General features: G+C 38.7%; 1 protein-coding gene and 1 non-coding gene across 2 annotated transcripts; both read right to left on the bottom strand.

Moving 5' to 3' along the window:
• Window positions 1-37,213: 37,213 nt before the first annotated feature.
• On the bottom strand, window positions 37,214-38,137 carry LOC141613260 (uncharacterized). Its single transcript, XM_074431999.1, has one exon. It carries the CDS (start codon window positions 38,135-38,137, stop codon window positions 37,214-37,216), a length of 924 nt encoding a protein of 307 aa, XP_074288100.1.
• Window positions 38,138-56,252: 18,115 nt separating this feature from the next.
• LOC141615642 (small nucleolar RNA R71) lies at window positions 56,253-56,359 on the bottom strand. Its single transcript, XR_012530052.1, has one exon. It is a non-coding gene; the product is annotated as a small nucleolar RNA R71 (small nucleolar RNA).
• Between the last annotated feature and the right edge of the window lie 15,730 nt (window positions 56,360-72,089).

The following is a 72,089-nucleotide window of genomic DNA, read 5'->3' as shown; positions in this document are numbered from 1 at the left end:
TCTAACAACATACAAATAAAACAAACAAGGCTTGATGGGGAATGGGGGAGCCGTTGGGATCTACCTATTACAAACCAGGCATTTCATGCCGACACAACAATAAATAAATTACAACTCGATCTAATTACAATTGCTATAAACAAAACAATACATGACGCAAACCCGCGGCCAATTGGCCTTGAAAACCGTGCACTTGAGGGTGGCCCTCGGCTCACATGACCCACGGTCCTTGGGTCATCCTCGTATTGCGTGCTCGCGCTTAATCTCATCGAATTAGACATAAGGCTACGCACCAAAGCATGTATTAGCATAAACCGGGCCATGTTGCTTTCGACAACATGCGGTTTACTACGCTTTTACAAGCATTGGGAACAACCGTCTAACCAAATAAGACCAAGGTTTTTGAAAAGGTTTTGACTCGAAAGAAGTAAAACAAAATTGAAAGATTACAACTCGATAACAAAACCGTAAATTACAAGCTATGAACGACAAGGAACAAAAGATAAACAAAGAGAGGGAGACGAACAAAGAAGGCCAAAATACACGGCCAAAGCACACGGCCAAGACACGGCCCAACCAAAGCCAACCTAGTTCCTAAGTTAGATTAATTGATTAGATCGAATGATTGCGAAAAGGAATCGAAAACAAGTTAGAAAACGAGTAAAAAAACGATGTTGATTGATTGTCGCGCAAGGGTGCATTCTACACGGCCTAATGGGTCCAATTAGGTCAGATATCATAAGATTAATGCTTACTCGTCGAGTGTTAATAGGGAGGTGCTAATCACGCACTCCTATGCTAGCGAGAAATCAAGTGATAAGAAAGATGCGTTCAGTTATTTACAGAACTGTTAGTTGATTTTATAACTTACGTCGAAGCCACCTAAAGTGTCTAATTAAATTATTGAATTGAATTAAAGTCATCTAAATATGTCGTAGGTTAACAATCAGAGGTTAAACTAACATGCAACGGGTCCTAGGGTCCATCGATTTGGCCGAAACAGTAAAGGGGTCGAAAGCGATGAAAGTTAGACAACTCGTTTTATTTATGCCCTACCTTGAACACGAGGATATGTAAATGAGACGGGGGTGTACGACCGACAGAAGGAGCGGTTTCTTTTCCCATCTCAAGTCAACGCGGGTGTTCATGGTGGTACTTTAACTCATACTCGGACTAACTAGTTTCATCGTTAATTTAAAACAATCGAAAAAAACAAACAAAAAACAAACGAAAAAACAAACTAAAAAAAAACATAAAAAAAAACGAAATAAAAAAGGAAAGAGAAGGGGATTTGATGCACCCTCAACCTACATGTATCGTTGACACCGTCTTGGGTCGTAATCGAAGGTAGATTTTATCTCGAGAGGCCGTCGTCGACGAAGAACAAAGCACACGCGCGTTTTGGAAAGTTTCTGGACAGCAGTTTTAAAACAGTGATATCTCCCTCGTTTCACGACGAAAATTCAATCCGAAAGATGTTTTAAAAACTAGAAAGAGAGGAGAACAAGGATCTTAAAGCAACCCCTGCTCGTTTTGGGTTATTGGGCACGAAAAACGAGCACAAACAGAACTGGACAGACAAGGAAAAACCGCGAAAACAGAGTGTTATTTCACTCTGTTTTTCGAGGGATTTCGTGTACTCTCAAGGGCAATTTGGCTCGTAATTCTTTATCTAATGTGTGTATGGATGTTCTATGGTTAATTAGGAACAAGAAACTCGAATTTTTATGGTGTTTTGATGGAGGAACGAAAGGGTTTTCGAAGGAGACACACAAACAGTTTCAGTTTGTGTGTCGGTTTTGTTTAGGGTTTTTGAAGGATGTTTAGGGTTTGTTTCTGAGGTTTAAAGCTTGTATGTGATGCTTGAATGTATGGAGAACTTAGAGGAATGAATGTGTGGTGAAGGGGTCGTATTTATAAGGGTTTAAAATAGGTTAAAAGGGAGTAAGGAAGCAGTCGGGCTAGCTGGAAAATAGCTGCTGTCCAGCAGCTTTGGGAGGGGTTTCTAGGGTTCGTTTTGGAGGATTTCTTGGTGATTAAGCTAGGATAATATGGGTAGGATACTAGGGTATGGGTTAGGGTTAATGGGTACGGGTCTTGGTAGTGTTTGGAGCGGGTTTGGGCTCGCGAACTGAGCTGCAAAACAGGGCAGAGGTTCGGTTTTATGCGGGCTGCTTGTGGCCTGTTTGGGACGAGGATTTGGGCTGCTTGTGAGGGGGTTCGAACATGGGTTGATGGGTATTGGTATAGGTGGGTTAGTGTACTCGAGATTCGTGCCAATTCGTAAAAGAAACGGGCTCAAAAATCGAGCTAAAATCGAGCTCAAAAACAAGTGTTCAAAACGAATTCTTCGCTTTTAAAAACGATTTTTCAAATCAATTAACAATTTAAAATAAATGACTTTTCAAATCAAATATTCTCATAAAAATGATTTTTCAAATCAAATATTTATTTTATTTTCAATAAAATAAACTTGGGAAAATAAATTCAAAATAAGATAAATTAAATTGAAATCACCTTAAAAAAGACTATAATTTAAATATCATTTAAATTAATAAAATGAACTTACTAAAAAACATTAATTTAAATATCATTTAAATTAATAAAATACTTCATCGACGACGCCCATTCTACCTCGTAAAACGAGCTCCAAATAATGACAATGACAACTAAAGAATACATGTGTCCTATCATCATCGGGTGTTTGTCGGGTTCTCTATAAATTCCAATATCGACGGATACGGGTATCTACACCTTTCTCGACGGTTGTTCTCTGATAATCCGTAAAAAGGGATTTAAACAAAGGGTTTTATAAATCGGTTTTAGAAGTATTTTTCGACATAAATCTTACATTAATGAAAAAAAAAGTAAATAACAATAATAAAATAGGGATGTACACCCTCAGACTTACATGTTTGACGAAACGAGATGAACTAAGTTAACGTTTTAGTGATGCTCGACTCGAATGTAACGAAAGTGCCCTCGTAAGAGGAAAACGATTAAGATTTATTAAGTTGATTGATTGTGGAGTCGGTCAAATTGGTCGGTCATGCAAACGAGGCTGGTACTCAGAAGGATCTGAGCTTACGTTGTCGAATGTTCAAGCACGTAGACGCCAAAAAGTAAGAACGTGGTCTAGAATGCAAAGGGAGAAGAGAAGGGCGGAGACTCGCGTGAGAAATATGAGGAGCGAAGGCTCCTATTTATACTAATCACGTGGAGGAATTAGGGTTTTCGGAGAAACTTTGGAAGTGAATCTCGAAAAGATATGAAAAGATACGAAAAATATGCAGAAAAGGACCTGGGAAGAGGCGCAGCAGGCACTGCGTCCCTTGGAAGAGGCGCAACACTTGCTGCGTCTGTGCCCAGGTGATTTTCTCCTGCGGAAGAAAGATTTACGTGTTTAATTTATGGAATAATGGATTAATGTTATTTTCCTTAATATTTTGTGTGAATATTACGGGAAATTCTTTACCAAAGATTAAAAGATTGTGAAATATGGAATAGAAATATCCGGAATATTCCAGAACATTCTGACTCGGGATTTAATGGTTATCAGAAAATGGAGACGGTTTTAGGCCCGGACTCCAAATGTACTCTAATTACTGTCAAAACGACCGTATCGGCGCATAGATGACAATTAAGAGGTAGACATCAGTATTTGAGCAATCACTTGACGATAAACTTACGAACTGTCACAAATTATTCCGCGTACCAAACATGCGGCCCAATCATCACCGGGTGGTTTGCGGGAGGTGCAGAAATGAGGTATCTACAGAGCCCCCACTTTGACTGAGGCTTGGAAAAGGCGAAATTCAAAGTATAGCCATCAGGTCAATCGAAGATTACAACCTGACGACTATGGCGACACGATGCGGCTCAAGGGGTCTGAGCCAAGGACCTGTCGTCGGGAACATTTTAGAGTCTGTCGACTATCGGGGAGGGTCGTTTAAAGTCCATTAGGCTACGTAAGGAAGCTCGCCATCCATAAGAAGAGACCATACCTGAAACTTCTTTCTCGAGATGCTTCTGGAGGTGCATAGGAGCTAAAGGTAAGCATATGAGCTAAGGGATAAGCGTAAGAGCTAAAGGATAAGCGTAAGAGCTAAAGGATAAGACCTAAAAGATAAGTAAGGATTGTGCTAGGGTGTGGGATCCCAAAGGAAAGCATCAATGGGAAGGAGGCCCAAATATAATTTCAACCTGAGGGGTAACTAAGGCTTGAGTGTAAGAACTCTACCGGTCTGGGAACCTCTGGAGAACGACACCTTTATCGTACTCCGCGGGGAAACAAGAAATATCGTGAGTAGTAGGACACAGGCGGGAACTGCTGGGAGAAATCTGCTTGGGTCGTCTTCAAACAAACTTCAGAAGAACTCGAGAAGGACAATTGTATGTTGTGAACTCTCGTTGGGGGAACCTTATCGGGAAATTATCTCCATGTCTCGAGAGGGATCGTCTATCCGCTTACTCTCGCTGGGGGAAATATAATCAAGGCGTGTCGAAACACCTGTCGGGGAATACTTGCTCGTTGTGACAAGCAAGGTGTTGGAAGCGATAAATAATGTATGTTAGTCTGCAGTTGGCTTAGAAATGCGGGCCTGAGCGAAGAATAATAGTCAAACGGACCAAAAAAGATAAAGGGCGTCGGGGAAGAGGCGCACCAAAGATGGGCCCACAAATAACGAACTCATAACGAATTTTTGAAAATTCGTATGAAGGGAAGCTTAGGAAGAGGCACAGAAAGAGCTGCATCTCTTGGAAGAGGCACAACACCTGCTGCGTCTGTTCCTGAGGGTGTCTTTTCCTGCGTAAAAACGCGATGAAACAGGGATTCATTTCATTTCTTTCGAAACACAAATCCTCAATTTCTCTCTCAAATTTCAACCATTTCCGCCAAAATTTGATCCAAAAGCTTGTATTCGCCATGAATAATCGAGGTATGTATATCATTCTTGCATTAATCTTCTATAATGGACGAATTGGATCGACAAAATTTAGGGTTTTCAACCCTAAAATGTCGAAAATTTAGGGCTTTTCCCCCAAATGATCTTGCCTTGTAAAATTGACCTTGTAAATGGCTAATTGGTAGTATAAGGATCATAACCATGTATTTGTTTCGAACTTTCGTTGAGTTTTGGGCATTTGAGTGAAATTGAGACGGTTTCACCGCTAAACCGTAAATTGCTTCGAAAATGGCCTTAGGATGGCCCATTTGCGATGAAATTTGATATTTGGAATCCTTGGATGATGGGTAAACTTCCTACCATCTCGGAATTTTGGTTTGTGACGGCTTTTGCAGGACACTTTTCTAGGGCATAATCGTCGTTATAACGAAATGCTGCCGAAATTTCGACTCGAACCCATGACTAGGCTTCAACTTAGGCTTGATTTAACCCAAATTACCACATGAGTGATTGGGTTTGTGGGAATATGGCCAAATATGGCGAGAAAAGAGCGACTTCGGGGCTTCTAAAGCTCGAAAATCCTCTAATCAAGGCTTGTCGTCAGTTGACGCGGCCTAAAATTACTTTAATGTTGCAGGTGACGAGGCTTATACTTCTGGGAGAGCTCCCATGGACATAGATACAGCCGTTGACGCTTCTCGTGCTCTCGAGGAGGCTTTTGCTGCGGCTAGGGCAGCTGGTGAGGTTGCTGAGGACGAGATCCTCGAGGAGGAGGAGGAGGCCCCGAGGCGGGCCAACGTTGGGCGAGGCGGTCGTCACCGAGGGAGCACTGCGTGGGCCGAGACCTGGGACAACAGGCACTTGCTTTGGGCTGCGGAGGGTCACCTGTCCTATAGGACGGTGAAGAGCTTGGTAATCTTGAATTCATTACTCATCACTCACCTTCTTTCATTTCATTTGCTCATCTCTTTTCCAATTTCATTCAAACTAAAAATAGCTTTTATTTCAAATCACAATAAGAGGCCGGGAACATCAGATCGTTCTCGGGCTACACGACGGCGATGGAGTGCTACAAGAGGCTGTCGGCGGAGGAGCGGGCCATGATTGAGCGGGGGGCATTTGGTGCCCTGGTGCAGGCTTGGACAGATATCGCGAGGAGGAAGCTGCGGGCTAACCTCGCCTGGTCCGCGCTTTCTTGGACCGATTCTGGGATACGACTTCTACTTTTCACATGCCTTTTGGTGAGGTGGGAGTCACGTTGGAGGACTACGACATGATGTCTGGGCTGCCGTGTGGGACTGAGGAGGTGGAGTGGCCGGAGACTGCCATGAGGGTGGACTCGGCCGAGGCTAGGAGGTTGATCGGCTGGAACTTGGCGCCGAAGGCTGTTACAGTGCCTGGTTTGGTGCCTAGTTCTTATGTCCGAGACTACTTTGTGGGGAAGACCCCAGCGCGGGTGGTGATTGACGGGAGGGAGACGGCTCCTCCTCCCTGTACAGCTGAGCAGAGGGCCCGTTTGTGGCTTTGGTGGTTTCTGTCTTCGATCTACCTCGGAGACAAGGGAGAGAGGTTGTCGACGGAGCTCCTTCCCTTCCTTTCGGACCTAAGCTCCCTAGGACGTTGGGACGGGTAACTGCTGGTTTTTCGGTCCTCATCCGCTTCATGAGGGCCATGGTTCGTCCGGAGTTGATGGAGAAGGGGACTTCTCCTGGCGCAGTCGGCCTTGGACTATTGTTGGAGGTATGAAACTTCATTTGGACTAATAATCACTTCTTTTCCTTATCGAATTACGAAAGATCATTATTGACCGTCTCGCTTCACAGGCGTGGGTGTACTCCTACTTTCCGAGCCTCTTGCCCAAGAGGACGGAGCCGCTGGAGAAGGCCTATCCCGTAGTGAGGGATTGGGTGATGTGTCGCACGAGGAGCAAGCGTTCCTCTCACGGTGTCTACCGGCGGGACGTGAACGCTCTTCAGCTGGACAGCGTGAGCATCTCACTTATATTCGTTTTGCTTCTTTATTACTTTTTACCGATCATAAGAATGATTTCTTGCTTGTCTTTTCCCAGTGGGTTCCCAGGCCTTGGGCGGAGTACGCTGGCGCTCCTCCTTTCGTGGCTGAGGTCCTTCGACCTAGGAGCTCGAGCCGGTTGCTGCTGAGGACGTCGATGAGTCCTGTGTGGTACCTGGGCGAGCGCTTAGCTCGTCAGTGCTCTCGGGATGTCTTGACGGTTCCCATCGATCCTCCTAGGACGATGTTCAGGAAGCCTTCTGAGGCTGAGAGGGAGGCTGACTTGGCTGGCGTTGGTGGTGACGCCCTCCTTCTTCCTGGTGAGGACTAATCGGCGTTCCTCTACAGGAGGTTGGCGTACTGGCCAGTTGTGGTGAGCATTTACTCTCCTTATGACCATTTCGAAAGCATGATGAATGATCATCGATTGATGGCAATCCTTTGTCTTTGCAGGAGGTTGAGGCGGCGGGCATCGAGCCCCCAGAGTACCCCGAGACCCTCGAGTACACTGACGCGACCGGGAGGACGACGATCTCTGAGCTGCGTGACTTAAACGTGGCTGTGACGGATGCTGGCTTGGACGATTGGCAGCATCTAATTCGAAGGGTGAGCCTCTAATTTCTATGATTTTTTGTGTAAGAACACGTTTGATTAAACTTATCCAATTATTAAGACCTTTTTTTTTTTTTTAAATGCAGGTTGCGCCGTCCCGGTTTGTGGCGTTATGGAGGGTGACCAACCGGCTGCGAGCTACTGCCGTCGAGGCACTTGTCGGCGGTCGAGGTCGTTAGGTATGAACCTTTCGTCTACCCTATTTTCTAGTTTTCTAACTTTTCTTATGATTACTTGATGTGATTGACATGAGGCAATTGTGTTGTTTGCAGAGGGCGCGTGAGCTGGAGCGAGAGCTGGCCCAGTCTCGGGAGGAGACAACTCGCTTGCTGAGGGAGCTCGAGGTCCGCGACGCCGAGGTTGCTGCTCTCGAGGCGAGAGCTGCGGAGTTAGGCGGCGACCGGCAGTAGTTTTGTTTTGTTGTTGTTTGTTTGTTGGCTGTATCTTGCACAGTTGTACATTTTAGGACCTACATTTTGGACATTTTGAATTTTGCTTGGGGCTCGAGCCCCCAGTTTGGTGTACATATCCCTTTTTTGGTTGTATATACGACGGCCTGAGTGACTTTGCTGCTGGGTTGTGTTGTTTGTTTCTACAGGTTAGTTTTGAACGGGTTTGGTAGATGACGGTTTACGCCGTCATGCTGCCAAAATTTACATAGAAATCATATAGAGCATGTATGCATACATATGGCCTAAATTAGCGCAAAAAAAATGACTCGAAAATGCAAAAATTTGGTCGGAAATGACCGGACAGTAGGGAGGGTTACCCCCTAAAAAAATAAAAAAATAAAAACATATAAGTTTGAAATGGAAAGTGAAATGATTCCCCGAAAAGAAAATTAAAAGAAATGTACAAGTGTGCTAAAATGACGAAAATGTCTATATCGTCTCGAGATGCGCATCCGCGAAATTAGGAAACACGAAATATGGTAATTTTGACGTATTTACCAAAATAATAACCCGTATGAATAGGAAATTATTCGCTAAAGAATTTAGGAAAGATCCAACGCGGAAAATCACAGAAACGTTGATGAGGAAGAGGCGCAGCAAGAGCTGCGTCCCTTTGAAGAGGCACAGCAGGTGCTGCGCCTGTTCCCAGGTGTATCCGTCCTGGCGGATTTTAGGAAACAGATTTTAGCATAAATAGAAACGTCAATAGAGGTTTTATTCACACAATTCTTCCGTCTCTTCCTTCGTCTTATTACATAAAATTCTCAAAACAATCCTTCATCATGAATACTTTAGAGATTCGCCTAAAAGAGTGGACCAACAAGTTTTCCCACGTGGAGAAACACGACATGGGTGCTTATAATCTTGGATCATTGTTGAGTTTGAAGCTTATCAAGGTGGTCGAACCATTCTTGGATGCTTGTCTTGATTATTGGGACCCGAATTATCACGTCTTTGCTTTCCCTGGAGGTGACATTTGCCCATTTTCGGAAGAAATTGCTGCGATCGATGGGTGGGACCCAGAACACTTGCCTGCTCTTCCTTCTACTTCACAAGGGTATAAGAACAAATTTAGAGACTTGCTTGGGTTGACAAGAATTAAGGTGGACCGTTTAGTGACCTCGAAAGGAGTTCGAATGTTGGACTTTATTGACTGATTCATTAACAAGGCCGACCCCACCATCTCTTATGTTGCTAGGCGAAGGGCATTCAGATTTGCTTGTTACATGTATATGTCCTTCAACGGCATGTTGATGAGGATTTGAGAGGTGATCCCTGTCTCCTGGGCCTAGTTGAGCAAATGGAGCTGCGCAGGAGCCCAGCCTGTTTATGTTTAGGAGAGATCTTATTGGGTTTGGATAACAGGAAAGCCAATCGTGACCTACCTTATTTGGGAAGTCCCGTTATTTTGCAGGTAAAAGAACACTTTTCTTTTTTTTTTCTTTTTCGTTTCTTCTTTCTTTTTTTCATTTTTTTTTCTTCTTTTTTTTCGTTTCATTTTTTTTCTTCTTTTTTTTTTTTGACACCTGCTTTTTGGTAGGTCTAGCTTATGGAGCGCCTTCGATTGATCGAGCCCCCAGTTCATGTTTCTTCTTATCATGCTCGCTCAATTGCAATGAGGACCAGGCTTTAGATGGTGGACTTCACTCGAGTGTGCAATTACTGGGAAAACAAATTGAAGAGTGATGATGGCCCTTTGATTAGGTGGGTTGTACCATGGTGGCATCTCAAATATGTCACTGGAGTATCTTCCTTGGATCCTACCCGATCTGTGCGCATTCCTAGCTTGGAATTCATGGTATGCATCTTCCCGGAGAGGCTGATGAGACAAGTTGGACTGAAGCAGACAATCCCGAAGCTTGACACTGTCCCGCAGACTGTCATGGCGCTTACTACTGAGAGTCGAAGGGAGTGGGCCATTAAATGGGCTCAAAGAAACGTGTGGTTCTTGAACTCTTCTGTTAGTGCTTTATGGGTGTCGGACTCCTATCTGCGGTGGAGGAAGCCTACTACTCCGGAGGAGCGTGATAGATGGAGGAAGCGCGAGCCCGTTGACTACAAGGTGCGCGAGGTGGAAAAGGAGAAAGAGAAGCATCTGACTGAGGGAGAGGAGGAGGCCGGGTTTCGAGTTGTTCACCCTTTGAAGAAACCGAAGACCTCTCCTGTCGTGGACAAAGTGATTGGCAAGAATGGGAAGGCTAGGCCTCGAGAAAGACCGTTGGTGATTAGGTCCGAAGTGGCGCAAGAGCGTCCGACTCGAGGTCGTGACAAGAAATATGACAAAAATGACAAGGGCAAAGGGAAAATGGAGGAATAGCCCTAGTCTTTATTATTATTTATTATTATTATTGTTGTAAGAAGGTGGGGTTTTTAGAACCCTGGCCTATTTTTCTTTTTGCATTATTATTATTATTATTATGTAACGTATTATTATTATTGAATGAAATAAAGGAGGTTATTTGGTTATGAAACCGTTATGATTTTCTATTTATTATTCTTGTCGAATTCCAAATGCAACTGCAAATGTCCTTCTATTTACATTTTAAAATTAATGGGTTGTATCCTGTGAAGGACTGCGTACGTATTCAAAAAAAATGAAATCAAACCCTTGCGCGTAGTTCGAGTAAATGTAAAAGAATAATTGTTCTAAGCAAGAGCTTGTAATGAACTTAGAAGATAAGCATGAGCTTTTTACTTACTCTTAAGGTGAGGTTTCAGCTTATTTGATGATGTGAGGATGACAAATTGTCAAAATGCAAGAGCAGAGTGACATTAGCTTATTTCAGGTTGGCCGGGGCCGTTTATATAGTGCCACAAGAGCGACACGTGAGGTTACGCGAGGCGGGTTTTTGTTCCTATTCTAGGCATAATACCGCTTTAGTTGGTCAAGGTTTGTCGGGCTGGCAAATTCATTCCCATCTAGGTCTGTGATTCTAACCGTACCCCCTGGAAGTATGGACTTGACTAGAAATGGCCCGGCCCAATTAGGTTTGAATTTTCCCCGTGGATCGACAGGTAAAAGAGCTCTAACCGACATGAGTACTAAGTCTCCTTCCTTGATGTTCCTTGGCTTGACCCTTGTGTTGAAGGCTCGTTTGATACGTGCTTGATATGTTTGGACATTATGTAATGCGCGTAGCCTACATTCATCTAGGAGGATGAGTTCTTCATATCTATCCCTCTTCCAATCGGCTTCCGGGATTTGACTTTCGAGTAAGATACGCAAGGATGGTATTTCTAACTCGACTGGCTGTATAGCTTCCATGCCATAGGTCAAATAGAATGGGGTGGCCCCAGTAGGCGTCCTTACAGATGTGCGATATCCCCATAAAGCAAAGGGTATTTTGCTTGGCCAATCTCGATAGTTGTCAATCATTTTCTTGAGAAATGTGACAACATTCTTGTTTGCCGCCTCTACCGCGCCATTAGTCTGTGGTCTATATGGCGAAGAGTGGTGATGCCTAATTTTGTACTTGGCTAGCAATTGCTCAGTCTCGGCTTGGAAATGTGATCCATTATCACTAATGATCTCATGTGGGCAACCGTATCGACAGATGATGTTGTTTTGTATGAATTTTGCCATATTTTTAGCCGTGAGACTAGTGTAGGAAGCCGCTTCTACCCATTTGGTGAAATAGTCAATTGCCACGAGGATGAAACAGTGACCTCCTATTCCGGCTGGAGTTATCTTCCCGATTATATCAATTCCCCAGGCAGAAAATGGCCAAGGAGATGTCATCGTATAGAGCAATGAAGGAGGGACATGCTGTACATTTCCGAAGATTTGGCAGTTGTGGCAATGTGTTACGTATTTGATGCAATCGGATTCCATTGTGGTCCAATAATACCCTAAACATGTGATTTTCTATGCCATCATGGGCCCACTCATGTGAGGACCACATTCTCCATCATGAACTTCTTCCATCACTTTCCGTGCCTGTGAATGATCAAGGCAACGTAGGACTACACCAAGAGGTATTCTTTTGTATAGCTCTCCTTGCATGAGAACGTATTGGGAAGCTAGTAGGCGTATAACACGTTGTCCCCTTTTGTCCATATCCGGTGGATAGGTACCGTTGAGCTTGAAATTTAGGATTGCTTGGAACCAAGGTTCCTCTGTGACCTCCTCTTCATCGGTGATTTGGTGGACATAAGCTGGCTCTGATCGTCGTTCGATACATAAAGGCATTTCAACCATGTCATCTGGCATATTAATCAAAGATGCGAGTTTTGAAAGAGCATCTGCAAATTGATTTTATTCCCGAGGTAGGTGTTGATAGGTCACGTGATCAAAGAATTGGGCAACCTGGTCTATTCTGGCATGATAAGGTGTTAGGCTTTCGCTTCGGATTTTCCAAGATCCCGTAACTTGATTGATGATCAGGGACGAATCCCCATGCACTCGGAGGTTTTTAATGCCTAAGCTCAGTGACGCTTGTAGTCCAATGAGACAAGCTTTGTATTCTGCGGCGTTATTTGTCACCTCGAAGTCGAGTTTGACAGAGATCGGTGTATGCTCGCCTTCAGGAGAAATGAGCAACACTCCTATTCCAAATCCTCTTAAGTTTGATGCTCCATCGAAGTAAAGGTCCCGGGAGTCTACATCGGTTTGGAGTATATCCTCGTCTGGAAATGACCAAGTATCTATTGTTTGTGCATCATTGATGGGATTTTCTGCAAAGAATTCGGCGACGGCACGCCCTTTTATAACATTTAGAGGTACGTATTTGAGATTGAACTCTGAGAGCATCAAAGTCCATCTTGCTAGGCGTCCGTTGAGGACGGGTTTCTCGAAGAGGTATTTGACTAGATCCATTTTGGAGTATATTTTGACGGAGTAGCTAAGCATGTAATGACGTAGCTTCTTCGTTTCCCACACAAGAGCGAGGCATGTCTTTTCGAGTTGCGAGTATTTGCACTCGTACTCCAAGAACTTCTTACTAAGGTAGAATATAGCCCTTTTTTCCTTTCCTACGGTTTGGGCTAGCATGGCGCCCATGGCTGTTTCGGTTATTGTGAGATATAAACCAAGGGGTTGATCTCGTTTTGGTGGCATGAGCACGGGTGGTTTAGCTAATATCTCCTTGATTCGGTCGAATGCCTTTTGACAGTCATCATCCCACATGGTGTGATCTGTTTTCTTGAGCTTTTTGAAGATAGGTTCACAGATCATGGTGAGTTTCGATATGAATCGACATATATATTGCACTTTTCCCAGGAATCCTCTGACTTCTTTTTCCGTTTGAGGTTGTGGCATTTCGCTCAAGGCTTTGATCTTGGAAGGGTCTATTTCTATACCTCGTCGGCTAACGTTGTATCCCAGAAGTTTGCCAGATGTTACTCCGAATGCGCATTTCTGAGGATTGAGCCTCATGCATGTTGTACTTTCGTAGCCTTGAGAAGAATTTGCGAAGGTTCGCAATATGCCCCTCTCTATCCTTGGACTTGACAATCATGTCGTCTACGTATACTCAACTTCTTTATGCATCATGTCATGTAGGAGTGTAGTTGCGGTACGTTGATATGTAGCTCCGGCGTTGATTAACCCAAACGGCATGACCGTATAGCAATAGGTTCCCCATTGAGTGACAAAGGCGGTCTTATGCATGTCTTTTATGACCATCTTGATTTGGTTGAAACCCGCGTACCCATCCATGAAGGATAGTAACACGTGATCTGCAGTATTGTCCACCAATATGTCGATATGTGGTAGAGGAAAGTCATCTTTAGGACTTGCTTTGTTAAGTCTCTAATATCAACACAAACACGGATTCTCCCATCCTTTTTGGGTACGGGTACTATGTTGGCTACCCAGTCAGAGTACTCGGAAAGTTTGATGAACCCGGCTTTGAATTGCTTATCTACTTCTTCCTTAATCTTGAGAGCCCATTCTGTCCTCATTCGACGAAGCTTCTATTTCACGGGCTTGAAACCTGGCTTAATTGGGATTCTATGTTTGGCGATATCCCTGTCGATCCCTGGCATGTCTTTGTAGGACCAAGCGAAAACGTCTTTGAACTCGTTTAGGAGGTCTATGAAACTGGCCCTTTCGGCGGAGCTCAAGGTAGTCCCTATCCTAAGTTATTGGGGTTCTAGTTCGGTTCCTACATTGATGGGTTCGGTGTTCTCTATTACTGGTCCCCCTTCCCCCTCTTGTAGTATTTCCTTGGCTATGTAGGGAGGTATCTCAATCGAGTCTGGGTCTGGGTCATCCTCAGTATCATCGTAAACGGAATTTTATTCAAGATAACACAAAGAGTAAGCAGAACCTGATTTATTCATATTAAAGTTTGAGAAAAGTTGAAACAAAGAAGCCATCTTATCTGTGGTCAGCGGCGGTAAAGGGACAGTTGTTGGGACATTTCCCGAACTACTGTTACTATTTGAGGCTAAGCTAGAAGAAACAAAGGGAATGGGGATGACGACTGGAGGAGACACTTTAGTGACTTCTCTAGACTCCGACTCCGACTCCGACTCCGACTCCGACTCTGACTCTGACTCGAATTCATCGTCCTCTGGTTCTCCCTTGAACTTCTCTCTTTCTCCAGTAGTGAGCTTGAAGAGTCTTCCTTGATTGTTGGTCCACTAGATTGATTTTCTCCATCCTTTCTGCTGGTTCGCGTTTGTTTCTGTGATTAACGCGGTAGGGTTGAAGTGGTTGTCTTGAAGTATCATAGTAATGATCTCATCCTGCGCGGCTCTAACAATTCGATCTTCTCCAAATAGTAGTCTAACAGCTTGTTCGTCTAAGTAAGGTGCTTGACGAGTTTTGACGGTAGGAACCGTTTCTGGAGGAATGAAGTAGCAATCGTGAAAGATCTCGATTCCGGCTAGCTTCCTTTCGAGATAATGCCAAGGTTCGGGAAATCCGTGAAATAGTTCTTGACTTCCTTCCCTAACGAAGTATCCATTTAGGGTAGGGAGATGGAGTCGCATTTGGACTCCTACGTGCTTACAACTTTGAACTTGAGCGAGCATCTCGAGAACTTCCTCTTTAGTGGGTTTGTATCCTAGGCCAAGTGGTATCCTTTTTGAGTTGCCTTCCTTGTAGGGTGCGAAGGTGTTTCTTCGGATAGGGTTCAAAGGCATTCCAGGGAAGTATCCCTGAGATTTGAGTATGTGGTTGACCACCAAGTTGGAGTAGGGATCGTAGTATAGGGGTGCCAACTCGCTTTCTATGACACTTATGCTTTGAAAGCCCCCAAGTTCATGTACTGGATCCGCAAGGACTTGATTATTTGACTTCTTTTCGATTATTGCCTTGATGGGCGACGAAGTGATCGTCACCACTTTGCCATTTAGTGGGATTTTGATCTTTTGGTGAAGGGTGGATGTTACTGCTTTGGAAGCGTGAATCCAAGGTCTTCCCAGAAGTATGTTGAAGGAAGCTTCAATGTCCACTATTTGGAAGTTAACCTTTCGCTCAATTGGCCCTGTTGCTATGGTTAGGTTAATGAGTCCTACTACCTTTCGTCTTGTACCATCATATGCGCGAACACCTTGATTGGTAGGGGTCCAATCCGACTCTTTCATGCCTAGTTTGTATGTCGTTTTCAAGGGTATGACATTGACCGCGGAGCCATCATCTACCAAGGTCATTGGCACATTCTTCTTTAAGCAAATGACAGTGATTTAAAGAGCCGGGTTGTGACTAGCGCCAAAGGGTGGCAAATCTTCATCTGAGAAAGTAATAGGATTACTTAGTTTCGGTGATTCTTGGAAGACCAAGTTGACTACATCGTCGGGCGTGGAGTTATGTGCTACATTTAGTTTGGCCAAAGCTTGCAGTAAAGCTTGGCGATGTGGGAATGAGCTTGCTACTAGTTGCCAGACTGAAAGACCAGCCTTTGTCTTCTGTAATTGCTTGAGCAAATGATCAGTAGAGTCATCTTCGTTATCATTTGGTGTGATAACGTTGGTTGGACCATTTTGAGTAGTACTTTGATATGGACGCCCCGAACGATTTAGGTGGTCCACATCTTGGTCTTTACCATTTTGGACTATTTCCTTGACTAGGGAGTGTTCAATGAGATACTCGTCTTCATCATCATCGGCCGATACTCCATTGACTGTAGCTAGTCCCCTCATTCTCATGATCTCGTCCTCTAATTGTGTAATTTGGTCGATTAGTTTATCAACCACGGCAACTACTTCTTGCATAGTAGCATTTTGGGAAAAGATTAGTGGTGCATGTTCTTTAGGTGTTGCATTGGGGTCATGTAAAGTTGTCACCACATTTTCTAATTCCAAAACTTGCCTATCCACACTCCTTGCCCATGCGCTGAAGTCGGTAATGGTAGGGGAAATTGTAGAGTAGAATCCTTCATTCCCGATCGCGTGGATCTCATCTTCGACTGGAGAAATGAGGTGTGAACAATATAAGGTAGATTCTTCACTTGTGATCGCTAGAATTCCAAGAGGATTCTGAGTGTTGTTGGGCTTACCTCCCGGCGGTATTGGTAGTCGACCATCCTCAATCATGTCTTGAAGCACATTCTTCAATTTGTAGCATTTTTCTGTGTCATGTCCCTTACCCCTATGATATTCGCAGTATGAGTTCTCGTCCCAGAACTTGGATTTCTTTTCAGGTTCGGGTGTAGGGCCTATGGGTTGGAGTTTGCCTTGTTTCATTAACCTTTTTAGAGCATTGGAGTAAGTGTCCCCAAGATTTGTAAATTTCCTTGGTGGGGTACTCTTCATAGATGGCTCGAGAAGGTTAACTTCATCGGTCTTGCTAGTGGAGCCGTAAGAACGACTTGTTGAGACTTGATATCCTCGACCTACCGTCTTGGACAAGAGCCCTTTAAGGATGTCATATTCGATCCTCGTTCCTAGTACGGTTAAGTCTTTGAAAGTTTTGATGTTTTATTATCTCAAATGATTTGCATAGATAGGCTTTAGGTTGTCCACGAATTTCTCCACGAGGGTAGCCTCATCCGGGTGTTCAACTAGTTGGGTACTAGTCTTCCTCCATCTACTTAGGAAGTCGATGAAACCTTCTTTGTCATTTTGGGTAAGAACCTCTAAAGTGCGCATGTTAACTTGAATCTCAGCATTATCCGCATATTGCTTAGCAAACTCAATCGCGGCGTCTTCCCAAGTAGCGATTTTCTTGTGTTCTAGAGAGTAGAACCATTGCTTTGGGATGGTGTCAAGAGATGAAGGGAAGATCCTTAAGAACATCTCGGGTTTGATGCCTTTGATAGACATGTAGTCCTTGAAAGCACGGATGTGGTTCAAAGGGTTTTCGTGCCCCTTGAACTTAGGGATATCCGTCATGTTGAAGTTGGTTGACAATTTGGAACTCACGGCCTCATACTTGCGATTATTCTCTCTATAAATGTCATCCCCTTTAAGATACATCAATTGCTCCTCTAAGTATTGGAGTCGTTTCTCAGCTGCAGTCATACCCATGGGAGGGTTTTCGTCCCTGAATTCATTCACGAAATCATCAACGACTTCACTTTTCCGAGGAGGCAACCTCGTTTCTACGGTATAGATCCGGCCCTCGATGGTGTCAAGGCGATCGTACACTTGGTCTTGAGTAACTTGGAGTTGAGCTAGCGCGGTTAGGATTCGATCATTACTATCCTGGAGTTGATTGAAGTTCGCGTCGCTTGTTTCAGGCATCTTGGAAACTGGATAAGCGATCGACGACGAATCAAAACACGATCGACCATTCTAACACACTTACTAAGAAAGAAATGTTTTGACTCGTGAAGTGGGTGTGTGCCACTTGTGTCAGTGAGATTTTGAAGAAATGACAAGATTTGAAAAAATGTTGGTCCTAGTCAACTTTAGTGTAGTTGTAAGAGTGGACTCCAAGTGAGGTTTTGAAATGGGCTTGGGCCCGAAATTTGACTCGACAAATGGACAGAGTTTTGACTCGGTTTTGCGATAATTATTGGCCTTTTCGAAATTTACATTTTAAAAGGATTTTGATTTTACAAAAATCGTCGTGGTTTCGTTTAGAAATGGTGATCACGTAAGGTACAAACATTTATACAAGCATTATAACGGGATGCTGAGTGCATTTAAAAGGGTTTTGGTTTAAAGGGTGGGTTGCCATACCGAACGATCAAACCCGAAGTCTGTGGAGAGGCTCGTACCAAACAAGAGTAAGGCCGATTCCTAGTCCATTTCCTCAAGTAGTGAAAGTCCTTGATACAAACAAGAGTAAGTACCATGGTATGGATGACGTCAATCGCTATCCATCCTTAGGCCCAAATAAGAATTAGGACCGTTTAGACGGGACGATTGGTCGAATGGGTTGGGTTGGGCCTAGGAAGGCCGAATGAAACGATCTAGGAAGACCGAGTTATGAAAACCGACAATTGTCTTGTACAAACTATTCCCTAACCTTGTTCAAGTTTCACCCTTTTGCCTACACATAAGTGTATTATCCCCAGCAGAGTCGCCAAACTGTGGTCGCGGGCCCACGGGGGTGCTTGGAAGGAGAACAAGAGTTTGCATTTGTGGAGTCGCCACCAATTTATTGTGGAAATTTGGAAACCGTTCGAATACCTCGTGCCATGTCATGACACAAAGTAGTGACATGAACACCAAGAACTCGTTACCCTTAGCATTCTATGTCTAGAATGACTCTCGTGGATGCCAATGAACACGGATGTTCACAGAGATCTGGAGTAAGGGGTGAGGGTACGTATTAGGAAGCTCTTTTGATCGAACACCTAATCCCGCCCGCCTCGATAGCGGCCTCTACTAATGATTAGGGAAAATTGTCCATACTCGATATATTGTCGATTATATGCATGCAATGCAACATCCAAGTTTTGATCCTAGCATGTGAAGAATTAACTAAGTCGGTGAACAATTAGGTCGAAGTAGGGATTTAAGCTCAATTACATGTGAAGGCATACAAATGGTACAAGAAAAGAAATAAAATAATAAATACAATAATGAAAATTACAATAGTTACATCGGATTCAATGATTTATGTCGAAAATACTTTCAAAACGGATAATTTGAGAAAGAAAAGAATAAAGGAATAAACGAACAGGAATTAGGCGATAATACAATTAATAGTTAATTAAATACGTGAACTAATTAAACTAGGTCTAAGCAGAACGAAAGTTCAGAGACAGAAGTCAACCTGGAAGAGGCGCAGCAGAGCTGCGGCCTCTGGAAGAGGCGCAACAGTTGCTGCGTCTGTTCCAAGGCTGAGTTCTGGCTGTGAAGCCGGAACTGCAAATCGTTAATATTCTTGGGTGAATTTAATGATTGATTATGATATTCGACTCGGAAAGTGATTTAATAGGTTAATTACATGCGAATGAGTCATAAAAGCGATAAAACATGGATGAAACGAATGTGAATGAATTAATTACATGAATGAAAGATTGATTAGTGACATCGGTTAACTAAATAGGGTAAATATGACGAATTAATGACGGATACGACAATGGACAGATGGAAATATACCAAAGATCGAATTCCAGAAACTCAATATGAATGAATCGAATCTCTACAACCCGGATTGATTTTAATGACGAAAACCCGCGAATATTGGATTATAAGGGATTTAAGTCGGGAATTAATGATGAATTATATGTATTAATGATGACGAACAATGTACATGTGAAATTATTATGCTATTATGTCAAGTAATTGAAGAACAAACGAAAACAGACAAAAAACAACGAATTGACAGAGGACGAAGGAAGAAGAAAGGAAGCAGGAACTACGGCAGCCTCACGAAGAGGCGCAGCAGGTGCTGCGCTCCTTCGAAGAGGCGCATCAGGTTCTACGTCCTTTCTCGACGGTTGTTCTCTGATAATCCGTAAAAAGGGATTTAAACAAAGGGTTTTGTAAATCGGTTTTAGAAGTATTTTTCGACATAAATCTTACATTAATGATACAAGAAGTAAATAACAATAATAAAATAGGGATGTACACCCTCAGACTTACATGTTTGACGAAACGAGATGAACTAAGTTAACGTTTTAGTGATGCTCGACTCGAATGTAACGAAAGTGCCCTCGTAAGAGGAAAACGATTAAGATTTATTAAGTTGATTGATTGTGGAGTTGGTCATGTTGGAATATGTGTCCTCCGACAATAATACGATCACAACTGTCGATCATGATGATCACATGTTTAAGTCTCATTTTAAATGATACAATTGGGAAGTAATATTTTACTGTCAACTGGTACACACATATCGGTAATGGTTAGCTGACTAGAGTTTGACATTACTGTTGTGCGACGGTGGTGATCAGTTGATCCCCTTAGGTCATACCTAAAGGGTAACACTCTTAATTGATTATTTAATTGATCGTATGACGATACGGGTTAATTAAATTACTTAAAATTGACGGACGATTTTGGAAGTAATATTTACGTATTTCATTATAATTTGATTAAATAAGATACGGTCTAAGTAATCGAATTGTTTTATTGCTTAGATGAAATTTTTGTTTACGGAAACAATTGAAACAGAATGAATTGATTATTATAAATACAGAATGTGGTAATTTATGACTCGGGAACTAATTTCAGTACAAGTAATTATGAATTACTAGGTTAACTTTATAAGTGACATATTTTACTAATATGTTGATTTTTAATTGTTAAAAATACATTTTATATACCTAATGTCATGATACATGTTACATGTGACAAATTGACAAAATAATATGTAAAATGGATTCTCCATTTTACACCTAAATGTGCCGAAATAAGGAGGGTTATTAGGTTTATTTTTGTGTTAATTATTTTTAATGGAAAACACAATTATAACCTAGTCTCTTAGCCATGGAAGCCTAGTCCTTTCTTGGGAAGAATAGAGGCTCATACATTGGTCTTTCTCTCCCTCCCATACCCGGTTTTTCCACCCACCATGCAAAGGGTTTTTGTCTTATTTTTGCACATAGACTACTCTTGTGAAAAAGATATTCATTCATTCATTCACCATCTAAAAATATTGAGTTTTAGAGAGATAAAAATTTCCTCCTTCTTCTCCTTCTCTTAACCGAAATTAAGAGAACAAAATAAAGATTTTGGGTCAATTTTATTTAAATTAATATTGTTCTAGTATTAATAATATTAATTTTATTAAGTGGTTACCTTGGGTATTATTCTTTGGGAGGGATTCTATACTTGAATCCTTGTTCATCCATTTTAGGAAGCTCAAGAACAAGTGAGTAGGAGAACTCACTTGTGCCCAATAATCCGAAATATCCATTGTAAGAATGATGATTTCTTCTTTATTCTTATCATTGTTTGCATGCATAAGATCAATATTTAATTTTATGACTAAATTAAATTGTCACATATATGAATATGTTAAGTAATGAGATATAGATTTCTAACAAGCGGTATCATGAGCCTTAGGTTGTTTGCATGCAAATCGGTTATAGTTTTTCCGAGTTATACGATTAACATATAAAACTTATAAATTTGTGTTTATTATGACATATCACGAAATCATTATGCATGTTAAAGTTTCTGGTCCTAAAATATATTTAGGATTTTTGGTTAATTTATGGATTTTTATTGTTCATTTTATATAATAATGGCATTAAAAATGTGATTTTATGATAAAAATGTCATTTTCGGACTAAAATTAGCTAAACTTCGAAATTTTCAGTGGTTTATGGTTATGTTTTCACATATATTATTTTTAGATGACCTGTAAATTTTCATAATTTTTGGAGTTCTTATGCTCGAAATATGGATTTTTCATGATAAAAATCGAATTTAAATGAAAAAAATAGCTTAATATGAGATAAATTTCGAATCTGGTCATAGAAATTTAGTATGTTGTTACATGCAATTTTACAAGATGTGTGTAAAATAATAGGCTATAATAAAGTCTTCATGCATGATTTATGAATTTTTGATGAAAAATAGCATAAATAGTGACTTAATTAGTGAATAATTGCTAAAACATACTTCATGACTAAGGAAAAACGTCACATGTTGCATTTTATTACCTTTTTCAGATATAAAATTGAAAAGTTGATAAAGATAATTTTTCTCATGTTTTTATGATTATATTTGATAAATCCGATAAACCGCAACAATGTTTTTCCCGATAAATTTCGAAATTTTTAACCTAAGTTTTTGGACATTATGAGTGTCATAGTATTTTTACAGAATGTTCATGAGTTTAAATTTCAAATTTTGAATTTATTTGAAATTTTTGTGATTTATTTGAAGTTTATAGCATTTTATTGTAATTTTGAGTCCATTAATGAACAATTCTAAGAAATATAAGTTAATTATAGTCAAATAGTTAGTGGAGACTAATTTTGAGTCCTAAGTTGGTTAGGGTAATTAACTTGTGCATAAATATGATTTTATGTAATTTATTTTATATTTTAAAAGGTTGAATCACGCAAATCCGTAAAAACCGTTTAATATACGATATTGGCTCCTTAAAGGCGATTTAGCATAAAATTGGGCATGTTCGTACATATTATAATGCTGCATTTTATTTATGATTGTCATAATTTTATTTTATTTAATTTTTGAATTATGTAATTTTACTTAGTATGGCCTTAGTTTTTAATTGGTATTACCCGAAATGTATGGGAATATCGATTCGGTTGTAATTTATTGTGATTTCGTATCACCGTTTTGTAATTTAATAGATTTATTTTATTTTAATTACAAATGTATAATAGGAAATTATGTAATTTGTTATGTAATTTATTTATTTCGGAGTTCCTTGAAGACGGTGTCACTCAAGAAGGCGATACATAAAGACGGTGTTACCTCGAGATGCGTGCCAAAAACCAAAGTTCAAGGGACCAAAGAAGTTGGTTTCCGAATATGTAATAGTTAATTAGATTTTCTATTTTAGGAAGGCCATACTAGGATTTATTTTTATGCTTTGCATTTTATTTATATGTCGCATGCATCGCTAAATCGCCATAACTAAAACATGCATTATCATTTTAATCGAGTTTATCGACCGTGTCAATTACAATTATCGTAGTTCACTGCTTTAGTTCACTTAAAACGTGATAGATAATAAATTGACATGACCTCTCGCTAAAAATAAACAATTGAGACTTAGCCTTACCAAAAAGTAGAAACCATGAAAACCTATTTCGTGAGGGAGTGCACTCGGCCACACCGGGGTACAAACCTTGTTACGTAGGGGAAGTGGGTGATAAATGTCTATCCACCGAATTCATGTTGATGAGGGTTTCATCGGCCACACAGTGCCCAAGTTAATGTGGGTTTGGATCATGGACACATTTATTCGAAATTTGGATTGAACTCAACAAAAGTTTTTGATAAGGGTTTCATCGGCCACACCGTGCCCTTGTCGGATGTGTTTTGGGCTAAAGATAAATGTTAATATAATTTTATCGACCAAGAGTTCTAAAAGTAGAATCGATTAAAGCGTTAATCCACCGAGTTATATTGATAAGGGTTTCATCGGCCACACCGTGCCCAAATTAATATGAATTTAGGTCTTGGAATGATTTATATTAGTTGGGTAGAGGTCACTATATAAATGCTCATATCTTGTTAATTTATTTACAAGTATGATATTAAAAAGACAAATGTTAATATTTCCTTTTCCTCCATATTTGTAGTTCATTACAATGAATCCATCAAACGCTACTACACCGATAACTATTGAGTCTTGCCACAATGTTTTTGACGACGTTTGCTTCCACAATGATTTCGACACTACTAGAGAAATTTCTTTTGGGATAGGTTCGGATGGAAACATAAACTTCATCACTTATTCTAAACCTCCCACTACTACTACAAGATCTCTTGTGAGCCGGTCTCAGGAAGACCGCCTCATAAAATCTATAGGATCTTTGTCCTTGGAAGTAAGATGCCAAAACTAGTGGGAGCTCAAGCAATCAAGTTCTTGCTTCAAAGGGCAAAAGGTTCAAGAAGAAGGGAAAAAAAGGGAAAAACTTCAAGCAAGTTGATGATGAGTGCCATTATTGCTATGGCATGGGACATTGGCTTAGGAATTATCCCGTATATTTGCGAAATATAAGGGAAGGAATCATCGTTCCAAAAGGTAAAATTCCTAAGGAAATTTATGTTATTGATATAAATTATACTTCCACTACGACATGGGTAATGGATACCGGTTGTTGTTCTCACCTTTGTAATCATTTACAGGGTTTAAGAGACGTGAAGAGGCTTAGCAAAGGAGATGTGGATCTACGCCTTGTAAATGGAGCTCGAGTAGCGGCCGAATCCAAAGGAACTTATGTATTAGCTTTGCCTAATGGATTTGAGTTGTATTTACATAATTGTTTTTATGTGCCTACACTCTCTAAAAACATTATTTCTATCGCTATGTTAGACATGGACGGATTTTGTTTTGTCATTAAGAACAATCGTTGTACTATTTCTAGGAACGACTTGGTTATAGGCCAAGCTTCTTCCATTAATGGCATTTACATTTTAGAAACCTCGAATCCGACTAATGATATCTATAACATTCAATCAAAGAAACTCAAATCAAGTGACCCAAATGAATCGTTCATTTGGCATTGTCGATTAGGTCACATAAACGAGAATCACATCAAAAGATTAATTTCGACTAATGTGATTACACCATTTGATTTTCAATCATATGGAACATGCGAATATTGCCTTCTTGGCAAAATGACTCGAAATCCTTTTAGTGGTAAAGGGACACGAGCAAGTGAACTATTGGGACTCATACATACCGATGTGTGTGGATCAATGAGTATCACCGCTCGTGGAAATTATGACTACTTCATAACCTTCACCGATGATTTGAGTAGATATGGGTATATCTATTTGATTAAGTATAAAAGTGAAGCGTTTGAGAAATTCAAGGAATTTCAAAACGAAGTAGAGAACCAATTGAATAAAAGAATTAAGGCACTACGATCCGATCGTGGTGGAGAATATCTTAGCCTTGAATTCGATTCACACTTGAAAGGTCGTGGTATTTTATCACAACTTACTCCACCCGGAACACCACAACTCAATGGTGTTGCCGAAAGGAGAAATCAAACCCTACTTGATATGGTTCGATCCATGATGAGTCAAACCGAGCTACCAAACACGTTTTGGGGATTTGCGATTCAAACCGCAATTAGATCTTTGAATAATAGTCCCACGAAAACAACCGAAAAAACTCCATATGAGATGTGGACGGGAAGAGTTCCTAATATATCCAACATGAAAATTTTTGGATGTGATGCTTACGTCAAGACAAAGAACGATAACAAGCTTGCCCCAAGATCCGAAAAATGCATCTTTGTAGGTTACCCCTTGACCTCTCGAGGTTACTACTTCTACAAACCTCAAGAAAACAAAGTGTTTATGTCTTGCGAGGCTATCTTCTTAGAAAGTCAGTTTATTTCTAAGAGACAGAGTGGGAGAAATTTTGAACTTGATGAAGTTCAAGAGCCACAAACCGAGATAGAGACGCAAGAAGATGTTCCTTCATCGTCTAACACGGTTGTCTCTCCTCCACTTAGAAGAACGGGCCGTGTTATTCGCCATCCCGATCGATATGTGGGACTTATCGAAGAAGATGGAACACTCGATGTGTTGCTTTTAGAAAGTGACGAGCCCGCCACCTACAAGGCCGCAATCTCTAGTCCTAATTCCTCCTTATGGCTTGAAGCCATGAAGTCCGAAATGGATTCTATGCATGAAAACCAAGTTTGGAACTTGGTGGATTTTCCTAAAGGGGCAAGACCTCTTCAAAACAAATGAATTTTCAAAGTCAAGAATGGCATAGAAGGACATGATGATGTCTACAAAGCTAGGCTAGTGGCAAAAGGATTTACCCAAGTCCAAGGTCTCCATTACGATGAGACAGGTCTCCATTACGATGAGACCTTCGCCCCCGTAGCCATGCTAAGATCCATACGGATTTTGTTAGCGATTGCCGCATTTCATGATTATGAAATATGGAAAATGGATGTCAAAACCGCTTTTCTAAATGGGCGTTTAGAAGAGGAGGTGTACATGATACAACCCGAAGGTTTTGTTGATTCTAAAAATCCTAACAAAGTGTGCAAGCTTAAGAGATCCATTTATGGTCTTAAGCAAGCATCTAGAAATTGGAATCATCGATTCAATCATGTGATAAAAGAGAATGGTTTCACTCGAAGTGTTGAGGAACCATGTTTATACATGAAATTTAGTGGGAGCAATGTTGTGTTCCTAATCTTGTATGTCGATGACATACTACTCATTGGAAATGATATTCCGATGTTGTCTTCTGTTAAGAAGTGGTTAGGTAACCACTTCCAAATGAAGGATTTAGGAGAAGCACAACGCATATTAGGTATCTGGATCCATAAAGATATATCCAAGAGGATATTGGCATTAAGTCAAGAGTCTTATGTTGATAAGATTTTTCGACGATTCAGCATAGACAAATCAAAAAGGGGATTGGTACCTATGGTAACTGGGATAATATTGAGCAAGTCTCAATCTCCCTCCGAACCTCATGATGTTAAATGCATGAAGATGATCCCTTATGCTTCCGCTGTTGGATCACTCATGTACGCCATGATATGCACACGTCCTGATATCTCGTATGACTTGAGCATGACGAGTAGATATCAAGGAAATCCAGGAGAGATTCAATGGATAGCCGTCAAGAACATCCTTAAGTACTTGAGAAGAACTAAGGATTCTATCTTAGTGTTTGGAGGAGACACCGAGCTACGTGTTAATGGATACACGGACTCAAGTTTCCAAACGGATAGAGATGACATGAAATCACAAGCTGGTTTCGTTTTCATGCTCAATGGTGGTGCCGTTAGCTGGAGAAGCTTCAAGGAAGCCGTGACTACGGATTCAACTACGGAGGCTGAGTACATTGCAGCATCAGAAGCTGCCAAGGAAGCTGTGTGGATCAGACCATTCACGGAAGGTCTAAGAGTAGTACCTACCGCCAATGATCCCATCACTCTCTATTGTGATAATAGTGGGACAATATTCCAAGCTAAAGAGCTAAAGTCTAGTAATAGATCTAGACATGTACTTAGAAAATATCATGTAATTAGAGATTTCATTGAAAGAAAGGAAATTGCGATTTGTAAGGTTGGGACGGATGACAATATAGCCGATCCGCTCACCAAGCCTTTATCGCAGGCCAAGCATGATGGACATGTTGCATCCATGGGACTTAAACGTGTACCAAGTTTATGTTAGATTTTGAAATGAAATAAAAGGGTTGTTTCGTGTTCATGTTCACAATCGCATTTGTCTTTTATCTTTTCTTTATACATTGTTACATCCAAACGGGTTGTAGTGACAATTGAACCCCGTTAAAGTGAACACGGATTAACATAGTATTCGCCCATAGTCACTTGTATGAGGTGACGTCTCGAAGTGACTAGAGTGTGATGCGATTGATGGCAAGTTCAAGTGCCATGGAGTCTTGACTAGATGCTTCACCAACGTATTCTCCAGGACTTAAAATTTGCAAATGATCTGCCATATCGAGCCCACGTATTTGGGACTCGCAAATGCTATCTATTCCACTCACCAAGCTACACCATTAGAATATTATAGGACCCATGCCCAAATTTAACCTTGGGCTGTGATACAACTTGTTGTGCGGAAGCTTGAATACCTCGTGTTGGGCCTCTGTTGCGTTGGTGTCCACTACTCATAATAGTACGATATTGTCCTCTTTGGGCCAAGCCCTCACGGATTTACTCTTGAATTCCTTACCAAAAGGCCTCATACTATAATATTTTTTAGACACTTATAAAGATGATCTTCCATCTTTATTCTAACAATGCGGGACATGACTTTGCACCATAACAACATGTTTATAAGTTTCTAGTTCATTAATTTATATAGCTCGCTTTTTGAGCATATAATACCCATCCTTTTAGGGACCCGTTGACCGACCTTAGAGACATATCTTAACTTTCGGAAACCTTACGAGCGATGACTGGTGACGGTGGGAGCTTTAGTTTGTGTGTTACTCGATTTAGCGGAGGATACTCGATCGAGTAGCTTGGGAGTTCGATCGAGTAGGGGTCACTCGATCGAGTAAGTCGGTTACTCGATCGAGTAACTGGTATGCAGAGGGGAATTATATATCGTGTTTCGTGAAACCTCAAATCATTTCCGTCTCTCTCCCCTAAACCTAGATGCAGTCTCTTCTTCTTCCCTTCACCATAGTTCCTTCTTTTGAGGTCATTGAGATGCGTATGCCATGGGGATGGGTTGCTTGAGTCGAATAGCGGTCTTGACGTCGGATTGCTATGCGTAGGTATGTCATCATCATCATCATCATTGTCGTTGTTGTTTCAGTAAGGGTAATAGTGATAGTGATAGATGGTTGTACTATTTATATAGGTGTGTTGCTTGGTTGATTGGTATCAAGTGATTGGACGCGTAATCACTGCGGTTGGCTAAAGGTAGGTTCGCCTACTCAGTACTGTTGGTTGTCTAGTGTGTCTTTTGATGTGGTTTGGTTGATGTAGCGTCGGTATGATTGATTGATTGTGGTATTTGGTTGGTGTTGTGTTGTTTCGATTGACGTTGTTGTGGTGCAGATGATTGTGATTGTTTGTGTATGGTTCTCGAGGTGCGTCCTCGGCTGAGTGGAGTCACTTGCGGGAGTGGCTTCACGCCCGTAGTTCGCCCTCCGTGGAACCGGCCACGGGAGGGGATGTGCACATTAATGGACATGGGTTTATCGCTCAGTTTGATGAGCGGGGCTTAGGTGGGAACGACTGCGGTCCCCCACTGGCAGGTGACAGTGATTGATTAGAAATGTGGTGTTGTATGTTTGTGTACTTGCGTTGTGTTTGTGGTTGTTGGTGTCTTCCTCAGTTACTGACCTTGTGTGTTTTTGTCTTGTTGTTTTTTTCTGTTGTGTCTGCCGTGATCCCTTATGGTGAGCAGTCAGTCTTAGCAGGTTGTGATCTGGATGTCATCTGGGTGCTTGGCGGGATGAGTCTCTCACGAGTCACGACTAAAGTAGTTCTTGTAGCTGATAGTGGTTTTGAGTTGTATCTTATTTATATCAGTAGTTTGTCAACCACTGTAATATAACTTAATTGTTCTTTTATCTACATTTGATTATTAATGTCCTCGGACAACCGAGATGGTAACACCCTTATATGCTAGGGAAAGTCTTTTTAAGGCTCCTTCGTATATGGGGGTGTTACAAAGTGGTATCAGAGCGACGAATTTGGAACATATAACAAATGAGCCTAATGAACATAGTGAGTCTAATAAAATGAACCTGGTGTATGTATCTTGGGAGCCCCAGCTGATGCTAGATTTTGGGGTGAGTAGGCGCCCTCATTTCAAAATCATGGCCCCATTATGCTTAAGCCTGTGACCGGGTATGGTAATGTCGAGTCGGAAATTTTGTGCCTTGTGTGTATTACGGTTGTGTTAGAATTGTTTGTGATGGAGTCTTTATAAATGCTAGTGTGCGTAATGGTGATGAGAAACTGTGAAAATCTTTGCTTAAGTAGAGGTGTACATGGGAGTAGTGGAAGCGTGAAGTGTCTATAGTATGTGATAGTATTGTGTGGTGTGGCAATAGTAATGCTTTCTAAATCGTTCTATGTGCATTAGTATAAAAGAATTATAAGTCTTGTATGTGGTGGTGATGGTAAGTGGTAAGTTTGAATTAGTTGTAACGTTGGTCAAAGTAGTATTTGGTAAGTGTGATGGATGAATGGTTGAATGCTTCCGTGATATGGCATAGTTGAATTGAGTAATCTAGTTGATAATTGGTTGTGACACGGTTAAATTACTAGTAATCTTGGATGATAAAGGATGGTTAAATATTAGATAAATGCTTAGATTGATATAATTATTAGTTGTATTGTTGAAGTTACAAATACATGATTAGACATAAAGAAATGTGTTGAATGTATGCATGCGAAAGTTAATAGTATAGTCAATTGGTTGCGTAATGTTGTCAGAAAATGAAGTAAAATGTGTTGAATGAAGTGATATGTTTGTTAGATCGATATGTTGCATTTGAGTAGTAGTAATACGTCATGAATGAATATAATAATCTGTGACGATTTCCGAATTCATTTTGGAATCGACACCAATTGTTGTTTTGCAGGAACCGTTACTCAAATCCGTAACTTTTGACCTCGTTCTCATTCTTGCTCGACCGAGTAAGAGTATCTACTATATCGAGTAGACCTCATTCAATCTAGTTAGGAAGCTATAACATCGAAATATTAGATCTGCCAGCGAAAACTCGACCGAGTTGCTCCAACTAGTAAAAAATGTATCTCGGAGTTGGTCTTAAAACTCCCAAAAAAAATATGTAAAAATTTTAGTGTAGAAAAAGTGTATCTAGATATGTTATAAGATGTATCTGAATAAGAGGTGTATATGGAAAGTAGATAAAGTGTATCTAAAAAAAAAAACTGCCTAATTAAGCTAGTTCGTACGGTTCGTACGTTAAGGCAGTTCGTACCTGAACCCGCCCCTATATATATATATATATATATATATATATATATATATATATATATATATATTATATATATCACGTGAGCCGTGTTTACGTAGTGTCAAGAAAGTGTTGTGACTGTCATGAGTCGAACATGCATATTATTGGTTATTTTGTACAACACTATGTGGTATTTATATAATTTGTATTCTGTATCAGGCCGCATTAGAAAGGTAGTGTACATTGATTATAATTTCATTGCATAATTGGTGTGATCATATAGCAAAGCAATAGATGGCTTGACTGCTAGTTGGTAATGGTATATCTTGTGATATCCGCTTTCAGTGGTTTATATTTCTACGAGTCAAATTTGTGTACCATCAATAAGTGTATTGGTTGACATGAGTCAAGTTTTGCGTTGTAATTTGTAAGTAATGTCAATGTGATATGTTATGTGTCGGTTGTGTGACAGGAAAGTGTTTGATGGTGAACTTCGGGGACAAAGTTCCTTTTAAGAGGCGAAGAGTAATGTCGCAAAGAAAAAATGACATAATTATAACAATTTTATAGTATTTTCGTGATATTTTATAGTATCTGCATGACATTTATAGTGTGTTGAAAGTTTGTTTGAATAGTTTTATAGTGATTATTGTGTAATTGAGTAAGAGTTTATAATTGTTGAATAAAATAGCATGTCGTTATACTTTATTTTCAGTAATTATTTGTTATGTTGTCATGAGAATTAGATGTTATTAGCGGTAGTGGAGTTGCTATTAGTAGAATTGTGTTGTGTGGCTAAAATAATTGAGTGGAATGAACACTGTATTCTTGCGAAACTGTGGTAGGACCGTTGTTCTGTGCATTTTGTAACTGGTAATCGTTGGCAAGTAATGGATGAAAGTGTAGTCTGATGATTGTGTTGGTGTACGCTTGAATAATATTGTGTAGTAAGTGCAAGTGATAGTCGAGTTAGTCGTCCTTGGGGTTGATGTGGGTGTTCGGCAATTAAAAAAGGAAGTTGGTATTTCGTTGGAAGTCGTGTTGTGTATTATGTGCTAAGGTAGATGATGATGATGTCTGATGAACATACATAGGGGGATGGTATTCTTAAACGGTAATGTTGACCTATGTCGGGTGAGCGGTGGTGTTGACCTTGGTTCCTTTGCTTTATGTCGCGGGGGAGGATGAGTCGAACTTCGGGGACGAAGTTCTTTTTAAGAGGGGAAGACTATAATACCCGTCCTTTTAGGGACCCGTTGACCGACGTTGACTGACCTTAGAGACATATCTTGACTTTTGGAAACCTTACGAGCGATGACTGGTGACGGTGGGAGCTTTAGTTTGTGTGCTACTCGATCTAGCGGAGGCTACTCGATCGAGTAGCTTGGGAGCTCGATCGAGTAGGAGTCACTCGATTGAGTAAGTCAGTTACTCGATCGAGTAACGGCTATGCAGCGGGGAATTATATATCGTGTTTCGTGAAGCCTCAAATCATTTCCGCCTCTCTCCCCTAAATCTAGATGCAGTCTCTTCTTCTTCCCTTCACCATAGTTCCTTATTTTGAGGTCCTTGAGGATGCGTATGCCATGGGGATGGGTTGCTTGAGTCGAGTAGCGGTCTTAACGCCGGATTGCTATGCGTAGGTATGTCATCGTCATCATCATTGTCGTTGTTGTTTCAGTTAGGGTTATAGTGATAGTGATAGATGGTTGTACTGTTTGTATAGGTGTGTTGCTTGGTTGATTGGTATCAAGTGATTGGACGCGAAATCGTTGCGGTTAGCTAAAGGTAGGTTCGCTTACTCAGTACTATTGGTTGTCTAGTGTGTCTTTTGATGTGGTTCAGTTGATGTAGTGTCGGTATGATTGATTAACTGTGGTATTGGATTGGTGTTGTGTTGTTTCGATTAACGTTGTTGTGGTCATGCTGATTGTGATTGTTTGTCTATGGAACTCGAGGTGCGTCATCGGCTGAGTGGAGTCACTTGCGGGAGTGGCTTCACGCCCGTAGTTCGCCCTCCGTGGAATCCGCCACGGGAGGGAATGTGCACATTAATGGACATGGTTTATCGCTCAGTTTGATGAGCGGGGCTTTGGTGGAAACGGCTGCGGTCCCCCACTGGCAGGGCTGGTCCTGTGGACAATCGGTGACGGTGATTGATTGGAGGTGTGGTGTGTGTATGTTTGTGTACTTGCGTTGTGTCTGTGGTTGTTGGTGTATTTCTCAGTTACTGACCTTGTGTGGTTTTGTCTTGTTGTCTGTTTCTGTTGTGTCTGCCGTGATCCGTTATGGTGAGCAGTCAGTCTTAGCAGGTTGTGATCTTGATGTCATCTGGGTGCTTGGCGGGATAAGTCTCTCACGAGTCACGATTGAATTAGTTCTTGTAACTGATAGTGGTTTTGAGTTGTATCTTATTTATATTAGTAGTTTGTCATCCAGTGTAATATAACTTAATCGTTCTTTTATCGACATTTCATTATTACTGTCCTCGGACAACCGAGATGGTAACGCCCTTATATGCTTGGGAAGGTCTTTTTAAGGCTCCTCGGTATATGGGGTTGTTACAGAGCATTAAACCAGAATTTTGGTGCATTTTACCAAACATAATTTTTGAGCAATACACAAGCGTTTTTGAGCATCCTAAAGAATTTTATGAGCTTTCACCATAGTTCCGTTTTTTGAGCTTTTACACAAAAAATTTCGAATACCCTAACAATCATTTTCAAAAATGACAAATCCAATTTCGAACATTATACCAGACTAACGTGAGATTTTCATCATTATATGAAACTTTCTGAGCATCAAACATAATAATTACCGTTGTCAATGGTACAACAAAAACAAAAACGGTTGCAGCAACAACAACAACAACAACAACAACAACTTCATCATCATCACCATCATCATCATCATCATCATCATCATCATCATCATCATCAACCAATATTTGTAATGTTTTTAATTATCATACTTCGATGATCTTAATTAAACTTTTGTAGTTCGAAATAATCAAACACAATGAGATACCTGATATAGAAGAATTATGATTAATGTCTTCATCTTCCATTTCTTCATCAATTGTTGATGATTCTGTCATACGCATTTCATTCATCGATACCAATTGCATCATATTTGTTGAAACCTCTCTCATTGATGATTGCTGGTTAATCTAATAATTAATTTTGTTTTGTATTTTTTGTGTAGAGTTTGGGAAAAACGCGATGTTGCTGGAAGTGAAGTGTTTATAACTACCACTCCCTAAATATGGGTTGATTAGGTTACGAAATTTGATGGGATTTTATTTGTTTTTAAATGGGTAAAAAGACTCTTATACCCTTGGAGGTATTACATCTGATGTATAATCCATTTTTTATTAATTCCCTCCATATAGTTTTTATATCTAATTTTATAACAATAATTCACTTATCAAATGTGGAACAAAATCAGAAAAGATAAAAGTGTATGCCTCCATCCAAGATCTATGTTATAATGTTTATTTTTGAATTCAAATACTCAAGTGCATATATGGAGTACACAATTACACACCCAGTCACCTACCTATGGCAAATTGTTCCATCTACGATCTACCTTATCTCATAACAATGAGACTAGAGTTTCAATCCCTACTCATGAGCTTAGCGTACATCACTTGACCAATTATTTACCTCTTCGTAACCAATCGTGTGTAAGTCTGCAATACAATGGTTGCATACTTTATTTCTTGACCTTAGTAGTTTGTTATGATATGATCCCTATATCTATGGAATATAGCTCATCCCCCTATTCAATTATTTAACTATCTCTCAACTACGCATCTTATAATTATAACTATCTTGGGTTTTATAAAGAATTTTTTTTTTATTTACTTGAAAAGATTAGTTAAAAAAAAAGAGTACATACAATGATACAATCTACATTGTATAAAAGGAAAGTCTTTTCGAGACTTCCCATTAGTTGCTGAGTTTCAGAAATGTAATCTACATATGGCCCCCACCACGTTCTACATGCCAATTAATTACCCTCTCTCCTCAACTCAAGTCGTATTCTAAAGACTTGTTTGGTTGCCCGTAAAAAACACATGAATTGTAATTCATGGGAAGCTAAAAAATAGCTACGTGTTTGGTTGCCCCAATTCACATGAATTGGAAATTCCTAGGAACTCTAATTCCTCCATAATGGAGGAACTTGCTTACCTAGAGCCCCCTAGGTAAGTGAAAGTTCCTATGAAATTAGAGTTCTCACATGCAACCAAACAACTTTCCAAAATTCACATGAAATAAAATAACATAGTAATTGAATCTTCCCGAGCATTGCAATTTTCCATTGTCAACCAAACGACTCCTAAGATTTCCTATTGGTTCCTGTTCATGGAGTGAAGAAGTAAAAAAAAAAAATCTGCTATAGAGACCCACGTTTTTTAGAGATTAATTAGTCTCTCTCTTATGTTAATTACTCTCTCTCCTATAATTTAAGAGGTGCCAAATTTTAATACAAACAATACAAAATCATACATTTGCTTTGCATTTTTACACAGTAATTTTTCGAATATACTATTACTAGGGTAATAAAGGTAATTTGCTTATAAATTTATGAGTTTTTCTCTCTTGTACCCCTGAACTTTTCACTTTTCTAAGTTGTACCCTCGCGTATAACACATTACAAATTGTACCCCTAAACTCAAATAGTTGTTCCCAACCGTGCCCAATCTACCCTATTCCGTCAAATGTTGACGTTAATTGCGAACATGGCACGCATGGGATTTCCAACACGACATTTCCTTTTTTTCCTCTAAACTTTTCCCTCCAATTTTTTCAATATTTTCCCTCCATAACTTCTCCATTACTTCCCTTATATAATACATTCATCCCTCAATCTTTATTTCATTAATCTTCCAATATTCTTCACCCTTATTTTTTTTGTACCTTATTTTATTTTAGTTATTCATCTCACCATTTTAATGTTTTCTTCATCTAACAATTGGAGAAGGAAGAAGATAGTACATGTTTAATGCTTTGTTTATCAAGAACTAGCTACCTTTATGAGGTTTATCTTGATGTTTAATGCTTTGTTTTTCATCTTTGTTGTATTAGTCGTGGTTATTAAAATGTAATGACAAAAAACTTGAAATTTAATGGAAAAGAATGGTTTGTTGTTCCATTAAAAAGATGTACTGTTTTATTCAATTGAAGGTTTGCATCATTTAACCAAAATAAGGCAATGTTTACAAAAGATGCAATGTCTACCAAATATAGATGAAGAAGACCACATAATTAAAAAAGTGAGATGAATAATTAAAAGAAAATAAGGTACAAAAAAAGAGGGTGAAGAATATTGGAGGATTAATGAATAAAGATTGAGGAATGAATGTATTATATAAGGGAAGTATTGGAGAAGTTATGGAGGGAGAAGATTGAAAAAAATGGAGGGAAAGTTTAGAGGAAAAAAGGAAAAGCCATGTTGGAAATTCCACGCGTGTCTTGTTGCCACTTAACGCCAACATTTGACGGAATACAGCAGATTGGGCACGGTTGGGAACAATTAATTGAGTTTAGGGGTACAATTAATAATATTTGATATGCGAGGGTACAACTTAGAAAAGTGAAAAGTTTGGGGGTATAAGAGAGAAAAACCCTAAATTTATAATAGCCAATTATTTATTTAAAATAAAAAACTACAAGAAAATGAAATTAATAAGAAATAAGTTATTTAAAAATACGAGAAAACAAATAACAAAAGAGAAAAAAATTTTGAAATAAAAATATTTTAGTTATGTCAAAGTACTATTTAAAAGATTAGCCAAATAATATCATTGAAATTATGAACAAATATTTGGATGAATAAACTAAACTAAAATAATTAAAAATCTCTAATTTTCTAGATCTACATCTATAATAATGCATGCACTAACAATAAAAAAAATAATTATGAAAAATAAATAAAATAATTGATTGAAAATACTATTTAAACTAAAAAAAAATACCAAAAAGGGTTCATTACTAATTACTATTAAAAATTATGAATATTAAAGCTGAAGAAAAAGGTAAAAAAAAATAATTAAAAAATAGAAATTAATATTTGATGGGAAAAAGAGTTCATGGATGACTTCAATATATTAATGAAAGTATTAGATCTACGTAAATAAGTAATAAATAAATAAAGTAGAAATAAACTTAAAAATAAAATAGATATACAATTATTAACCATTAAAGAGTGAAAATATAATTAAAAGGAAATTTTGGACATAATTATACGCACATATTTCATAAGAGTCAAGCAAAGGTAAGATTGAGTGAGATGGTTGGAGGAGGAAAATGTATGGTAGCAGTGTTTGCTGCACACCGATAAGGGATATGAGGGAGATTGGGGTGAAGGGCTAAAGTGGCGTAGGAATTTAGTTAATATATACTATATAGTTAAAAGGCAAATTAAAATACTTAATTTTTTGCCACGTAGGATTTTCACAATTAATTCCTATTAATTAATTTTTATTATAAATTATAAATTATTTTTTAATTATTTGATATAATTCTTATCTTAAAAAAAGAGGAACAACCTATGATATGTTAATTAATGTCCCAATTTTTAACACCTCAGCCTATCCCTACTGACAAAAAATAATTTTTGGCAATGTAGGATTTTCACAATTAATTCCTATTAATTAATTTTTATTGTATATTTTTGATTATTTGATATAATTCTTATTTAAAAAAAATGAGGGAACAACCTATAATAAGTTAGTTATTTTTTTTTTTGCAAGAAGATATACCTCTTTTTATTCATCCACAAGGGGAAAAAGAGGATAAAAACTTACAATGCTAACCACTAGGAAAAGAAACAAATTAGGCATGTAACCTAGCCTCAAGGAGAGGGGAACTAGCATTCATACAGTTGGTAAGCTTGGACCTAATAACAAATTTGATTTGTCCAATAATAAGCTCAGCAGTAGTGTCCTTGCCAAGAAAAATCCTTTTGTTTCTCTCTTGCCATATGTAGTATACAACAGCAGCTATACATCCCTTCCTCCATTCATGCTTCCAATGCCTACGCCCTTTAGAATTACCAATCCAATGAAGTTCAGTGCTCAGATCATTACTTCTCCCAGCAATGTGCATCCAACTAAGTAAACCAGTCCACACCTCCTGAGAATAAGAGCATCTGAAGAAAAGATGCCTATGAGTTTTGGCTTGAGCCTTACATAACACACACCTGTTAACAATGGAAATTCCCCTGGTGCTGAGAAGGTCCACAGTAGGAAGGCTTCTAGTGGCAGCAAGACTAGCATTAACCCAGTGCTTAGGAATTATAGATCTCCCCTGAAGAGCCTTAGTCCAACAGCTAGTATTTCCTTTAGTTCTGAACCAGTCATAAGCCAGATGCACCTGGAATTTCCCTTTCCTGACCCAGCTATGAACCAGGGAAAGCCCATCCTCAGGAGTGCCCACTTTGGCAAGGATTTCATCCTTAACCTTAATTATGTTGCACATACTTTCAGAGAGTCTATCTTTCAGAGTCATTTGCCAGATGGAACCAGTAGGGAAGACATAAGCTCGATTCCAAGCAGCCCAGATCCCTCCATCATTACCAGACAGCAACCAAATCCATTTAGCTAGTAAAGCCCTATTCCAGGAAAGTAACTCCTTAATATTAAACCCCCCTTCCTGAGAGGGTCTACAAATATGTTGCCAAGACTTAAAGACCATCCTGGTACTTCCATCCCCAATGTTCCAGAAATAGTCTTTGCAAATCTTGTTAATTCTCTTCATAATGCTCTTAGGAAGTAAGGCACTAGAGCACCAAAAATTAGCAATGCCAAAAATAACAGAATTCAGTATTTGAATTCTGCCAGCATAGGACAAAAAGTTATTGGACCAATGGAGTAAAGCATTCTGAAGCTTGGTGAGCAGAGTACCATAAACTTCAGTGCTATTCTTAGCAGAGTTGAGAGGCACTCCTAAATATCGAAAGGGAAAAGCTCCTTGATAAACCCAAGTACTCTGTAAGATCCGAGATTTGACAGTGGCGAAACACCACCAAAATACACCTCAGTCTTCTGAATATTAGCTCTCAAACCAGACCAGGAAGTGAACCTGTTCAGGATGTCAACAGCACCCTTGACTGAAGAAACATCCCCCCTAGTAAAGAGCATAAGATCATCAGCAAACACAAGGTGGGTGAGCTTAAGCTTGGCACATTTAGGGTGTAAGGATACCATAGGTTGAGTATCAAGCTTCCTCAAGTATCTGGACAACATTTCCATGCTCAGAACAAAGAGGTAGGGGGATAAGGGATCTCCCTGTCTCAAGCCACTCTGGCCTTTGAAGAATCCATGGACTCCTCCATTAACCTTGATAGAGAACCAGGATCCAGAGATGCATCCCATAATCCACTTTCTGAAAAGAGCAGGGAATTTAAGGGCAGCTAGCATATTGTCCACAAATTGCCATTGAAGGGAGTCAAAAGCTTTCTGAATATCAACAATCTTAATCAAACATCTAGGAGTAATATACTTCCTAGAGTAATTCCTGACCAGAGATTGAGAGAGCATGATATTTTCAAAAATATCTCTATTTTGCACAAAAGCAGCCTGCTCAGGACCCACCAATGAAGGGAGAACCCCCTGAAGCCTGCTGACAAGGATCTTACTAATAATTTTGTAGATAGTGGAGCAACAGGAAATAGGCCTGTAATCCAGAACACTAGAACTAACTTTTTTCTTAGGAATAAGAGTGATAAGAGTAGAGTTAGCTTGTTTACTCATCTTCCCACTCTGAAAATACTCCTGCACAGCTTTGCATAAGTCTGGGCCAGTAAGATCCCAGGAATCTTTAAAAAAAGCAGATGAAAACCCATCTGGTCTAGGGCTTTTACTAGAGCCAATACTGAAGAGAGCAAGCTTAATTTCCTCAGCAGTAACAGGCCTAGTGAGATGGCCATGGTCCTCAGCAATGATACAAGGTCCTTGTTGGATAAAATCAGTGTCCAGTGGAGAAACAGTCACAGAAGTCCCGAACAGGTGAGTATAATAATCAACAAAGCCCTCAGCAACATCAGTGAGCCCAGTTCTCTCACACCCATGTCTATCAACAATCCTCCCAATAATCTGCTGCTGCTTCCTCTCTTTGATCCGAGAGAAGAAATATTTAGTGGAACAGTCACCATGAAGAATGTTGTCCACTTTGGCTTTCTGATGAGCAATGCTAATTTCAGCAGTCTTCAAAGAGTTATACTCAATTAGAAGACCTCTTTCTTTAAGAATGAGATCCTGAGATAGGGGACAACTTTGCAGGGCCTGCTGACAGGTCAGAAGAGCAGTCTTGGCCTCAACAACCCTAGAAGAAATGTCACTAAAACTAAGCTTATGCAAGCCCCTCAAACTGACCTTGACATGCTTTAGTTTATCAAAAAATTGATACATAGCAGTACCAGCAGCAGGGTGCTTCCAAGCCTTAGTAATGAGATCCTTATAGGAGGGGTGGCTAATCCAGCAATTGAGAAAACTGAATCTAGAATGAGTAGGAGGATCATCAAAGATAGTAACCAGAATAGGAGAATGGTCAGAAACACCAGGAGGCAGAATAGCAGCATGAGTAGCAGGGAAATGAGAAAGCCAAGAAGGATTAGCAAGGGCCCTATCCAGCTTGGACCAAACCCTAGTGCTGTCATCCTGCTTGTTAGACCAGGTATATTCACAACCAGAGCTCCCAACATCCTCCAAGTGACAATTCAAAAGACAAGCATTAAAATCCAAAATATCAGTGAGGTTAGGAGGAGTAAGACTGACTCTTTCCAAAACATCTCTGACTACATTGAAATCACCAAGAACAATCCAATCAGTCACAGTGTGCTTTATAGAAGAGAGAGCCTGCCATAGATCCAACCTTTCCTTAGAGTCATTACTACCATAAACCATAGTAATGAAAAACTTGTGGGAAGTAGCATGATGAGTTAGGGCACAGTGAATAAACTGAGCATTAGAGATCAGAGGAGTCACAGTAACAGTGATAGGATTCCACAAGAACCAGATCCTACCATTGTAGTGACTATCATAGTTGTAAACCACACTATAGTTATTAAAACTCTTTTTATTGATTTTTCTAGCTTTCTTCTCCTTTATTCTAGTTTCCAGAATACCCATCACATCCAATTTATTGGCATACTGATTTCTTGTTGCTTAAGAGGGTCATTACAACCTCTAATGTTCCAGGAGCAGATCTTCATGAGATTCTTTATCAGGGGGGACAGGCTCCACTATAAGAACAGTAGCCTGGTCATTGTCATGTCCCAAACTATCAAATTGATTTGAAGTATCCACACATATAGAGCCTCCATCAGTATTCTGCTGTTCAGTTTGACAGTCTCTCTTCTTGGCAATTTGAGACCTCCTGCTAGCTACCTTAGGACTACACACAGTTTGAGGGGAGCTTTGGCCTAGTCCATGGCATTCTGAGTGCTTTACAGCTGATTTAGGAGAGGAGACAGCAGCCAATGTGGGGGAAGAGCCTAGCTCAATGCATTCTGAGCTCTCCTCAACAACACTAGCAGATGCCACCACCACTGGATCAGCTGAGGTACCACCTAGCTCATGACTTCCTGAGCCAAGCTCACCCTCAGGTTGTGGGTCAGAGGTAGGAGCAGGGACAGGAACAGACTTGTTCTCCTTTTGAGCATTCTCAGGACTAGGTTTAGCCTGATGCCACTTGCAACTACCTAATTTATGCCCAAGCTTCCCACATCCAGAGCAATGGAAAGGTAACCACTCATAGATAACCCTCTGACTGGTCTGACCATGGAAAGGAGTGTTCAAGACAATATGATCAGGCAAAGTAGCAGCAACATCAGCTTCCACCATAATTCTAGCAAAAGAAAGCTTAGCTTTGCAAGTGGTATTAATATCATCAAATAATGGCTTCCCTATCTTACTGGCCATTTTACTTAAGACAGTCTCAGACCAAAGGAAAGGCTCCAAGTCAGGAAACAAGACCCAGATAGGTACAGTGGAGACCCTATCCATTTCCATGGAGAAATTAGGGTACCATTGCTTCAAGATTAAGGAACTACTCCCCAATTTCCAAGGACCATCCCTTAGCACATTGTTCATATCCTCAAGACTATTGAATTTAAAACTGAACCACCCTTTTTTGTAATATTGCACAACAGGTGATGCAATGTGCTTCCAGCTCTTTTTAGCAAAGTCTTGAACAACTTTCAAAGTGGGTTTAGATCCCAAGAAATTCCCCATAAAAGTACATTTCCAGTAATCCAATTCATCCTTGAAATCATCTAATTCAACATCTATCTCTGTGGAATTCTTACTATTTGCATCAAAGAATAGAGACATACCCAACTGACTTGACCCCTTAACAACCTCATTCCATTTCTTGGGTTTTTCCCCAATTCCCGAATTTTGATCAGGAACCCTAGAAGTTACCCCATTACCCGCATTATTAGTAGCAGTAGGAAGCACAGAAACAGTAGGCCCAGTTTCAGAAACATCAACTACAGGCTCAGTAACAGGAGACACTACAGATGGACTCAGATTCTCAACAACAACAATGGCGGGATTCTTAGTAACAGTCGAAGAGTTAACAACTACAGAAGCAGTAGGAACAATGGTGGGAGAGCACTGACGAGATTTAGGACTAGAAGTATGGACAACATTAGCAACGTAGTCACTAAGAAGAACAGGGGAACGAGAAATATTACCCTGGGTTGAAGAATTCTCCGCGGATTGAACATGATTGTCCAAGATTTGGGTACCAGATTGATCGGAATGAGACGAGATTTCCAATGGTGGTCTTCCTTTGGGAGGTCGACCCCTTCCTCGGGCCATGGCAGCTAAAGAAACGAACGAAAATGGCGTTGCAAGTTTTTTTAGAGAGAGAAACTTCTCTCAAGCACGGTCCTTCTTCTTCTTATTATTATTATTAGTGTCCCAATTTTAACACCTTACTCTATCCTATTGTCTTATTGGAAAGTAGTAAATTTTATTCCACGTGAAATAATCCATTAATTTAATGATTATTGACAATATAAATACGAAACTAGTTTTGTAACCCGTGAAAATCACGGGTTTGATTGTTTTTGTTCTTTTATTTTTGCGGTATCGTTCATGAATGCGTTATTCGGCTTGTTTGTCTTCTTGCTTATTATCTTAGAGATATGTTGGTAGGATACCTAAGCAAAGCAATAAAGAGGGTCCTGCCACATGTCATGGGGATAAGATATATTATATCTAAGGGGGTTTGGGAATTTATTATATTAGAATAGTTGGAATTTGTTGGACATCACAAACTCTTTATTGAAAATTTACACCAAAACCCATGAATCCCTCATTTTAAAGAACATATGAATGTCCATTCTCTAATTTCGAAGGTTGGTATTGCATAAAGATTAAATGAGAAATTGTATTGTCTTGTGTTTCATCATAGCACTTTAAACAACTTATTCTCAAAGCCTAGAAGCAAAAGTCAACACAAATTATGGAAAAACGTAAAATTGCACTCAAACAGTGGAATATTAAGTTTGCAAACTACTCTTATTTTGCTACGGTCCTCATTGTCTTTGTCTTTTTACCGATTGTTGTCTTGTTGTGTTAATCACTGTCGGTCCCCTTTCTATTTTTGTTTCCTGCTTTTTTTTACGGTGTTTAGATTGTCTCTGGATTTCGAGGACGCTTGACTTTGTCACGATGGTTATTCGGTTCACTCAAAATTGACGGCTTTTGGCATTGCAATACTTGATATATTGTTTTTAGTGTTGTTTTGGTGCGTTCTAAGAACCTTGGTCCCATTTTTATCCGGCAAAGAAACAAAAGGTTGGACACTTGAACATCTAATTCTATTCCTTATTACGTAACGTATTCTAATGAAAAAAAAAATGTAAAATAAAGTAAACATGTAAAATATATAAATGAATGGATAATAATGATATTTTATAACTTAATTTTACATATTGCCTTTAGTCAATTAGAGACGATATCAATAATGCGTAGAAAGCGTTATGTTAAAATACGACTTATGTTTATATTACTAATTAGGCTAAAATTACAAGTTTATTTTCTTAAATGCAAAGGAGCTTATTAAACTTTTCCAGCAAATAATACATTTATAATTTTTGTCGATTTGTCGGTCTTGCAACATCGTCCATGTAAATACTATTGATTCCAACGTATTGGGAAAAATATTATTCAAATGATTTTTATATAACGAAAGACCTAAATGATATACTTAAATTATTAGCAAGGAGTTGATGACATGTGACTTATACAAATAAAATTTTAGAATAAATACGCATTCAATATTTTTTAAAATAAATTTTATGTGAGCAATTTTTGGAAGGATACACGAGAAAATGTATTTGTTCAACAATGACATCATTCTAATTTCATTTCTATATCTCTTGTCAATTTGAGTCATCTCTATATCTCTTGTTGTTGGTGAACTTTTATGTGAGAAGCTTTAACGCCTATCCCAATAAATTCCAAAGAAATAAGGATGCACAATCCATACAATGTAGTTAAAAGCCTACTTAAAGCATTTAATTTTAATCCACGTGTAATTTTTCTATTGGTTAATAATAATTCAATTATATTAATTACTTGATTATCTAACTAAAAGTAATCTCTAAATACCATGTGTTACATACTTATAAAATACAAACAAACAAAAAATATTAGTTGCAAACAAAAAAAAAAATTAATACAAGCTCTTTAGTTTTCTCTCATAAATTTGTATCAATCTACCTATTCATTTAATTATTATTTCTTTTATTTAATAAATGGTTTTTTGGTTTTTCCTCATAATTATTATACTTTGTATTTATTTCACCATAATTTTTTTTATCTCCCCCTTAGTTCACAAAACATTCGATCTTCTTCTTTCAAATAAATTCTTGAAATTAATTAGATAATTAATTATATAAATTTTCTTACATAAATATTACAACAATCCTCTTTTTTTTTTTATCCAAAAAGTTGGTAGGTAAATTATGCATATATATAACCAACTGAATTATTTAAATTTTTTGTTCTTATTATGTTTTGAATTAATTAAGAGTTGGAAGATGACATTTATTTTGTAATTTTTAAAAAAGCTAGAAGAAGCATTTGGTAAAAAGCACATCCCAAAGTAGAAATTAAAGAAAAAAGAGTGATAATATAAAAATAGACAAAAAAGAGAAGTGGGGTGATAATTAAAAAATATACGTAACAATTGATTATGAGAAAAGAAAAATATATACAAATCATTACAAAAAAAAAACACATGTTCTCGAAGAAATATTGGGAGTGGTAGAAGATATTTGATGGAAAGCAAAAAATGATTCAAAGGTTTGAAAGCATTCAAAGTTGAAACAATGGATTGGAGAATGATCATCGGATTCCAATCAAAAACCATGCAAAATATTCACCTTGTTCCACATTAAAAGATCCAATTTATATACTTGGAGCATATAACTTCAACACTTCCATTAAGACATTTGAATTATAATCTGTTTGTGTACTAAGATATTTTATTTATAATCTGATTGATTAAATACAAGTTGAAGAGTACACGGAAAACTAATCAAGTGCACGAAAGGGTGTAAGACAATTTAGTACAATTTATTAAATTTGTCAATTAATATTTCAAGGGTTGGAATATATAATGTAACATGTCACCAATAATTAGATATTCATACCAAAATTTGATATTGCGCATACACCATAATAAAAAAAAAAAAAAAAAACTCAATAAAAATGAAAAATATATTCAAGACAAAACATAATTGCAAAGAAGTTACATAACCATTATTTCCAGATTTCATGCAATGTTTTTTATATGTGAGTATGTCATCATCCTGCAATTTTAATACAAACACAACAATAATAATTGAATATGATTCTAACTCTTAATTAATTCAAAACATAATAAAAATAAAAAAGTTAAATAATTCAATTTGTTATATATGCATACTTTATTCACCAACCTTTTGGATAAAAATGAAAAATAGGATTGTTGTAATATTTATATAAGAATTTTTTTGTAATTAATTATCTAATTAATTTCAAAAATTTATTTGAGAGAACCAAAAGACCATATATTAAATAGGAGATAATAATTAAATGAGTAAGTATATTGATACCAAATTTATGAGAGAAAAATAAAGAGTATGTATTAATTTGTTTTTGTGTTTGCAACTAATATTTGTTATTTTCTTTGTATTTTATAAGTATGTAACACATGGTTTTTAGAGATTACTTTTAGTTAGATAATCAAGTAATTAATATAATTGAATTATTATTAACCAATCGAAAAATTTTTAGCAAAAGAAGTTTTTAGGTATATGGTGAGAATTTAGCAAAAGAAGTTTGTAGCATGCGTTATAATGGTGGGTTTAAGCTCAGCAATTTTTGTGGCAATAACTGGGTCCTCATAACTAAATTACGTACTAGGAAATAAATATGAATTTTTTTCTTTACAATTACTCGTAGGTATCTTAAAAGTCCTTGGATCTTTATACAAATATAGTCTATGATTTTAAGTTTTAAATAATTGGCGTGATGAAATTGAAGACGACGTGAGTTCTTAAGGTTTTAAGGTTATTGCTCCCACATTGCAACGCTTTCTGAAGCGGTATTAGGGACAACTAGGACAAGTTATGGTGTATGCGCAATATCAAATTAGTCGACAGTGAGATGGATTAATCCATGGCTCTTTATTTCTCTATATACAATTTGTTAGCATGATTTATGTAGTTATTGTGAGGACAACTAGGACAAGTTTTCTATCTACATGTTTCATCATAAGTTTGCCCTTATGTGTTTATAAGGAATATCTGATGAGTTTTTTGATTTCGGTCATGCTTACAAGTGTTTGTTCGGTCCACTTAAAATTAAGAAAGGTTTTAAGTTGAGTTGATCAATCTGCAATTAAGAGTCAATATTTTCCTTTGAATTTGAAAGATGCTCATGACTCTTAAACCAAACAATCTTGACGATGTGTTTAGAACGGAAAAGTTTTTTTTTTTTTTTTTTTTTTTTTTTTTTTTTTTTTTTTTTTTTAGACAACAGTGTACTATTTTTATAGATATCATAATATCCGAGAACATACAAACACGTTACACAACAAAGCGGGGGCCAGTAGAGACCTCCGAAGTAGAGGAAACACAACTAACGTAACTACTATTACAAACAGAATTTAACATAACACAAAGACGACGCTTTTTAAACGGTGGGTGGAAAAGGCAATCAAATTGGATTGAGTCTTCGTCTTTCCTCTTAGAACACACAACCTTCTCTGTAGCGGCAAACCTGCAAAAAACAGATGAAGCTCTAAACGTCAACATTGACTTACCCTTTATCTTAGGTCGAACCAAGCTCGAACATTGTCGGTTAAAAGACTTAGCCTGAAATCGGCTACGGCTACAAGCACTCCTTGAATGTGTCTTCATGGCCGTGAAAACAAACATGTTATGACATGGCAAGGCGGTAGAAATGACATTCTCTGGCAGGTCCAAAATAGCTCCTTCAATCTGTGAAACTTCGCTAACCATACAAATTCGATCTAAACTTCCCACGGTAGACAATCGAGGTCTCTTAACCTCATGATGATCAGAATCTTCATCATCAAAATGAATCAGATTGTTGTTGCTTGCTAGACCAACATCCATATTTGTATAAGGATTTATGGGCAAAGGAGAAAAAGAGGGAACTACTGCTTCCCGTGAAGGGTCTTCATGGGGAGTTCCCATCAAGATAGAATTTTTTGTGATGAGGGGTCGAACAGTTATGGAAGCCCCAGATTTGGGATGGAAATATTGTAGATTCCTCCCAAGCTTCAAGGTCTCGTAATCCTTGGCTGATAGAGACAATTTTTTGTGGGTTTGTTTTTGTTGGTGGCGTATTTGGAAGTTCCCGATCAAGGGAGACAGAGGCGTTACTATCATACCCAACCGACTTGGAGGGGTAAGGCTCGTAATGGTGGTGGAATCCATAATCACGTCGAACTCTCGCAACCAACATTTTGCGCACACTAATTTCATTTTCCAACAACTCCAAATTACTACAAGAGGCGTCAGTCACAACATTATCATGCTCAATCTTGTTGTCCATTTCGACAACATGTAAAGGTTTCTTACCTTTCTGTCTCGCCAATAGGATCAAAAGGAGAAGCAACTCGTTTCCCATTGGGATTCACAAGTAGGCAATCGATCACGGAGTGAGTTCACGAGCAACATCCTTATTTTTCGGGTCAAGTTTCAAGGCATGCTCTAAATCATGTACGGCCTCCTCAAGGAGATTCAATTTCTTTAAGGCAAAGCCTCTACGATACAAAGCTTTCACATTGGAGGGATCATAGTTTAAGACAAAATTACAGATACCTCGTGCCTCATTATAGCGAGTGAGTTTCAACTCGGAAGCCGATAAATTAAGGACAAGGGATAAGGCAAGCGAAGCTGCCACAGGTTCATCGTCTGTGGGTGGAATGGCTAGAAAGCAGCACAATTCAAGAGCTAATTTATAGAGACTACCAGCAAGGGAAAATTTACCGTCTTTGAAAAGAGAATTACCGCGATCTTTTATAATATGGATAGTGTAAAACGAAGGCTCCCCCAAACTCATAATCCAGTTAACCAAGTCACCATCATCAACAGCGTTATCATCACAACCCAAAATTTCACCAAGATTAAGAAGGAGAGACATATATTCCATTGTAAAAGAGCTTAACCGATAAAGGGATGAAATTGGAACAGGAAGAACTCGGAAAAACAGATCAAAATCTAGATAATAAGAAGCCGGAAACCTTAATTGAATTAAAAGATCTTACAGATAAGATGCGATCCCTCTATTCCAGCACCGACTTCCTGCAACTTATGCAAATATAAGGAGACTCGTCGCAGCACAAACACCCAATTGCCCCCCTGGAAAGAGCATAGAAATCCAAAAGGAGAGGGGGAAAACTGCAAATAAGAGCATAGAAAACTGCAAATAAAGAGGATGCCGGAGAAGGAGACTCTCGCCGGCGACCAAAAGTAGTAGGGTGAGGCCGCCGGCGAGATACGAGGATATACTATCTTTTTGAGGATTGAGGATTTCGTTGTACAAGATACAAATCTATTTAGATTTTTAGAACGGAAAAGTTGTATTGCTACGACTTTTAAGAATCTATAAACTATTATTAAAAGGGTAACTAAAATGATAAATTTAAATGTGACATGACAAAGTTTAATGTGACATGGCAAATTTAAATGTAACAGGAATTTTTAAAATATATTATTTTTTATTGATTGCTTAATTATTGACAACATAACATGGAAATAATTAAATTTATAAATATTAAAATCTATAAAATATAAATAAAAGGGATGAACCATTAAATTTTCTTCCACAAGACATTTTTTGAATCCATTAATTTTTATTGATGATTTAATTATTAACAACATAACATGAAATCTCTACAATATTATCTATACAATTTAATTGAAAGCGTAACTAAAATATCAAATTAATGTGACATGACAAATTTTAATGTAACAAGGCAAATTTTAATTTAACATGGCGTAGTAATGTAACATGGATTATCAATTTATCTATACAATAATATAAAAAGGCAAATAAAGAGTGTTTAGCCAACCTATTATTTTTTTTAGTGTTTACCTTTATTATTATTATTATTATTATTATTATTATTATTATTATTATTATTATTATTATTATTATTATTATTATTATTATTATTATTATTATTACTACTATTATTACTATTATTATAATTTTATATTTTAATGCTTAATTTTTTTTTAATAATAAGAGAGAAAAACCCTAAATTTATAATAGCCAATTATTTATTTAAAATTAAAAACTACAAGAAAAATAAATTAATAAGAAAGAAGTTATTTAAAAATACGAGAAAACAAATAACAAAAGAGAAAAAATTATTGAAATCAAAATACTTTAGTTATGTCGAAGTACTATTTAAAAGATTAGCCAATTAATATCATTGAAATTATGAACAAATATTTGGATGAATAAACTAACATAAAATAATTAAAAAATCTCTAATTTTCTATATCTACATCTATAATAATGCATGCACTAACAATCAACAAAAAATAATTATGAAAAATAAATAAAATAATTGTTTGAAAAGACTGAAAATACTATTTAAACTGGAAAAAAAATACCAAAATGGACTCATACCACAAAAAAAAAAATTATGTGCTAGTTACGGGATATTTGAGCTTTGTTTGCCAATTTTGTGATTACATCGAAGTGTTGGCAATTTGTAATTTAAATTAGTCATAGTTTGTGTATTCTTCCTCCATAGTTAGCTTTAATAAAATTGTAACACCCCCTTACTCCAAGTGCCTTACCAGGACCACTTAAAGTATGAGAATGTTACCATCTCGGTTACCCGAGGCGATGTATATCAAATAGACCATAAAAGAACGTACTTTAATAAATAAGTTTAAGTGATTACATAACAAAACCAACTGTAAAGTAAAATACAAATGTTCTCAAAACTGTAAACCAACTAGAAGGAACTGCCTCATCTGACACATGCAGCGAAAGACTAAAGACTCTGATATGTGATGACTTCATCCCCAGCTAGATCTCGCGCGTATCCAAGGTATACCTGCTAAACAACTGCTCATCACCCCCGAATGGATCACCACAGTTTTTAAAACATTTAAACGGGGTCAGTACTGATTACTTAAACAACAGCTGCAACGAAACAATATACAAACAACTCAATCAGCACAACACCATCTCCACAACTCCATCTCATCTCCACACACCTGACTACACACTGATGTGTGTAGCCCTGCCAGAGTACCCATCGCAACAGGTACTCCTCGCCGCCAGTAGGGGACCGCAGCCGTTTCCACCTAAGCCCCGCTCATCTCATCCGAGCGATAAACCCATGTTCATTAATGTGCACATCCCTTATGTGGCGGGTTCCACAGAAGACGAATCAAGGGCGTGAAGCCACTCCCGCAAGTGACTCCACTCAGTCAGGGACGCACCCCGAAGATCACAGATAGTTATACAACGATCACCTTATACAATCAACAATTGCCAAAAACCAATTCCAATACGATAATCACAATACATTACCAACAATCACCAAATCAGAATCCAATACCAATACGTTATTCAACAACAACAATCAATTACCAACACAACCATGTAACCAATACTGAGTAGGGAAACCCTACCTGAAATAGCAATTACCACAGACGATCTAACAGCTAAGCATAATCTCTCCTCCACGAATCCTCCTCCTATAACACATATACATACAATTACCACCAAAACCACACAATCCACCCAAAACCCCCAAATCTACCCAATTAGGGTTTTAACCAAACTCAAAGAAACAACATAAAAATTATACAAGGATCTTACCCTCGACAAGACGAACTCAACGGCGTAAAGAACACGACGATCCGACCATCTTAGCCTTTTGGATTTTTTAATAACGTGACGAATGCGAACTACGTAACTCTTTTCTCTTCTCTTGAAAGATTTTAAGAAGTAAAAATGATTAAGAACAATGACGGAAGCCTTTTATATTAATCTCGCGTTATTAACAAAACCCGGTTAAAACAACCCGTAAAACACACTTACTCGATCGAGTAAGTGACTTACTCGATCGAGTGCCCCTTACTCGATCGAGTCCCATACGTACTCGATCGAGTACCCATCAGGCAGACTACTATTTTGTATAAAAACATACTTACTCGACAGAGTAAGTACCACTCGATAGAGTACCCATAGAAAACCGTAGTATTACAGCCTTCCCTCCTTAGAAGGAACTTCGTCCCCGAAGTTCAACCCATACATAAAAACAAACATACTAACTCGATCAAGACACAACAACGCAACTAAGAACTCAAAACAAAATCCCAACCTATAAAACATGAACTCTTAACACCAACTCCACCAACTATTCATACCTCCACAACATGGCTCACGATATCGTATGAACTACATCATAGTCCCTCTCGACGCTAACTTCATACACTGCCAACTACCATCCACAAATGTTGCTAGCTCTATTTCACTAACATATTATCCACTAGAAAATCCAATATCAAGACACTCATAAACATCAAACAGAATGTTACATTCTACCACCCTTAAAAGGAACTTCGTCCTCGAAGTTTACTCACAATCATAAACATCATCATCCAACAATCAATACTATTGAAATATTCTCCCATTTCTAAACATCGAACTACTACAAGTACGGCCATGGCCTTTTTACAACATCAACCACAATATATACAAATCCATTCTTTATGCTACACCAACACTCTACTTCCAATTATACTACAACATGTACAACCATCAAACACTCTTTGCCGCATCCTACTCCTCTTAAGATAAATGTTACGTCCTCATAACTCACTAATACTAGATCCTTAGCTGTATCTTCTCATTATCCTTATCACCACCGCATGTCAAAGATAACCGCCTATAACCATTCCTATTTCCACGGCTCTCATACTCTAACAGTTCTCATACCTCAATTCATTCGGCACACCACCTAAACTATACCACAAACTCCTTAGCATAACCATACTTCAACTCTTCCACATTACCATAACACGACATACCTCTCTATATAAACTATATAAATCTCCTATCGCCAAAAGCATAACTTACAATCCACACTTGTTACGTACACTCACACTAGATCCTCAAGTTCTTTTCTTTCATTACCGCAACACGCATACATAACTTAACATGACACTAATTCCCAACACCCTACGCTCACTGTCTCAACAAAAGATTATGAACCACCTGCAACTTTCAGATCAGTACAATACATGTTCCACGAATCACTTGCCATGACTATGTCTGCCGATGCCTCATCTTAAAACAAGATCAAAATTACTGTAACAACCTCTCACAACTGTGTTTCATCAACAGAATATCACTATGCCATGACAACCACGGAAACATACACAACTCTCTTCCATATCATACTCTACCCTCACTCCCAAGCTGAAACTAGCAAGAAACATCAACAAACAAAACAACAGTCTATATGTTGAACCGAAACTCACAAGGAACATCAGCAACAAAACAACAATCTATGTATAACTGGTATGTAATTTCGAAAACTCGTATCGTAAATATCCCGCCTACTTCACCACAACTGGTGACGGTATCGCAACACCGCCACCCACAGCCGCACCGCAGTGCGAAAACACCCGCATCACAACACGAAGTACCGTGCCCGGATCACCACCCAAGGCACCACAGCCACCTCGATAGACATCGCAACTTACTCAATTCCCATAAACACTGACTCAGGACAACTTCCCGGACAAGAAAACTTACTCAAAACCGCTTTACTAGATCACAATGCAGAATATTATATGGAATAAACAGATAAGAACCTCATGAACATCATCCCTACCATTTCACGGAATAAACATATATTATCAGTACACATACAATTATAACTGGCCATGCTAGATCAATCAAATTATTACCTTTTTGAATATCAATCAATTAGGTTACCGTACCCAACATATAGAACATTCAGATAACAACTTTATAACTATGACACCATACCACTTCTCGTGAGGTCAGAACCTCACACAAACATTTATACACATCGTAGACACGTAATCTCATCCAACTAGTCAATCCTGATCACGTAAGTTACCACCGGATAAAGGTTACCTCTCACCCGAGCTTAACTCATATGCCCCTCATAACACATTCTCCCATTCGCACAACAATCATTTCCTGCCAAACGTAACCATAACATTAATACTCAACTACTAGCAACCGCCTCCTATGACCACATCTTATTCTCCCCCACAACCATACACATCAATCAAGTCTCTACAAAATCAACCTCTTTAGAACAGCAATCTTTCCTATTTATCATCACCCCTAACCACTAGTGACAACACCTCAACACTACCATCGCTCGGACATCAAGCCTCTTACACTCATCTCTAAACATCACGGTTTCTTTCCTATCTCTAGTTAACAACCCAAATAACGAACATCAAACCCTTCAACAAAATTGCCTCAACATTATTTCTAATTACATCCTTAATTAAATCGTCACCCAACTCACCACCAAGATCTCATATCGTGCAAATTATTTACCCCGTTATTTTACTTTCCTTAATTCCTCGAAACTCATGATTATAATGTCGTCCTGTAACTCCTATATAACTGTTAACTCAAATCCTCATGATAGTATCATACATCTCGACGATTCCTTACTTTTATATCACCTAACTCCGGTCAATATTCTCCTAGTTTACTCCCCTTATTCTTTTCTTTTCACACTCGACAAATCAATTATCAGTTAATCTCCTTACTCCTTATACCTAACTCTCTGGTAATCAAGTTACCTTCTCATCGCTCCAAAGCTCAAATCCCATTATTTCATATCAGTATCATCTCACTCTTTCTTACCATGGATCGTCTCTTATCATGCTATCACTCACACTTATCACCAATCAGCCCAGACCATCTCATGCTATCACTCACACTTTTTTTTAAGCATCCCAAAATTCCTTTCATTCCGTTAATTGTCCGAAGCAAATCACACATTAATTTTACCTTTTGATAATAAAAATTCCCAAATTCACTCACCATCTGTGATATGTTCATTTTATATATACTTTTACCCCTCATTTTAGCTCGGTTTCTATTATTTTTCATACTTTAATTAGTATATTTTTGAGCTAATTTTGTGTTCTAGGTGTATTGTTGTGTTTGTTACGGTTTTGTAGGAATCTAAGCATTTAGAGGCTTTTTCCTATGATTTTGTACACCAAGTTCACTAAGCTAAACAAGGCCAAATAGTGGACTAAGTGTGTAAAGATAGCTTGGGTTTTGCATGAAGATTAGTGGATTGAAGTAAGGAATTACAAATGAAGCCAAATGTAAAGTCAAGCCCAAAATGAAGGTCCATATTAAGGTGCAAGCATTGGATGCCAAGAGAGCTTAGGATGCTAGGAATTTAGAGCATTACCGGGTGATTAAGGAGCATTAAAACACGAGCATGGAGATTCCTCACGTAATTAATCAAGAATTAAGGCGATTAACCAAGGAACACACGACCCCGATCGGGGCCGCCCAACCCCGATCGGGGCCATATGCTCATTGAATTCTTACGTTTTGCTCTTCCTCTCCTATAAATAGGAGAGGTATTCCAAGGTTTTAAGCATCCAATTTTACGTCCAAGTTACTTACAATAAGCCTCAAGCATTATATTTTCTCTCATTAGTTTTCATTTTAATTTATAAGTTGTTAAGCATTCCATAGTTAATCTTTCAACATTTTGTACTTCAAATTATTGTTCAAGCATTTGATATTCAAGCTTTTGGTTAATTGTTCTTCCATATATGTTCTCCTTTATAAGGTATTTCTAATTCCAAGTTTACAAATTATATTATTGTTTTAGTTATCACATAGTCATTATAATCAAGTATCTCACTTTACATTAGCATTGTTATTTTCACATGTTATATCATCTAATTAATATAAATCATATAACCATGCTTAATATTTCTTATAATTTAGTTTGCAATTTACATTTTAGTATGAGTAGCTAAATTTCCTAGTCTAAAGGCTAGGGGAGCCATGCAAAATCAAATTTATAACATGATTAAATAAGTTCATAATAATATTGTTCAATTGTTTCCATCACATGTTTGCTTTGTTACGCTTAATCTTTGATTATCGGCCGTAGTCGTAGATTAAATTTGTTCATTCGTTCTAAAGTCGAGAGGCACGGAATTGAATTAGACTAAGCATGTGTGGTAGGACGACCTAGTCATGGACGAGAGTTTTTTTAGGACCCGGTCTATGGTTGATACTAATGCCGTAAGGTGGGTATCTTTAAGCCTAAGAAATTGACAAAATTATTAGTATCAAGTTTATCATGTTCATATGTTTACCTTTGCATGAGTGACCCGAACCCTTTAGACTATCTTTTATCATATTATTTACATTGTTTTTTATTAATCATCAACCAAACAAACCAAACCAAATCGTAATCGACCTTGATAAAAATCTACCCATATCAATTCAGGAAGTAATTCCCGTTTCCTTGTGTTTGACCCCTATTACTACATTAATTTGTGTCTAGGGAAATTATCTTTGCATAGGTACGCGATAAACCTATCAAATTTTGGCGCCGTTGATGGGGAAACAGTTTTATTGCTTTTTGAATTGTCGATTTTTATCTTGTTTTCCTTTGTCTTGGGGAACACTTGTTCCTTGAGACCGTTACTTATCACTTCTCTAGAAATTGTTGTCTTATGCCCAGGTCCTCACGCAAGGGAGAATTACTTTCACCGGATTCCGATCCCGAGAGAACCTTTAGGAGAAGACGGCGATTTTGGAAGGAAGTGAAAGAAGCCTCTTCTCCCGTACAAGCCGAAAATGCTAGAAAGTCTTACTTAGACGATCTAGAAGCCCTTGAAGAGTAGGAGGTTTCTAGTTCATCATCTCCACCACCATCACCATCTACTACCAAAAAGATGGTGAAACTTTCCGATCACTCAAAGCCCACCGCGGCCATGCTTCCGGCCGGAATCACAACCACTCAAATCACCGCGCCGGACTTCGAGATCAAACCGGCTTTCATTAGCCTTGTGGAGAGGAAGCAATTTGGGGGAAGTCCTTTGGAGGATCCCTATTTGCATGTGCAAAAATTTTGTGACTATTGCTCCATGATCCGGCAAACGGGCGTCACTCAAGCCCAAATAAGGGAAATACTTTTCCCTTTCTCTTTGAAGGACAAGGCCAAGCTTTGGATCAATAGCCTTGACCACACCACCATGGGAATCACCAATTGGGAGACTTTGGCTCTTGCTTTTTATCAAAAGTTTTTTCCACCGGAGAAAACTCAAACTTTGAGGAGTCAAATTACCGGATTCCGTCAACAAGCTCTTGAGAGCTTATATGAGGCTTGGGAGAGGTACAAATAGCTTCAAAGACAATGCCCACATCATGGGCTAGATTATTGGTTTCTAGCGATAACATTCTACAATGGATGTTGTGCCGAGTCCCGAAGGATTCTTGATTCCGCCAACAATGGGCGGTTTGATCAAATTGACACCGACCTTGCTCATGCCACGATCGAATCTATGGTGGTCCATGATGCCCAATATGTCAATTCCCGAGTTGTGCCATCCAAAGGTAAAGAAGAATCCTCCAACAACTCCGTTTTGCTTGCTAGCTCAAATTGCTTTGCTCCAACAACAATTGGAAGAAAGGGATGCTAGAGATTCCATTCAACAAGTCAATTCCATGTCCTCAACAAGCCAAATCGTTGTGTGTGAAGGTTGCGGAGGTGCGGGTCACTATGCCGCTCATTGCCAAGCTCCCATTGAAGAGGTAAATGCCTTTCTAGCTTTAAGACAAAATGCTTATCCACCGGGTACATTCTAAAACACATATAACCCAAATTCAAGATTTCACCCGAATATGTCTTATAGAAGCAACAATGTGCTAAATCCTCAACCACAACCCCCACCACAACAAAATGCCTATGTCCCTCAACAACAAAAATATATCCCTCCACCGGGTTATCAAAATCAACAAAGGCCCCCACAAAACAATTTCCAACAAAATCAACCTCCACCACAAAATGCCCAACAAAACAACCAAGAGGGAGGTAAGCTTGAGGGCTTGATAATCCGTATGCAAAAGGAATTGTTGGCTCAAATCCAAAAGAATGAGCAAGCTCAAAATGCCGCGATCAAAATGTTGGAACAACAAATGGCTCAATTGGCCTCATCTAGGAAATCGGGTCAACTACCTCCTCAAGGTGAGCAACCACATGCTACTCTTAACCCTATCTTCTTAAGAAGTGGTATAAAATATGATGGGCCATCCATGCCCAAAGATGATGAAGAAGTACTTGTTGAGTTGGAGATTTCTCCAAATGATAAAGCAAATGAAGAAATTCCCAAGAAAGTGGATAACCTACTTGTTGTTGTTGAGAAAGTCAAGGAAGTGGAGGATGCTCCTCCAAAGAAAGATGTTGAAGCAAAGATTCTGGAAAAAGTCAAAGTGCCATTTCCTCATAGATTGGCAAAGCATCAAAAGAATTCTCAATTCGGTAAATTCATGGAAGTTGTGAAGAATCTACAGGTAACCGTTCCTTTTACCAAATTAATCACTCAAATTCCATCTTACACTAAGTTCATGAAAGACATTTTAACTAAGAGGAGGAATTTTGATGAGGTTGAAACAATAGCTCTCACCGCCGAGGTGAGTGCTCTTTTGCAAAACAAGTCCCCTCCTAAGTTAAAAGATCCCGGTAGCTTTTCTATTCCATGCACAATTGGCACCTACCAAATTGATAAAGCTTTATGCGATTTAGGTGCTAGTGTGAGTGTAATACCTTACTCTATTTGTGCTAAGCGTAATATGGGAGTCTTAAAATGCACTAGTGTCACATTGCAAATGGCGGACCGTTCTATAAAATGCCCTTTGGGAGTTTTGGAGGATGTTCCCGTTAAGGTTGGTAAGTTTTTCATTCCGGTTGATTTTATTGTTCTTGACATGGCCGAAGATGCCCAAATCCCAATCATTTTGGGAAGACCATTTTTACACACCGCGGGTGCGTTGATTGATGTCAAGAACGGTAAAATTACATTGGAAGTGGGTGACGATAAGGTCACATACAATTTGAATAGTGCTATGAAGAGTCCGATGATAGAAGAGTCTTGTTATTCTATTGAGATTTTGGATGTTGTTGATATTGTTATAGAAGACTCTACACCTCGATCTTTATCTAAAGATCCCTTGGAGACACTCTTGCTTTTAGAATCATTTGCAGGTGATGGTGAGATTGGAAATGAGGAGATTGATGCTTTGGAGTAAGAATTGGATGGAGAGGAGCTATCATTGGAGGAGAGCTCAGACTTTATAGGCTTGGTTGCTACACCTCAAGATGTTAAGAGGTACAAAAACCCGAGCTTAAGCCCCTTCCTTCCAATTTCAGGTATGCTTTTCTAGATGATGAAAGGATGTGTCCGGTAATCGTTAGTGCTAAATTAGATGAGAATCAATTGGCTAAATTGTTTCATGTCTGAAGGTCTCACAAGAAAGCCATTGGTTATAAACTTGACGATTTAAAAGGCATAAGTCCCGAATTTTGTATGCACCGAATCAATCTTGAGGAAGATCATAAACCATGTGTCCAAGGTCAAAGACGACTAAATCCTAACATGCAAGAAGTGGTCAAAAAGGAAGTGCTTAAATTGTTATATGCGGGAATTATCTATGCAATTTCCGATTCTAAATGGGTGAGTCCGGTCCAAGTGGTTCCTAAGAAAGGAGGAACCACCGTAGTTAAAAATGATAAAAATGAGTTAATTCCAACTAGAATTGTGACAGGTTGGAGAATGTGCATTGACTATAGGAGGCTAAATCTAGCCACCAAGAAAGACCACTACCCATAACCTTTTATTGACAAATGTTGGAAAGGTTGGCATGTCACAAATACTTTTGCTACCTAGATGGTTATTCCGGGTTCTTTCAAATACCCATTCACCCGGATGACCAAGAGAAGACCACGTTTACATGTCCCTATGGTACATTTGCCTACCGTAGAATGCCTTTTGGTCTTTGTAATGCTCCCGCCACTTTCCAACGTTGCATGATAAGCATCTTTTCCGACTACATTGAGTCTATCATGAAGGTGTTTATGGATGATTTTAGTGTATATGGTTCTTCTTTTGATGCTTGTTTGACTAATTTGTCCACAGTTTTGAAGCGTTGTGATGAGGTTGATTTGGTGTTGAATTGGGAAAAGTGCCACTTCATGGTAAATGAAGGAGTGGTGCTTGGTCATATTGTTTCAGAAAGAGGAATTGAAGTGGACCGTGCTAAGGTCCAAGTTATTGAGCAACTACCCCCACCGGTAAATGTGAAGAGTGTAAGGAGTTTCTTAGGCCATGCGGGTTTTTACCGCCGTTTTATTAAAGATTTTTCTAAGATTGCCAAACCCCTTACGGAGCTTCTTTTAAAAGACGCTCCCTTTGTGTTTACTAACGATTGTCTTGAGTCTTTTAATAGGATCAAGAAGGCTTTGATTTCCGCACCTATCATCCAATCACCGGATTGGAACTTGCCATTCGAGCTCATGTGTGACGCAAGTGACTATGCGGTAGGCGCCGTGCTAGGACAAAGAAAGGACAAGGTTCTCCATGCTATCTACTACGCTAGTAAAACCTTGGATGCGGCACAAATCAATTATGCCACCACGGATAAAGAGCTACTTGCCATTGTCTATGCCTTAGACAAATTCCGCTCTTACTTGATCGGTTCCAAAGTCATTGTTCATACCGATCATGCCGCATTGAAGCATCTCCTAGCCAAACAAGAAGCTAAGCCAAGGTTGATAAGATGGATCTTGCTCTTGCAAGAATTTGATCTTGAGATTAAAGACAAGAAGGGGGCCGAAAATGTTGTTGCCGATCACTTATCCCGTTTGAAGTTCAATGATGGAGGTATTGAGTTACCTATTGATGATTCCTTCGCCGACGATGTTCTAATGATGTTGGAAGCCAATACTCCTTGGTATGCCGACATAGCCAACTACCTAGTTGGAAGAGAATCGCCACCCAATCTTTCATATCAACAAAGGAAGAAGTTCTTACATGATGCCAAGTTCTTCCTATGGGATAATCCACATTTGTTCAAACATTGCTCCGATGGGCTATTCCGGAGATGTATCCCACAATGGGATGTGAAAGGGGTGCTAGAAGGATTCCATTCTTCTCCTTATGGTGGTCATCATGGACCATCCAAGACCGTTGTAAAGGTGTTGCAATCCGGCTTCTATTGGCCAACTATGTTCCAAGATGCCAAAAATTTTGTGATGGCTTGTGATGCTTGCCGAAGGATGGGTTCCATATTAAGAAGACACGAGATGACTCTAAATGGTATCTTGGAAGTAGAGGTGTTCGATGTTTGAGGCATAGATTATCAAGGACCGTTTTCTTCTTCAAAAGGGAATCGATATATTTTGGTTACTGTTGATTATGTCTCTAAATGGGTAGAGGCAATTGCTACTCCTACCAATGATGCTCGCAACGTGATTAAATTGTTCAAGAAGATCATATTCCCGAGGTTCGGTGTTCCAAGAGCAATCATTAGTGATCGTGGTACTCACTTCGGTGAGAAACAACTTGATGGTTTGTTGGAAAAATATGGAGTCTATCATAGAAGAGGCTTGGCTTATCATCCACAAACTAGTGGCCAAGTAGAGGTTTCCAACCGTGAGATCAAGTCCATACTTGAGAAATTTGTTGCCAAATCACGAAAGGATTGGAGTATGAAGCTCGATGATACCTTATGGGCCTACCGTACCGCGTTTAAGACACCTATTGGTACCTCACCATATAGGTTGGTCTATGAAAAGGCGTGCCATCTTCCCGTTGAGATGGAATAAAAGGCTTTTTGGGCAATTAAGGAGCTTAACATGGACCCGAAATTGAGTGGAGAAAAGCGGTTATTGCAACTCAATGAACTCGATGAATTTCACTTACAAGCTTATGAGAGCTCCCGTCTCTACAAGGAGAAAACAAAAAGATGGCATGATAAGAAGATCTTGAACAATGAATTTCAAATTGGTGATAAAGTCTTGCTATTCAATTCCCAATACAAGATATTTCCGGTAAAGTTAAGATCACGGTGGACCGGTCCATATACCGTCACAAATGTCAACAAGTTCGGTTCCGTTGAAGTGATAACCACCAAGGGCGAAAAATTCAAGACAAACGGTCATCGTTTGAAGCTCTACCATTAGAATGTGATCGTTGGTGTGATAGAGGAAATGACCGTTCAACCTCTACCAAAGAAAGCTTGACCCGACTCAAGTTTTTTTCGTCGTGCGGGACGTTAAACCAGTGCTTCTTGAGAGGCAACCCAAGCTTTTTATTACTTTTGTTTATTTTTGTTTTTAATTTTATGCAATTTATTGTTTTTCGTAGATTAGTAATAAAATACTCGACTTAACGATGTTTCTTTTTGTGATTTTTAGGTGAAAAATGAAGAAAGGAGAATTTGGAGTGCATTTGACATGCAACCCCATGCAAAAAACCCCGTTCGGGGACGTGGTTTTCGAAAAACGAGAAAACAATTCACGTCCATAAACGAGGAAGTCAAAAACGGGATTTGCAGTCAACCCCGATCGGGGTTGGTGGCCCCGATCGGGGTCGTGGTTTTGTGAAATTTTTGCTGCTATCTACGGGTAAGTAAAAAAAAAGAATTTTTTTCTATCATTCTTATCCAACCCGACGGTATCCCCTCTTCCCCATCTCCATTATTTTCTTCACTTTCTACCTAAAATCACAAGAAACTTTAAGCTCTTCATCAATTTTGCAAGTTTCAATCATCCATTAACATCAAATTGGTAAGTTATCTTCTCTTTTCTCTTTAAATTCATCTATTGCAATCAATTAATTAGATTTTGCAAACCCTAAATCAATTTGGGGGAATTCGATTTTGTGCTTTTTAGTACTAGAAATTGGTTGTAGAATGTTTATTACATGTTTGTAGTGTGAATTAGTTCACTAATTCATACTATTATGCCTATTAGGATGAATTTTGGTTTGCCTTAAGATGAATTTTGTCTTAAATTTCAGAAAAATGGCACCAAGAAAAGCTCCTTCACAAGGTGCTTCTAAGAGAAGGAGAGGTGAGGCGGAGCCTTCAAATGCAGCGGCGGATGTCCAAATGGAGGAAGTTCCACAATGGCATGACCCGGAATATCCAAATGTGATCATCAATTCACAAACTCAATACAACAATTGGGTTATTTTGAAAAGCAAAGCTATGGAACCAACAAAATTCATTAACCAAGCATCTTTAAACAATATTGGAATAGAGAAAAATGTTAAAGCTTTGTTTAAAAATCTTGGCATGAAAACTTGTTATACCATGAATTATAAGACCTTCCCCGAACTCACCCTTGGGTTTTTGAGCTCTTTCGAGTTTCATAGGTCTAGAAAACCCGATTTTGTTGTTTTTGTTACCTTTCGCTTGTTTAATGAAGATCATAGGTTGGACTTAGCGGACTTTGCTGCTATCTTTGATTTGCCTCACAGAGACTTACCCACCGAATCACCCGATGATTATAACCCCGTTTTGACTTGGAATGCCATTTCTCACTTGACTTTTCCGGGTTGGGATCATACCCCACATCAATTTATTCATTACCCCGACATAAGGATTTGGCAAAGGTTTATGGGATGGACCTTTTTTGGGAGAAATGAACCTCACTCAGTGAGGAAGATTGAGTTAGAAACCTTGGGTGCTTTCTTGAATGTTAATGGTGATGAGAAGTGGGGAATCAATATCCCCTACCACTTTGCGGACCACTTGACCAAACAATGTAATGTCAAGAATAGTTGCATTGTCCTAGGAGGTTTGGTCACTAAAATTGCTCACCATTTGTGCAGGTTTAACCAAGAGACTACCGATTTGAGACCATTGCTTGAGTCTAGGTCTAAGGGAGTTGGTCTTGATTATGAATATTTTCTTTCTTGTAATTGGTTTAAAGATTCTCATCCCAACATGATTTGGAATATAGGTAGGCAAGAGTCCATCCGTCTACCCGAGAAAAAGAAAGAAATAAAGGCTTTAGTTCACACTAAGCCTCGTCGTGGAAGTGACCCCTTTGTTAGACCGACCTACCATTTGACCCTTATAGGTGAGTCAACTACCACCGTTGAGAGACGTGTGGGAGGTCAATCCTCCCAAGCACGTCACTCCGCCTCTAGCATTGAGTCACCATCTAGCATAGAAATGATGAATATGATGCGGGAAATGAACTTAGGTGTTAATCAAATTCGTGATGACCAACGACTTGCATTGCATCCTATTTATGATCATTTTGCTAGGCAAGGAGTTATCCAACCCGATGGGCCACACCCTTCATTCTATACTTATCCTCCGGGTGTATTTCCTCCTTCATCTCCTATTCCCCCCCCCAACAATGATGCAGGTACATTTGCTCAATATGAACCCGTTCCGGATTTTTGTGGTTCGGATTATGGGGTTGAGGCATTGCAAGGTGGCTATGGAGGCTATGGTGGCTATGGTGGATATGGTGGGATTAGTAGTTATGGTGATGGTCTTGGTAGTGGCCAAGATATTGGTGAGTATGTCACTCCTCTTCAAGCGGATGACTCAAGTGGAAGTGGCCAACAAGGAGAATCAAGTGGTAGTGGCAAGAAGAAAAAGAAAGGGAGGCAGGGGTTCAATTTTTGGCCCTTTTCTTAGTTGATTGATGAAAAAATCCCCCGAATTCATGTTAGCTTGGGGGGGGGCTAGCAAGTTGAGTAAGTTTTTAATTGCTTTGCATATTAGTTTAGATCTTGCAACCCATTAAACATAACCTCTAGTCCTTCTTGTTTTGTGCTTTGAGCCATTTTTATGGTTTGATTGGGTGATTTGGATAGTTGGCACATTGAGGACAATGTGATGTTTAGCTTGGGGGGGGGGGGGGGGGTGGGATTGCATTTGCATATAGTGTAGTTTGAATGTAGTGTAGAAAATTTGAAATTTTTTAAGAGAAATTTTTGCTATGTGCTTGCTTGTTGCCTACTTTCCTCTTTACTTATCCTAATAATAGCATGTTGCTAATGATTTATTCTTTAATGATGGAATATTAGCTACATGGGAATGTCTTGACATAGTAGGTGGGAGATGGAGAATGAACCGAATAGGCTTGATCTTGACTTTTGGCAAGCTATAAAATTGGTAAGGTAGAACCTTCTTTAAGGCCATTTCGTCTTTATTTGGTCTCACTTAGGTGAGTTTAGGTGTCTCCTTATAATGTGTGTTACATCAAAACGCACAAGTATGGTCTTCATGTCATCTCTCGGTAAGCGTGCATTCATTTGTTATAGCATTTTGGAGTCATTCACATGATATTTTAGCCTTTTTTACCCCTTCACAAAATTTATCCTTAGCTACATCATTGAAATTGCCTACCCTTGTTGAGCTAGTAGCTTAGTTGGATAGTGTTTGGGTGCTCATTGGGATATGTTTTGTTGTTTGAAGTCATGTGAGCTTGGTCTTAATGCTCAAAAAAAGAAAAGAGAAAAAAAAAAAAGAAGTGAAAAATTGAAAAAAATGAGAATGAAGAAAATGAGAAAAAATGAAGGAAAAAAAAAAGCATGAAAAAAAAGAGTATGCATTGAAAAGGAAAAAAAAAAAGAAAAGAAGAAGAAAAGATATGAGAAATTATCAAGCATTATTTATATCATTTTGGAGAATTTTCTTATGGTTTGAATTGCAAAATTAGGTTAGAATTTGGGATTGAGCATCCTTGCATTTTGGTAGTTGCTAGCTTGACTTAGCTCCACATTACCATAATTCATTTGTTCTCCTTTCCACCCATGTCTTATTTGCCTTCTTCCTACCCATTTGGCTTCTTTATCATGCTTTCATTTGATTGTCTTTGCTTGCTAATTTTAACATGTTTACCATATTAGATTGCGGGCACATTGTTATAAGTTGAGGATAGTTGAGGGTTCATTCACAAAAATTGTCCTTTCACATATAAAAGAGTTTGAGTGTCCCGTGAGAGTCCATAAGTCAAAAGATCATGCAAGAGCTTAGAGGTTCATTCAAAGTTTTCTATGCTACGTCGTCGTGTAAATCTCATCCATGTCTTGATTTATTCCTTGCCCATGTTGTTTTGGATTTTTAAATCATTATGCTTAACTTGTTTAGGATGTAGCAATTGATGAGATTTGGTTTCTTGCTTGAGGACAAGCAAGGGTTTAGCTTGGGGGAGTTTGATATGTTCATTTTATATATACTTTTACCCCTCATTTTAGCTCGGTTTCTATTATTTTTCATACTTCAATTAGTATATTTTTGAGCTAATTTTGTGTTTTAGGTGTATTGTTGTGTTTGTTACGGTTTTGTAGGAATCTAAGCATTTAGAGGCTTTTTCCTATGATTTTGTACACCAAGTTCACTAAGCTAAACAAGGCCAAATATTGGACTAAGTGTGTGAAGATTTCTTGGGTTTTGCATGAAGATTAGTGGATTGAAGTAAGGAATTACAAATGAAGCCAAATGTAAAGTCAAGCCCAAAATGAAGGTCCATATTAAGGTGAAAGCATTGGATGCCAAGAGAGCTTAGGATGCTAAGAATTTAGAGCATTACCGGGTGATTAAGGAGCATTAAAACACGAGCATGGAGATTCCTCACGTAATTAATCAAGAATTAAGGCGATTAACCAAGGAACACACGACCCCGATCGGGGCCGCCCAACCCCGATCGGGGCCATATGCTCATTGAATTCTTACGTTTTGCTCTTCCTCTCCTATAAATAGGAGAGGTATTCCAAGGTTTTAAGCATCCAATTTTACGTCCAAGTTACTTACAATAAGCCTCAAGCATTATATTTTCTCTCATTAGTTTTCATTTTAATTTATAAGTTGTTAAGCATTCCATAGTTAATCTTTCAACATTTTGTACTACAAATTATTGTTCAAGCATTTGATATTCAAGCTTTTGGTTAATTGTTCTTCCATATATGTTCTCCTTTATAAGGTATTTCTAATTACAAGTTTACAAATTACATTATTGTTTTAGTTATCACATAGTCATTATAATCAAGTATCTCATTTTACATTAGCATTGTTCTTTTCACATGTTATATCATCTAATTAATATAAATCATATAACCATGCTTAATATTTCTTATAATTTAGTTTGCAATTTACAGTTTAGTATGAGTAGCTAAATTTCCTAGTCTAAAGGCTAGGGGAGCCATGCAAAATCAAATTTATAACATGATTAAATAAGTTCATAATAATATTGTTCAATTGTTTACATCACATGTTTGCTTTGTTACGCTTAATCTTTGATTATCGGCCGTAGTCGTATATTAAATTTTTTCATTCGTTCTAAAGTCGAGAGGCACGGAATTGAATTAGACTAAGCATGTGTGGTAGGACGACCTAGTCATGGACGAGAGTTTTTCTAGAACCCGGTCTATGGTTGATACTAACTCCGTAAGGTGGGTATCTTTAAGCCTAAGCAATTGACAAAATTATTAGTATCAAGTTTATCATGTTCATATGTTTACCTTTGCAGGAGTGACCCGAACCCTTTGGACTATCTTTTATCATATTATTTACATTATTTTTTTATTAATCATCAACCAAATAAACCAAACCCAAATCGTAATCGACCTTGATAAAAATCTACCCATAGCAATTCACGACGTAATTCCCGTTTCCTTGTGTTCGACCCCTATTACTACATTAATTTGTGTTCGATAAACCTATCAATCTGAAAATCCATGTCGTGACATGTCTCCATTAAGTTCACTATCTACCACTCCTCTCCACCCCTCTACAACGAACTTTCATTACATATATTCTTAACCAACATAATTCCTTACCATCTCCCTCCATAATCCCTTACGCATCTCAAGTTGCTACTACCCACATCCTTCCTTTCAATCTATTCACTCTCACATTCCTTAGCCTTATATCATCATTTACCCACATTCACTCACTTTTTCATTACTCAACACACAATCATATCACTCATCTCATCTCACAAAACATATTCTATGCCTCAATTAGCTCATCTATCTCCCCTTTTCTTTTCTTTTTTCCACTATCTATCGCAACCACATGTAACTCATGTCCTCCCCACCAAACTCAAACTCACCACAGGTGCCACACCTTACATCATAAGATTGGGTAACTTACGCATCAGGACCAACACATACGTAAAACAATGTATAAAGAAGCCAAAGAACACCTATAAATTAAACATAATATGCAACGAAGTCAAAAGATAAGCATATGACCCAAAACAGGGGTCATTAGATCGTGTTCAGGCCACTCGATCGAGTAAGTGACTTACTCGATCGAGTAGGTGAAGGTCAGAGGCACGTAAAACAAATTACCAGGGCTACTCGATCGAGTAAGGGTTACTCGATCGAGTAACAAGAGGTGCATCCGTTCGAGTGAGGGCCACTCGATCGAGTACCCTACGCATTTCTCAACACTGTCCAGTTTTTGTAAAACGGTCATATCTCACTCGTTTCTTGGTCATTTTGAGTGTGTGACCTATCCTTAGAATCGTAACAGAACAAGCTATCACCTTCAATTTGAATCACATCAAAATCATATATACATCTCAAGTTATAACAGTTTAAACACAACCTCTCTATAATCGAAAAACACAACTACTTGATTTTTACTTCCAAACAACTTAAACGACAACAAGGTAAAAAAAACAACTCAATACTCATAAAACCAGTATTCGTAATCACATGTTACAATCTTCAAAAGCCAAGCAACAACATTCATCATGCACATAGGTTATTTAACTTGTCAATCATGATTTATCCACATGCTTTTATTCTATACCTTTACGTACAACAATAACATAGTATACGACATAAAATCCCCTATTTATGTTACTAACATAACAAAAGTACAAAATCCACTTCCATCACATAAACACGTTCTCCGCATGAATTTCATATTCTCATGAAATTCCTTACTTCATCTTTTCAAACCAATTCATAGATCATATTCATACCCCCCTATTCATACAATTTATTCATCCAATCATATGCATATAATCAATAGTAACTAGTAGCGAACCCCACCACAATTCATGTTATCATGAACAATTACCTTCATCTTTTCCACCACACCTCCATTCAACCATATAACACCCATCCATCCAAAATATTCATACAACCCATCATCCAACATACGCAATAGAATATTAGGAAACACATAGCGATCCCATGACAACCCATAATGACCGGTTCAAAGTTGTAGGGCGAGTTCACGACTTTAGGACGTCTCCCAAGTCTTTGAATTAGCTCCTAACAACTTCTAGCCGAGTTCATTTTATTTTGACTCCCTAAGTTCATTGGGTTCATTAGTTACAGGTTCCAAAATCGTCGCTCTAATACCACTTTGTAACACCTCCTTACTCCAACTGCCTTACCAGGACCACTTAAAGTATGAGAATGCTACCATCTCGGTTACCCGAGGCGATGTATATAAAATAGACCATAAAAGAACGTACTTTAATAAATAAGTTTAAGTGATTACATAACAAAACCAACTGTAAAGTAAAATACAACTGTTCTCAAAAATGTAAACCAACTAGAAGGAACTGCCTCATCAGACACAGCGGAAGACTAAAGACTCTGATATGTGATGACTCCATCCCCAGCTAGATCCCGCGCTTATCCAAGGTATACCTGCTAAACAACTACTCACCACCCCCGAATGGATCACCACAGTTGATGTGACCATTATTTGAGCGTATTTAGTCCCCGAATTAGCCTTGTTCCCATGCTTTTTAGTGCATATTTAGGTCATTTTTTGTCTTTAGTCCTTTGTTTTACTTATTCTTTGAGGTTTTGTTCCCTTGGTAGGAAAGGAGTGCAAACCTTGCATTTTCATGGCAAAATAGAGCTAAATTGATTGAATTCAATGACCAAGCATCAAAGAAAAGACAAGACTAGAAGCCCTCTGTACATATTATAGTAGTTGGGCAATGATGAGAAAAGATCCTTGCATCTCCGATAAGATCCCCGAGGATTGTTGGAAGAAGGAGGAAGAAAAGAAGAAAGGAAGAGGCTGACCCAGAATCCGAGCGGATTGCCCTCGGGACGCCTGTCCAAGACCAGGAATCCGAGCGTCTTTGCCAGAGGGACGCCCGTCCAAAAACGCCACAATCCGCTCGTCCAACCAGACAATCCGCTCGTCCAACAAGGCCACAATCCGCTCGTCCCGTGCCTTGGACGCTCGGATTGTGTTACAGCAACTTTCTATTTTCTCCTTGTTCTATGAAGGATGCGCATATCTCGGAAAGACCGACAAAAAGGAGACTCGCATATTTTTCTGAGAGGAGCGATTCCTCAAGGACTTAATCGTCATTTAAGCCCTTAGTAAACCCTAATTTGTGTACCTAATCCCCACTATAAATACCCCATTAGTCTAATTAGATAATCATGTTCTTCTTATCAATCTATAGTGTAGTTTATATCATTCTAATCTCTTCTTAATCTTGTAATCAACTTTTAATCAAGTCTTAATACAAATCTCATTTCCTTAATCTCTCTTTTGTTCATCTTTTATTTTGGGTAATTGAAGATTATTTGGGTTATTATTGGGAGATTGACAACCTTCCAATCAATCATCAAGTACTTCTATTATTCTTTGCTTTATTATTGGAATCATTAGTAGGTATAATTCTCTTAATCCCTTTTTAATTATTGTTAATTATCTTCATTTATTCATCATGTCTTACTTTGTTAATGTGATTGACAACCTTGTTAACATGCTAAACTTGATAATGAGTGAGTAGTTTCCTTAACTAGGTGTAGATACCCGTATCCGTCGATATTGGAATTTATAGAGAACCCAGCAAACACCCGATGATGATAGGACACATGTATTTATTTAGTTGTCATTGTCATTATCTGGGTTCGTTTTACGATGTAGAATGAGCGTTGTCGACGGAGTATTTTAATTTAAATGATATTTAAATTAAAGTCTTTTTTAAGGTGATTTCAATTTATTTTATTTTATTTTGAATTTATTTTCTTAAGTTTATTTTATTGAAAATAAAATAAATATTTGATTTGAAAAATCATTTTTTATGAGTATATTTGATTTGAAAAATCATTTATTTTAATATGTTAATCGATTTGAAAAATCGATTTTAAAAGCGAAGAAAACTCGTTTTAAACATGTGTTTTGAAGCTCGATTATAGCTCGGTTTTTGAGCCCGTTTTCTTTACGAGTTGGCACGAATATCGAGTACACTAACCAACCTAAGCCTCTACCCATCCAACCCCAGTTCGAACCCCATAACCACGGCCCAAATCATGCCCCAAATCACCCCCAAACAGCCCGCATAAAACACGAGCAGCCCCATGTTTTGCGTGCCAAATCCCGAGCCCAAAACCCGCTCCAAATACCACCAAAACCCGTACCCTCACCCCTTACTCAAGATCTATGGTTTTTGGATCCGTCTAAATACCATTGGATTACGAGAGTCATTCAAATCAAGTGATATAGGGTACAAGTCTTTATCTTTAATCACTCGTAGTCGATTGGCTTTATGCTTTTCGATGAAAGGTGTAAAGTTGACTTGAACGGTTCCAAGTTCCCAAAAAACTTGGTGGCGACTCTAATTTGTCTTAATTCGATTCGAAAGAACCTCGAGTCGATTATGACTAGTGCGGATCCCGAGGACGCAGTTCCCGAGGGCCTTGTCCACAGTTTGGCGACTCCGCTGGGGAAAAGAGGACTAGTTACACTTTGTTTCTAGGGTCTTTTCCTCCGAGGTGAAACTTGAAAAGAAAGTATTGGAAAGTAAAACATTACTCATAGTGCTAAGATTCATGCATAAACCCTTAAGGACTTTCCCGGGCCGTCCCAGCGTTTCTTTGTGATGCGTGGGGGGCGACGTCCCACTATGCCAGGAACTCGCACATTGCTTGCTTCCGCTCCGCCTCGCGTGGTTCTTGATGGTGGGGATTGTCTTCTAGTTACTCTACGTAAAGGCCCTTGCTCTATAAGACCGCAAAAGGATGGAGGGCATAGACCTTCTTGTAGAAGACTTGCCGAGACTTAGAGATGTCTAAGAGCATACATCCTTATAACATGAGAATGACAATGTGCAAGGTGTTTTCCCGAGTCTTTTCAAAATTTTCCATGTCCTTTTCAAAACCGAACTTTTGAACACTTTACTTTCAAAATAGCATGGTTTTAAAAACGCGGAATGCTGCCCAAATAGAACTAGAAATTTCGGCCAAAATGAGCTTTTATAGCCAGCATGCTGCCCATTTCAAATCTCATTTTCAAATCGATCCTTCGTTTTTTTCAAATTCAATCCAAAATATTTCTTGAACCTTAACCAAGCATGAAATGCGTCGAGTCGTGTCCGGGTCATGGCCGTGTTAGGCCAGGCATTTTTTCGTTCCAAGAGTTTAGAACACGACCCTGTTGGGTCACCCAAGCTCACCTCTTGGGCTTTGAGTCATGTTGGTCGACCATTTGGTCTAGGATAGTCCACAGAAACGTCCAAGCTAGGCCCTTTAGGACGTTTCACTCGAACCTAAGGACTATGTTGGTCCAATCACGGGTTTAGTCACACCGAGTCCAGTTTAGAATCGAGCTATGACAGCTTGAGTCATGTCGTTTTGTCGAGTCTAAAATGAATCGAGGTCTAAATCCAACCGTGAGTCGAACCTTTGGTTAGTCAGTCTCAAGTCGAGTCTTTGTTTGAGTCAAGTTGGTGTCGTGTCCTTAAGTGTGCAGGGGCTCTTACTTTAAATATTGACTCGGTTCGGGGTTTTCTTGTAGAAAGGCCGCCCAAAACCCGACGTCAAGCAATGGAAGATGTTATCAACAAGCTCACCGAGGCCGTGAACCTCATGATGACCCGAATGGATGCAATCGAATCTAAGCCGGGTGAAGATTCCCTCTATCTACCCCACCTCGATCGATCTAGAGAAACGGTTCAATTTCATCGAAGACCGTTTGAAACTCTCCTGGGGAAGAACATTAACTATGAGAATGCTAGGGCCTATGCCCCGATTCAGATAAGTTGCCCACGAACATGGTACTCACGACATCCCAAAGTTCAAGGGCACCGAAGTTCCGATCCACCATGTTAAGGCCTATAAAGGGTACCTAGCATGAAGGGAGTA

Source organism: Silene latifolia, chromosome 11, assembly GCF_048544455.1.
Source record: "Silene latifolia isolate original U9 population chromosome 11, ASM4854445v1, whole genome shotgun sequence".
Classification (NCBI taxonomy): Eukaryota; Viridiplantae; Streptophyta; class Magnoliopsida; order Caryophyllales; family Caryophyllaceae; genus Silene; species Silene latifolia.
Note: the sequence above shows the minus strand (reverse complement) of the source record. Positions and strands in the feature narration are given on the sequence as shown.

Excerpts from the sequence above, each read along its gene's own strand:
- LOC141613260 (XM_074431999.1), bottom strand. The coding sequence starts at position 38,137 with ATGAAGAGAATTAACAAGATTTGCAAAGACTATTTCTGGAACATTGGG.